Source organism: Corvus moneduloides, chromosome 3, assembly GCF_009650955.1.
Source record: "Corvus moneduloides isolate bCorMon1 chromosome 3, bCorMon1.pri, whole genome shotgun sequence".
Lineage (NCBI taxonomy): Eukaryota > Metazoa > Chordata > Aves > Passeriformes > Corvidae > Corvus > Corvus moneduloides.
In genome coordinates, this window is record NC_045478.1 from 14,791,761 (window position 1) to 14,863,849 (window position 72,089).

The 72,089-nt window shown below is 41.4% G+C and overlaps 1 protein-coding gene and 1 long non-coding RNA gene across 4 annotated transcripts; one reads left to right on the forward strand and one right to left on the reverse strand.

Annotated features, from left to right (window-relative positions):
- The first annotated feature begins 9,126 nt into the window (after nt 1-9,126).
- LOC116442018 lies at nt 9,127-22,767 on the forward strand. 3 transcript variants are annotated; one of them, XR_004239343.1, is made up of 5 exons: nt 9,127-10,126; nt 10,606-10,755; nt 11,933-12,127; nt 17,273-17,432; nt 19,465-22,767. It is a non-coding gene; the product is annotated as an uncharacterized LOC116442018 (long non-coding RNA). The 3 variants fall into 3 exon arrangements; XR_004239341.1 differs by having other exon boundaries at nt 9,128-10,126; nt 17,273-22,767; XR_004239342.1 differs by having other exon boundaries at nt 9,128-10,006; nt 17,273-22,767.
- Nucleotides 22,768-35,425: 12,658 nt separating this feature from the next.
- Nucleotides 35,426-44,112, reverse strand: KCNF1 (potassium voltage-gated channel modifier subfamily F member 1). The gene is made up of 2 exons (XM_032104470.1): nt 43,690-44,112; nt 35,426-43,588 (listed from the first exon to the last, which is right to left on the reverse strand). The coding sequence occupies exon 2, from the start codon at nt 43,388-43,390 to the stop codon at nt 41,927-41,929; it is 1,464 nt and encodes a 487-aa protein (XP_031960361.1). The 5' UTR covers nt 43,391-43,588; nt 43,690-44,112; the 3' UTR covers nt 35,426-41,926.
- Between the last annotated feature and the right edge of the window lie 27,977 nt (nt 44,113-72,089).

Below are 72,089 nucleotides of genomic sequence, written 5' to 3' on the forward strand. Positions count from 1 at the left end.
AATCACCCCAGAATTGCTCCTTTACTGGAGCATGAAACTGCATGTTGTTAAGTGATACTGTGCCCTCTCCTTCATAGAACTTGAGGTCTCACAGGTGAAGGAAGTACAACATTCCTAATTTTGCTTTTTGAAGGCAGTCAGGAAGTTAGAGGACATCTTACACTTTTGTTAAAATCAGTTACCATGCATCTTGCTTCCTTGTGTGTACCTGAACACCCAAATTCTATTCCTTTTCTTTTATTAAGAAAAGATTTTTCCCCATGGAAGAACATATGAAACAACAATTAGCTTTCAAGATTCGTTAAGTGCTGAGCTTCTGTCAAAAATAATCACATGTCATTTTTTAAAAACAGGTTAACAATAACGAGACTACTTTAGTCCAGCTATTAACTACATTTTAAACAGCTTTTTAAAAGTTATAAATAACTTAAAGCCAGCCAAGTGACTGCAGAAAATAGGTGCAGAAATCAGAATAAGGCCCTTGTCTTTGAAGAGTCAAGCTGCAACAGTTAAAATTCACATCCTAAATTCAAGTGTGACAGGCTTCTTTAGTTTCACTGGTTTCTAGTAACTTTAAAAAGGATTAGCTTTTCTGACTAAGTTGGATTTAAAACAACCATCTAATTTCACTTATTTGCCAATCATAGTTCATTACAAGAAAAAAAAAAAAGAGAGAGAGAGAAAGACCAAGCTGATAAATACCAATTGGTTGTCCCAATTTTAGAAATTTGTTACCATTTCCTGTTCAACCGCAGGATTGTTTTAGCCCCATTCAGGTGACATATACCTGTCCTCACAAAGAATTAAAAACTGGTGTTGCTGTTATTACCTTTACAGTGTTGCTTTTGTACCAATGACTCCTCCTACACAGCAAATACACAGATTGTGTTCACTGTGATACAGAAACAGCATGCTTGCAGGACAGAACACTGGGTCCAGATCAGCTTTGCAATCCTTTGGCAAACCTAGAGTAACTGTTTTTCAGTATAAGTCTTCAGCTTACCTTTTTATTTCTGGATCCTTAATGTTAATAAGGCATTTTAGTAACCATTAGGTAGCATTTAATTAGTCAATAGTATAATTAGATGCAGCTGTAGTCAACTGAAGACAGACTAAGCCTTGTACCTGAGACAGCCTGAGAGGTACGATCATAGAATCTTAGAATGGTTTGGGTTGGAAGGCACATTTGAAGGTCACTTAGTCCAACTCTCCTGCACTGAGCAGGGACATTTTCAACTAGATCTGGTGGCTTAGAGCCTGGTCTAACTTGACTTTGAATCGTTCTATGGATGGGGCATCCACAATTTCTCTGGGTAACTTGTGCCAGTGTTCTACCATCCTTATTCTAAAAAAATTCCTCTTACATCTAGTCTAAATCTGCTCTCTTTTAGTTTAAAACCATTACACCTTATCCTATTGCAACAGACTCAGCTGAAAAGTTTGACTCCATCTTTCTTATAAGCCTCTTTCAGGTACTGGAAGGCCACAATTAGGTCTCCCCAGAGTCTTTTCCAGGCTGAACAAACCCAGTTCTCTCAACCTTTCCTAATAGGACATGTGCTCCATTCCTCTGATCATCTTTGTGGCCTCCTCTGGACTTGCTCCAACAGGTCCATGTCTTTCCTGTGCTGGAGACCCCAGAGCTGATGCAGCACTGCACGTGGGGTCTCACCAGAGCAGAGCAGAGGGGCAGAATCCCCTCCCTCACCTGCTGCCCTCACTGCTTTGGATGCAGCCCAGGACACGTTTGGCTTTGTGGGCTGCAAGGACACATTGCCAGGTCATGTCCAGCCTCTCATCCACCAGCAACCCCAAGTCCCTCTCTGCAGGGCTGTTCTCAATGAATTTTCCCAGTATTCAAGGAATATAATCTCATTATTTAATTCATCCTCTTTTAAAGTAATTCTATTGATAGATTTTTATATGCCTCTTGATTTGCTGTGCTGTTAAATATCCTATTTACAAAACTAATTAATTTTCCTGGTTACTGCTCTATAAAATAAACCAGATGATGTTTTCCTCCTATACATGCTATTACAAAAATTGTTTTTGTCTCTGAGTGACTTCCAATGCCTCCTTCTGCATTGTAATTATTGTAACTATAGAGTGGTGACATTTTCATGAAGGAGCAATTCAATCAGGAATACCTAACTACTCACCCCAATGACTAAAAAGGTGAAATGAAACAGAACTGAATTGTTCTCTTGATTTGAAGTCATAACACTATTAAAATGACCAGCAATTGTTATGGCGTAATTGAGAAAAGGAGTGTAGTAAATGCAGACAAAACCACTGGAAGTACTCGCCCATGCCCCAGGTCCAAGGGAAGTCACTGGAATGCAGCACGGATGGATTTGGCATGGAGGCTGCCAGAGGGACCTCCACCTTACACATCCTGTCATCCTGAAGGGAAGCACACCACCCTTTCTAAACACTTGTCCATGTAGGCAGTAAACCTGTGTGTCCCCAGATGGTCCCAGGCCATCCGTGTTCTGGTGCTGGATCTTCAAAACAGGGTCTCAGCTGTGGTAAGGACCAATTCCCCAGGCAGCTCACAGCTTTCAGGTACCAGTACAAAGGCATGCAAACACTGCACTAACAACTCTGTTAAGAGCACTTTTATAGAAATGCACTTCTATTAAACGTCATTGACCTAATAACAGCTGCAGAGCTTTCTGCAAACTTTGGAAGAAACCGTCAACAACTCACTTCATTTATTCTATTCTTTCTCCTTGAATTATTTTTTCCAGGATTGATTGGTTGTTTACAACTTGCTAAACATAAGTATTTTAGTGACCAAATAATTTTTCACTAATCTTTAAAACCCACCATGCTGTGATTTTTTCTGGTTTTCTATAAGGTCTTCAGACTACCAAGTTAAAAGAGAAGATCCTGCCTTGAGACCTCACCTGGACATCACCAGATGGCTCTGGGACACATCACCTGATAGTTTTACAAAAAGGAGTTTTCCCTAGAGGAAAAGGATGGGAATCATTCAGTTGTGCAGCCAACCTACTTCCTGGCATATTATTAAATAATTCTTGCCATGAGTAATGGCAAGTAACAGGAAAGGAAATTTTAACTCGGTTGTAGGAAGAGAGACTATTTCAGCAGAGGAGGGAGCTTTTTTTTCATTCATGCCCTGGATATGGATTATTGAAAAAAAAGTTCAAAATCAGACTAATTTGAGAAGCATCAGTTTGCAAATTCTACAAAGCCAGCTCAGGTCTGACAGAGCCATTGCTGGTGCTCAGGTCTGCCCTGACTGTGCTCTGCTTCCTTTTAAGCTGTCTGATAACTTCTCCTTGCAAAGGCTGTGGGCAAGAGGCTGAGCACCAGCAATGGTTGATGGTTGGACTGGGCAGACTTTGGCACCCTGGCAGACACCTGGGACCTGAATTTGCATCACACAACAGGGCTTTGTCTCCTTCAAACTTCCAGGCTCTTCAGCCTTTCACTTGGGATTACAACTTTAAGCAACATCAATTCTCAGGCAGGAACAGGCAGAAGAAATTTCTCTTTTAAGTTTATGGGAAAGTAATCTGTTTACCTTCTGCGTTTAGCATCGTAGAGGCTGCAGATGTGAACAGTTTCACAAGACATTTTCCGTCACTGTGATTTTGACTTCAGACCTCACTTGGCACTTGATGTCTGCGTGTGATTTGCAGCTTCAGACATACTTAAAAAGGAATGAGATTTATAATAATTGGCACAGAGGCATTTTTGTCTCTACTGAGATGTTCTTGCTCGGCAGCTGAGCTGGTCGCCTGGAGCACACCTGTGTGAGCAGACATCAACAAACTGCTGCTTCATCACCTTTATCAAGACTATGGGCAGCAATGTGGCCATTCCCAGCCAAGCAAGTTCTTCCTTTTCCCATATTCAAGTGATACTTTCTAAATTCAGAAAATATTTAGTTCGTAGCCTATTATGAATATCCTAGAGGGTCTAATCATGAAATATTTGTGTGCATCTTGAAGGTGCTGATGTATGGCACTGATTTTAACTGGTCCAACCCTATTGAAATCTTGGGAAACAAACTCTTTTTTGTCATTTGGGTTTCATCTTGTCACCAAGGCATTATTTTTCTGCCTTGTGAGCTGCCAGCTAAGGAGAGAAAAATATTGTGCACATAGTCTCTGCCAAATAATTCCTCAGCTCATTGCCAGATCCTGTCCCCCTGTTCTCCACACCATGTGTCTGGCATTTCAGTCCAGGGCTCTCCTTTTGGGCAAGTTTCTACATTTCCTAATACCACATGAAACAGAGCCAGGCATGGTTTGGGTTCACAGTGACTGAGCCCACACATTATCTTCCCATACTGTCCTGGCAGGTCTCAGAAATTCAGGCACCCCAAATCTCTATCAGGCTGTGACTTACTCATTGCACCAAGTATTTTCAGTGTCACAGCATGAACCACTCCACTTCCCCAGGCTATGACAACACCGTCACTTTTCTTCAAGTTATTGAAATTAAAACCACAGAAAGCTGAGGGCATGCTGAGCCAGGAGAAAGCCCGGAGGTCTGGCTGCACCCTCCATGACAGCGACTCTACAGGTACAAAGAGTGAGCTCTTCACCCAAGGGAGCGAGTCCCAGACTAAGTTGTATGGGCGTTCAGGCGGAGGCAAAGAAGGAAGGACTCTCAGTATGGGTTCCATGAGCAAGTCCATTGCAGGTGAAGGATCAGGGACAAAGAGCAGCTTTTATGGAGGGTCCAGGGATTTTATACTCAGGGAAAGAAAGGCAGGGATAAGGGTAACAGCCAATTGGGTAAAGTGATGGGGGTGGGATTAATGGGGAGGTAGCCAATGGGAGTAACTCATAGGAGGGATCACAGAGAACAACCAATGGGACATCAAGGAACATAGAACTTTCCAGAACGGATATATATTTAATTAAAAGGATAAATATCTATGGCCTTTTACATGAAACTGGAAGGGGAGAAGAGGAACCAATCAACTCAAAATAAGCAAATTAAGGAGCCCAAGGATTCTGGGGCTCGCCATCACCAAGGAGGTGACCACAGACGTTGGTGCCTGACCACCAGAGTTTGGATTCTGTTTTTCCCTCTGGGGTCATGGGGACCACAGCCACTCGCACCGCAACAGAAAGCTGCAATAATGTTTTAAGTCACTCTTCCCAGACAAGACCCAGGGTGGTGCTCTGCTCTGTGGATAGGGCCATTTGCTGTATCCTTATACTGCTGGTGTTCAATGTAAATAGTTGTTGGATGATGATGCTTCTTCCTTAACTTTTTAAAGCATCGTATAATTACCCAGGACATACTGATAAATGGAGACCCAATTTACTTCTGCAGCTACTTAAAGTGGGATGTTTTTAAAAGAACAAACATATTTTGTATCTTGGTGACAACAAGAAGTCAGAGGCTCAGTGGGAAATAATTTCAAACAACCTGCAAGAGCTCTAGCATTAAATGGGCATTTGTGTAAAGCACAGCTTTAAAACTCATTCTCAGTTTATTTGATTCGTAAGTATAACAACAGGATAAGAAACCCAAGAGGAGAAAATAGCAGAAGTTTGGACTAGGAGTACAGTATAATGCAAACCAAAAATACTTAGTTTTAACTTATAATTAGGAGATGTACTTTTAAACTATGCTATACACAGTATTGCTCTTTATAAAAAAAAAATAGAAGCTGGAAAGAAGTGGTTGCTGAATCATGATGGCTTTGTTGGCTGCTCAGAAATCCTGTTGGTTGCTGAATGCTACGAGGAGCTTACCAGGCACCGCGGAAGTGTGAAGGAGGATTATTGCTGTAATTGCACAGCACAGGCAGAGCACAGCTCCAAAGAGACTTTGAGCCTCTTGAGACTTCATCATCTGCAATTCCAGAGCCTGGAATCAGAGGCTGAATTAGGTGATTAATGCTGAGCCTGGAAATAGCTGGGCTGTATCACATGTGCTTGCTCAGTTCTTATCCTTCTCTATTTATTTTTGAATGCATAGTTCTCTGTGCAGAGCTTTGACCTAAGCATTGGTCATGGGATGTTTTCATGTCAGATTGCATTTTATATAGAAAATAGATTCCTAAACTCCACTATTGCACAGAATAAAGAGTGAAGCCATGGGTCTGCACTTCTAAACCTCAGGTGAACACAGGAAGAATTTAATTTCATTTTAAATCTTACAAATAAGTCAGTCTCACAGAGTTTTGAAGACAGATGTATGTATTTAGGTAATTGAGGTAATATAGGCTTGAGGCACCCAGTTCTTGATCTTTTAGGCCTGTTTCAGGCATTTTAGATTTTTAACTTATTTTTCAAGATATGTTTGCTCTGGAAAGTGCATTGAGTGTGTGGTCTGTGTGTCACTATTCCCATTTATGAAGTGAGACTCTGCAGACCTCAAGACCTGCTCTGCAAAGAGAGTCCCCCCATGCTGTGCTGGTGCTTTTGGTTTTAAGTCGGTACAGAAATAAGGCACATGAATAATAAACTAAATTTTCTATCTGCACATGAAATGCTCGTGCTCTTCAGCCCACTGCACACAGTTGGCCAATATTCAGAAAAGTAGAGTAAATTAGTAGCTCTTAACACTGGAGACGTTATCAAGAAGTTAATTCCCCTTAAACGGTGACATCTCTTTGTATTCGTGTATCTCAGGCATTTGGGAGTTTGGTTAGGGATGTACCTAACAAGCAGGACAATGACCCCAAACAGTTCACACTGGTGTATCCATACTGTTATGACCCGGGATCTTCTCAGTGGTACTAATTTCTGGAAGTAATCATTAATTTCCTGTAGATTTTTGTGCTCAAAAATGCCATAAATCAAATTTGGCTTTTCTACTCTATACAAGCCACACTGTGCTGTACAGTGTGGTTACCTATTCTGAGGAGACACTTAATGGGCACAAGTCAGACTGTTGATGCAAATATCTGATCTCACAGCCATTTTCATCACTGTTTGTGAAGCATAAAGCTGGATCAGTTAAATTTCACATATCCTGCATTTTCATCCTGTTCCTACCTGTAAGTGCCCAAGTTTGGCCTTAGCCTTACCATCTGACAACTGTGTCAGTGTTCAGGTCTGCACACAAGGGGTTATCGAGTCACCTGCACAGATCCCTTCTTCCGAGGAGTTTAACTGATACATCCATCTGCTGTTGAACGTATGGCAACTTCATGGCAACTTTTTCCCCTCATACAGCTAGCATCCTAGTATATCTCTGTAATTCATGGTGTCAAATCCCTACCAATGCCCTGATCCAAAGGTGAAAGAGGCAGAGATCACTAGCTTAGTACCAAACTCTTTTCTTCCAAACATCTTCTCAAAAATTTCACAACTTATTGTCTCTGCTTAACAAACACTAAGATTTATGGCCGTTTCCAAAGGGAATTAAGAACATTTTATTGATTTTACTGTGTACTCACCAGTGAGCACTTCACCTGTTAGCAGAGCATACCCATTTCTAGGAAAATACAGGAGCTCACATTATGTACAACAAAGCAATTTGAAATAGGAAATAGACTGTACCCAATTGAAATTATAAAGATATTTATTCAGGAAGAATGTAATTACCTAAGATGAAATTTGGCCAGGAGATGAAAGCTAATCTTATTCTATCCAGTGTCTACTTAACCTCATATCTTTATAGAGATATATTTAGAGATATGAAACTTTTATGAAAAATAGCTTATTATTCCCGTATCTCCCAGCATACATACACATGCACACAAACAATTTATTCTTTGATATAAGGATTTGCTCTTATTTACTTGGCAAAGTTGTTTTGTAATGTAAGATCAGGCAAGTTGCAAATATAAAATATATGGCAGATACACCATCAAAGAGTGCAGAGGCTGAAGAAGGAGCAAAGTGCAGGAGATAATGCAGAACTGAGCTGCAGTCTGGTGGAGCTGTCAGTCACTGAATCCTCTGCTAGAGAAAAGGTATCAGCTCTTTACCCTCTCCTCATTTCCACAAGCATCTTTCTGCACCTCCTGACCCCTTGAATTTTCACACTCTCCCAAAGCAGTGGAGTTTACCAGCTTACACCTACCCTCCTATGTACAAGTTACCACATGGCAGGAGAAGGGAGTCCTCTCACCATGGGCATGGACATCCTTCTGTTAAGGCAGCTAAGGCTCACTTCTATTTCCTCTCACTTCTAAAGCTTTTTCTATTTCCTTTGCAACTAAAGCATTGCTTCCTGTTGCACTTTCCCAAATGATTTAGACCCTTTTTGGATTTTGCTCCTCTCTGCAGCAGTGAGTCCCTGAGTTTCCCTACAGCATGGGATAACAATATGTACCTTGTTGTTAAAATGTGGTTCTAGCAATTACCCTTTCATTTTTAAAGTTTGATGCAGTACTAGTCCAACTGAGTTTTTTAGAAAAGAATGTCCTTTTGTAATTGTGAAATAAATTTGCATAGGAAAACTCTCATATATATGAGTGACTGTATTTACTCTATATTTCTGACTTCACAGCAGCCAGAATTAAGATGAAGGACTAGACATCATGTAAAAGCATTTCCAGCCACAGCTAATATCACCTATCATTGCATAGAAAAGCAGAAGTAGAAACATAAAAAGAGAGTACAAACTTTGAATAACAAATTGATTTTTTCCTCAGATACTAATGGTTACAACAAGGAATAGCGAGAGAATATGCAAGTGTTATACAGTGTTACCTACAGCAACCGAGTGACTAAGATGCTTATTGTTATGTTAAGTAATCAAAAGTAGCTGCAGTCTTAAAAGAGTGGCAGATTAACCCTGCTTAGGCATATTTTTTAAAATGGGTGTTCATCAGCTGTTTTCATGTAGGAGGAATCAATTAGTAGAACCAAATTGTAGCACTGAGTAGTACATCAGCAAAAATAGATGAAGCAATCACAGCATCAGCAACTGTCATCTTCTCCCTGGAGAAACAAAGGCAGGTTTTAGCATCTTCATGGCCTGCAAGGGACAGCATGGAAAGGAGTGCTAAGTGTATTTTTCTATATGTCTTTTAGACTTTTGGTAGTAACACAGGAGAACTGAAATGTGATAGTAAATTGTATAAGCACCACTGGTTTTCTCACTGATTACTGAGTTAAAGTTTTCTGCAGTGCAATCAGAGAATTGTCAAGGAAGTTTTGATTACCCACTAAACTATATACTTAGCATGACAGTAATAAAACCCTGGTTAATTAAGGTGATTTCTCTTCCCCTCTTGACCTGACACCAATAACTCTCTAAAGCCTTCACAGGTTTGAGCAGAGCACTGCCATAAGGCCTTCCTTGTGTTACTGTACTACTGGTGCTGCATGGTGCAGGAACTTTCACCAAGGGGGAAGAGAATGGCACCCCAGGAGCCATCTCACACACCCAAATACCAGCGGCTGCCCCAGGGACAGAAGCACGCAGCTGTACCAGAAATTGCTCTTGACCTCTGAGAGGCTTTGTGGGGGGACCACCCCTGACATGACACTCACTGGACACAAAGGACTATAGATGTGCAAGGTGATAACATACTCTCATATCTGTTATTTACTTGAACCTAGTCATCTGTTCTGTGTTGCTGCCTGCCCCTAAGGTGCAGTCAGGCCCAAGACTGGTCAGACAAGGCAGGACCTGTCCCTGCCATGTGCTCTGAATCCCCTTTGTTCTAAGCGCGGGTAGAACTGAAAGTAACTCGGATTCCACCGAAGCAGAGTCCGATTGGCTGGGTACGCTGGGTCCGCCCCTAGATCTCCCCTTTCCCTTCCCCCGAATAAAAGACGAGCCGAGCGGGCTCCTCCCCCTTGTGCGCTGGCTGCCCTTCTCTTGACGGCTTATGTGTGTCTCTGTCTGGGAGCGAGAGCAATCTACTAGCAGGATTAAAGCACAGAGCGAGGGCTGTATTTCTACCTCTTTGCTTTTGCTCGTGGTATCAGCTTTGCAGCTACCACTTGCCGCTTTTGGAGCTACTGAAGTGCTCGATCTCCTGTGCAGTCTCTCTAGGTAGCTCGGGGCTTTCTAAGGCACTCAACTATGAGCCTGGCCGGCCAAGTGTGCTGTGAGTATTTCCACAGTTCTGTGAGTATTTCCACAGTTCTGTGTTACACTCAGCCAGAGGTGAGCAGTAGAGCAGTGACAGGACACACCAGTTCCAGGCATCTTACTGAACACGGCAAAGGTAGGCAGGGGGAAGGTTTTTCTTATGTGTCATTCAATCCTATTGAAGGCCTACTCAGCACAGGTGAACCAGTGAATGTGAAATGAAGATTTTAATTTGATGATTAATTAAAGTATCAGCTCATGATTTTCCATGCCATGTGTTAAGTTGTTAGTCTTTGATACACAAAGGTGCTGTTGAAGCGCAAACCTGTTGCTGGGTAGACTTAGAAAGGCTTAAGTCTTGTTATTAATAAGAATTATAACATGAACCTGGCTTTTTTGCTGAGAAAGTTTTGGCACTACAAGTTCACATGGCCTGTAAGTTACTTAGAAAACTTCTGAAGTTTGCAGTTTGGAAATCATTTGTTATACAACTACCTGTGTTTTCACGGGGGAATGGCAGGTTTTTACTAGCTCTCGCTGGATACCTAGGCATGGTGGTAATGAGACAGACTGAAGTGCAGCAGTGCCTCTGATAAAATCATATTCTCCTCACAGGTATCTGGATTCAGGGAAGACCTCCACGGAGAATTAGGAAGTGAGCTGCTGGGATGGGCACAGGAGAAGGTTACCAGAGGCAAAGCTTGATGCAAGTGTACCCGAACTTACCCATGCAGCAATGCAGATCTGTAGGAGCTCTTCCCCATGGTAATGTAAGGTAGATTTGTTTTATGGAAGGATAAATAATCTCACATTTATCGTGAGACAAGACTATAACAAGGGCAGCTACTGAAAAAAAAAAAGATCCATTTTTATACATGTTTATCTTGTTACTGAAAATGCTGCGATGCTAGTACAAGCAGCAAAAGATAATGGAATATTCGTATTGTGTTTGTTTATCTAGCACAAACAAAATTGACAAACTCGTGCCAGGAAGATGGCTTTGTTTTGATAAATTATCCACAGAAACCTTGTTCTTTAAAGGTTGGCTGATCAGTCAAGGCTTTCTGTGTTTTTTTACAATATCTGCTGTGCACAGATATCTGCACAGTCACATCAGAGCTACCTCAATAGCCAAAGCATGCTCGCTCTTTGATGTTGCTACTTTTCACAGACTCCCCAAATCCTCCATAACAATTTAGAGCAATCATTGCTCTAACAGCAGTCTTCTTTATTACCAGCTTTGCATTTTGTAATTTCTAATTAATTTGTAGTTAATTTGCTTTTGGTTCACAGCAGATGATGGCCAGCTCTGTTCCCCAAGCTCTGTTCAAAGAACAAGGCTGCAGTTCAGAGCCTCATCGCTTCCCTGGCAGGGGAGCTCCAGGCGCAGGGACCTCCACTGGGCTCTGCAGAGGCCTGGGATGTGTAACCACTTGAGAGATGAAGTCAGAGCTGGCAGGGGAATGTAGAGGGGCATATTCATAGCACCTTATAAGTACCTAAGTTAAGTGGTATGTCTACCATGGCATCTAAGTTCAAGAGAATGTAAGAAATTGAGAGGATTTGCCCTGAGGGTTCAGCTCCTGGCTCCCTGCAGATGCCATGGGAAGAAAGTCTGTGATCCCTAAATCAGGCTGTTGTCAGCTCTGTGGCAGACTGAGCTGTCCATGCTCCCTTGAGCTCAGGCATGGAAGTGGTCAGCCTCAGAGAGCTGCCTGCAGATGGAAAGGTGTCTGTGTTCAGGCCAAGAGCTCTCCAGCTCTTTTTTCTGTTTGCTTCAGTCCTGTTTGTGAACTAGGAGCCTGAACTTTGCTGGTGTGGATGTGATGTATTTATAACTCATGAGACAAAATTTGAGGTGTCCCTGCATGGAAGCTTGCATGAAACTCTTGCAAGGTGACAGATAAATAGCAGCCCAAACTGTCTTTTATTCTTGAAACAGAAGACAGCTGCCAGGAGGAAAAGCTGATGTCTTGGGTACTGCAAATCACAAGCAGATGTGGTTCTTCGCTGATTGTCAACTGGTTCAACCTCTTCTGCTCATCTCCTAAGTGCCAGTAATGCCTTTGAAACCCAGACCCCATAGGAAATACATTTCTGCATAGCAAACAACTGGGAAAATTTATCCAAATTAACTGTAAGTCTCCAGCTGAGCTTTTGTTTTTTGACTATTGCTTTATCACACACAGCACAATGGATTTATAGATAGGATGTGGTGAAACAGTATATTCATCTAGGGCCTGCACCATTCAGGTCTGAGTAGTTTATCCTACTGAATCTGTGCTGTGACTTGTATTGGCAAGACTGGACCAGAAATATGAGTCATGGTATGTAAAGCACAGTCTGCTTCAGAGTTACTGTAAGGTTGCATTTCTTGTGAGACTCTCCAAAGGGTAGAAATTAGAAGTATAGTCTTATTAACACTGGTAACTGTGCTTAGAAAATTTGGAAATATAAATGTATGTACCGTACATGCAAAGTATAAACAGGCTGTAAAACTATAGATAATGTAAATCCTGTTGTGGACTCCCAGCTCCTTTGAATTATCTCCCCCGGCTGTTTATAGCCATCCTTGCACTTCCTGCTTCTATAAGCAGCCCCTTTGTAACAAGGAAATGGTACAAATCTAAGAGAATAAGGCAATAACCTTGTGACTTCAGTTATTTGAAAAATATTACAACAAATTATTCTGTGTGCATGTTACCAATGTTGTGTTCTGGATACCATCCTTGTCCTGTAGTAAATGTTCTGCAGTGTTGAGAAGGATTTTTTAAGAGTAGAAACATTAATTTTTTTGATCAGGTGAGAGATTTTCAGAGGGCTAAAGTTTCACTAAACCAGGTAGATTATCTGCTGTTTCTCCTGAGCTGGGGTGGAAAGCGCACAGCATGGATGACATGATGTTTTTCTGTCTCACTGGGCAATGCTTTGTGCATTTACTGTACAGAATCCCTCTACAGGATGCTGCAGAGTCAGCCAGTGTCCCATCACAGACATGTGTGTGACAAGTGAACTTGCTAAGCTTAGAAATAACATTACATTTTTGATTTAGTAAGTACTAAAATGATGAAAAGTGCAAAAAAAATTCTCCCCTTCAGGAAGATAATTTCGAACCAGCAAATATTTTTTGGATTTGCTTTACTGCATCTTCCCCTGCAGGAGGAGACCTAAAGGGCAAAAAAACGTATAAATTCTTAAGTGAAAACACCCTCATTATTGCCTTAAAGGAAGAGTAATGGCAAACAGCCTGTGACTTCTCATTTCTAAAATCTAGATATTTCTTGAATGCAAGTAGGGATTTAAGACTTGGGATTTAAGTCTGTTACACTGTGCCAATCACCAATCTCAAATACTGTCACTGTATCTAGTAGGAATTTCCCAGACTTGCTCTGGGTTAGTTATAGTCAGAATCTCCTCTACAATATCTTCAACTACTTGAAGCCTCTATTAGTTTTTTAGAGATGATTTGGACTTAAGAAATTACTATTTGCAATCAGTGCATCCCTCAGTTTCCCCTGAGGAAATGCTGAAATGTGCTCATGTGGGAACTATCTGTGCTTTGTTAGCTTGTGAATTTTGTACCAGAATTTATATGGCCCATATGAGCAAAAGGAGTTACACACATCCTGCAGTTTGCAGGATTGGGTCCTTAAATTGCATTCTTTTCCATACTTGTCATCTACAGAGAAACAGTGCTGCAAGGAACCTGAGATTTTCCTGAGAATTTAAGTCAAGTTTAGGGAAGAGAAAGATACTAAAATAGGTAACTGAATATTATAACCAAACTTCCATTTCATTTTCCTTTTTCAAAACCAAGTATTTATTTGTTACAAATCCATAACAAGGACAGATTAAGTTTATTAACATTCAGGAAGAAAACAAAAGGATTAAGAATGGCTACTATTTTTCTTTGACTGCAGAGTGCTGGAACATGTTTAGCTAACTCTTCCTTCCCGGATGTCTGGTCCTGAACCACATCCGGTCCCTTGGGTGTCTCTGCACCTGAACCACTTGGCTGCAGGGACAACTTGGATGGGCACATTTGTGGGCCGTGGGTGGCATGTGGGATAACTCTGCTTCCCACACTGGTAATGTTGTTCTTGCTCCCTAAGAATAGGTTGGGGGGTACTTCTGACTGCTGTGGCAGAGACCTAAAGTGATCCTGTTCCATCCAGTGCACCCCTGAACTCGTTCCTTAAATATCTTCACCAGATTTCCTAAAGATTTTTGGAATTGGTTCACTACTTTCATGATGCTCTCATCTATAGCAAGAGAGTATTTACTTTTGTCTCTTAGTACCCAAGGCTGTATTTATAAAAGATCATGAGATTTCCAGGTAAAACTGGCTCTTGGGTGCAATTTCAAATAAAAAGCATGAAGGACAGATGAAATTCTAACATAAAAATAAATGATTGAGAAAGAACTACTGGCACTGAGGATTATTTTAAGCCATATATGTAGTCAGATAAATTCATTGGGATTAGTTTCTACTGCAAATTTATGCAGTGCCTTGATCATTGAACTTCACTGATAATTACTTACTTGCATCCTCATAAAAAAGAGGAGATAAATGGTAGTTGATGAAAGGCTCTAATTTATTGTTCCTGCAGAAATAAAAACAAACTTTGCTTTTATGCAGAATGGTCACACAGAGAATTTCTATTTCCTTTGAAAATGGGATTGTTATTAACTGAGAGGGATTATTTAACATAAAATAAGAGGTAAAATGTTCTCTCACACTGGGATCAAACTACTCATTATTGCTTTGATATACTTTTTAATAAAATGAAAAGGACTCATTCTCTTTAGGATGACTTTAAAGTAGACTTTACAGAATATATAGAAGAAAAATCCTAATAATTTCCTTCCTTTCCTTCCTCCTTTCCTTTCCTTCCTCCTTTCCTTTCCTTCCTCCTTTCCTTTCCTTCCTCCTTTCCTTTCCTTCCTCCTTTCCTTTCCTTCCGCCTTTCCTTCCTCCTTTCCTTTCCTTCCGCCTTGCCTTGCCCTTTCCTTGCCTTGCCCTTTCCTTGCCTTGCCCTTTCCTTGCCTTGCCCTTCCCTTCCCTTCCCTTCCCTTCCCTTCCCTTCCCTTCCCTTCCCTTCCCTTTCCTTTTATATTCAATAGGAATACTTTATATTTTATTGGTTTCCCTGGATTTAAGACTTCTACAGTATCTGAAGGGAAGGAGAGGAATCTCAGTTTTACTGCACGTTTCTCAGATGCCCCCCCCACTTGCAGACCCTGCTGGGTGTTGATTATGAATCTCTAGGAAATCATAAACTCAGTGCACATTTTGGGGAACAGGAGAACATTTCTGTATGTTTCTTTGGAAACTCATTTACCATTTGCGGTACAGGAGAGCCCAGGAGCTGTGCCTGGCTGTGTCCGTGACACAAGGCATTTATATGGTAAAAAAGTGAGCCTTTAGTCTTTTCTCCAGAGAATTACATTTCAAGTTCAACAGCAGTAGTGGAACAAAACAAACAAAGCGGGGTTGAAAGAGGCAACTCCTCCAGGCATGTTTTGCATAGCATATTGTATATATGAGCAGATTAGAAGTGGTAACAGATTTGCTTCCAGCTTAATTGTTAATTTTTGGTATAGCCTTCTGTGAAGCAAGCTAATTTTTAAGGCTTGGTCATGAGCCATTTATTTAGTCAAGTTTTCTTCTGTTTTCCTTTCTTATTTGTGCATTTCTGGTTTTGGACTCTTTGAACACATAAACATGATGGGCTTTTTTCCTCCTGTTTCAATGGCTGAATTAAGCACAGCACATTTTCAGCAAACACTCCTTCTCCTCAAATCTCCTGGTTTAAATTTTCAATAGCATATTACTTCTGTTTGTATGCCAAACCTCTAAATATGTTGCCCCAAATAATCACCTCCAAATGGAGATGGTGACAAAAAAAAATTATCCCTTTGCCAAGGATTTTATAAGTCTTGAATCCTCCTTGGATGGAGACAGACAGAATATGGAGCCAGGGAAGAAAATATCTTCAAGTAATTTTTGGTAATAGGTTTTGTCATTTTCAATTTTTTTTTAATGATAATCCTTTGAATATATTGACAAAATGGAGCATCTTGTTTGTCAATTAATATAGAGTACTTTACGAAAGATATTATGACATTTGCCTCACCCTGTCTACATCAATATGACAGTCTCATTAAGAGTTCAATGGGGTTTTTTTTTCTTCGTGTTTTTACCATGAGGACAAGTATGGAGTCACCATTCTTTCTGTGGTATGTATTTGCTTTCTCCCCATGCAGCGTTCGTCTAGCCTCTCATGACTTAGTTCAAAACACTACTTTGGATTTCTGTTTGTTGCAGAGAGTCATAAATATGGATTTATGTAACCTAGTGATTAGGATTAATGAATCCAGTGCTCATTACACTGGAAGTGAATTGTTAACTGCCATTTCTGAAAATATGTTTAAAATAAGGGTCTTAGTTAACAACTGACTTCAAGTCTCTCATTTTTGGGGTAGACGAGAATGAATCAATAAGAGATGGATACTACTCAATGTGCGTTGCACATCCTACCAGCAAATATGAATATTCAGTATCACTATGGATTTTTAGACAAGGAGCAGAAAATTCACCTTTAATATGACCTTCTCTGCTGCAGAGGAGCTTTCACAGAAGAGTCAACCAGAAGAACTTCGATTTCTCTTCCTGTGAAGGGCTGTGTGAGACAAATGCCTCAAACAGCAGGAGATACCTGCATGTCTGCCAGTCCTCATGGAGATTGGCAATGCTGTGCATGGCAGAGGAGACTGAGCACTTTGCTTAGGAATTTTGGAAAAGAAATCACTGGGATGATCTGATATAGATAAACATGGTAGGAATTACCACTATTTAAAAATAGCAATATTAGTCAAATGTGTATATGCCTAGGCAAAAAGGTTTGGATGCTGTTAGATTTAGTCTTGAATTGTTTATATATCCTACCAAATGAACCTCACCTCCCATTTAATACAATAGAACTTCAGCAATAATTCTGGAAAATAGTTAACTGGCAGAGACAGGTGGATTTAAGTCCGTGTTTACTGTTCTGTAGTAGAGTTGAAAACACTTAACTTTATTCGCACAAGAATAATGTGATTTGAGATAAACCTAAGACAAGATGCCAAGAAAACTGTGCAAGACATATTTTAGTGATGCAGTGCTAGGATCAAAATCTCTTTCCTTAATATTTTCTTGAACTGCAAGATTTTCATTTGACAGTTTAATGCTGTAATTTTGTAAGACTTACTAGATTGCTTTATTTTCCTCTTTTTATAGAAATCCCTGCTCTCTGATCCCATTCCTGAGGAATTCTAGGTCTATTACAGTGCTGCAATTCCATTGCTAACTGTGCTTTCAAATGCTCTGTCCCTGAGATGCTTCCAAACTTGGCAGTGAAAGGAGCCATTCCCAGATCCTTCTGCTGATAAAAAACTTGGTATGACAAAGACCTTCTTCTCTATCTGACCTGTTTGGGACCGGACCTGTGAATTGAAAAAGTGAATGAAAATATGTGAGCTCAAAGCAGCCTGAGTTCCTCCTCACCACTGCATAGGGAGGGGAAGTTTGTGAGTTCTAGGTTTACCAGGGGGACTAAAAGGGCTGCTACATGCTTCATTTACATAATTAACTGGATGTAATAAGCAGAAGTCTGGATTCACAATTCACTAACCTGAAACTTGTAAAAAGCTGATGGCCCTAAAGACAGGCTGCTGATTTCAAGCTATCTTTGAGAGGCAGAAGCTCCCCATGGGGCTTATTTCCTGGTCCACTGAGGTCTCCATGGATATTTCATTGCTGTTTCACCCCTGGCAGGAGCTAACACCCTGCTCTTCCTTGGGGAAGCGCTGAAAACCACAGCCCTAGGTTCTCCTAGCTGACTCAATCACAGCTCCATAAGCACTGACATAAACAGTTGTATTGCTCAAAGACTGAAATTGTTCCAGCCTGCTTTTTTCTCTACACTTTTTTCTCTACATTAAAAGCGTATTTAAATTAATGTTATTTGGCACAAACAGTAGTTGAACAAATTTCTTGCTCTCTCACAGCCTTCTTTGTGGTGCAGCTTAGCACTCTGTGCTGTCTGCTGTGGCTGCTTCCTCACCAGACTACTCTGTGGAAAAGAAAATGCTACAAAGTCATCCTAGTGGAAATAGCAGTTTTCTTGAGTCTTCATCTACAAGGAGAAGCTACGCTTTTCAAGCATTTGTGCATTGCTTTTCCACATGCAGCCTTCAACTGAAAGGGTTATAAAGGAGAAAATTAATTTTTCCTTCTACAGCATAAAGTTTGAGAAGGATACAACTATGCAACACTGAAATTACCTCAGGGAAAAATCTGTAATTTTTATATAAAACATTAAATAATAATTGAAGGCTGATGAACTTTCTTATCAGAATGAACTATTTAGCCTGACTTCTCTGTAGGAAGACTAGTAGAGTCAGTTCAAAATAACTCATGCCAAAATCTCTTGGAGTTAATGCCACCCCTCTTCTTCTCCAGTACTTAGCAGGTCCTGTGGACCATCTCTTAAGTGAAATTTTTTAAACTTGAATTTGAATGTACCTCATATTTCTTTCCATTTCAGAGGGACAGTACAAACGTGTATATATATATATATATAAATAAGTATATATATATGTGTGACACACACCCAAAAATGATGGCAGGTTCATTCCATACATTAGGCACAAATAAGACTGTGAAATGCTTCTCTGCAACCCAGTAAAATAGCAAGAAGGCAGAAAAGACTTGTGCTGATTCTGTGAATGTTACAATTTTGAACTGTTTTACTGGATGTGAGGTTACGTTTGAGGGTGTCTCTGATTTGAGTTGAATCTTTAGCTTACCTGTAAATGCAGTCATTTGTAATTTAAATCCTCATTATATCCAGCCCCAGATGGATTTCTTGGTTGATGCATGTGATAGGAGTCATCTTCTATTATCCCTCTGTGTCTGTGGGCTATTGAAGCATGATTTGCTATTTGCTGTTTGGTGTCTCAGAACGTCCCTACCAAACCTTCAGCAAGCCTGGCTTGTTTCCAAAAAGCATCCTTTGTGAGAATTGAAAGAGAATGTTTGGAACACTATATAACAAAAGCAAACAAAATACAGCAGAAATAAATTTTGATCTCAGCAAGAGCTGAAAATGAAAATAAATAAAGACCAAGTGCTGCTTACTGAAATTTCTCTGCAGTGTGCACAGAGTAGAAAATAAAATAATTTTGTTGGTTCTATTATCATTCTTGAAAGCACAACACAAAGCAATGCTGATATGGTACAGGTCCATCTGCCAGCTGGGAAGAAGAAAAGAAAAAGCAATTAAGAACATTATAAATTTGGCTTGTTGCTCTGGGCTGGAAAGATCCAGTTAAGCATGCTGTGATTCTGAACAGAGAAGTACAGGAGACAAGCAAAGACAGAATTTCTCTTGATAGTATCACTTGACCTGTTTCCGTTGCCTCCCACAGCTCTCCCAGCCAAGGATATATCTGTAGCCAAATCACCTCTGGCTCTCAAAGCTAAAATCTGACAGCCCATGTATAAATCCACACTCCTGAGGATGTGTGGGCTAAATAGCAGCCTGGACAACTTACTCTTGCAGTCTGATCCTGTGAAAGAGGACCATTCCGCACACCTCACTGAAGACAGCCAGCCCGCCCAGATTTTCAGAGCATGGAACTAGGTGACCATTTCAATTTCTCCTACTCCTTCTACCATCATCTCCTTGACACAAATTTGCTTGATGTGTGAAACCAAAGAGTAAAATAACTCTTGTTCTTTATGGGTGGTGAGAAATCCGTACCTCTTCCAGGAAGAAGGCTCAGAATTAATCGTCTTGCAAATGGTCTTGCGTGTTTGTCACATCAGTCAACCATCACTGGCTTTGTGTTTGGGGACAACACAGGCAAAAACTGCTTTCATTGCAGCTTTTGCACTTTTGTTTGGTAGTCTCAGTGTCCTTTCTTGGTGATTCTGCACAGAACTCCACTGGTATGCATATAAAACAGCAATGGGAAATGAGTCTATGAGAAATGAATCTAGACCACATTACTCTTAAGTAAATGCATCAGGCAGCTGGTACAGGTCCAGCCAGACACAGCTCCCTTGAAACCAAACCTTATCTTTATGTGTCATTGTAATCTGGAGAAAATTAATACAAGAGAGCTCTAAAGTTATATCTGCTTTACAGCATCTGTCCTTGCAAACTGATGATGTAGAATAACCCCTTTCTCTGGGTGTCCTTCTGGTTCCACTGTTCCCAGAGCTACCATGACACGGTGCCCTGCTTGCACCTGTGAAGCACAGCCCATAAATCTGCTACTACTGCCTTAAAATCATTGCTTTGCCATGTGTAGGTCACCCCTGAGCCTGCACTAATTGTACTGAACTGCAGTTATTTTTGTAGCAGCATGACTTGTTCTTCCATCCCCTTCACATCTCGCACCTGCTCAACGTGCAGCCAGAGGACACAGACAGCCCCCCCTGAGCCAGGGAGAGGATCCGCCACATCTGCCAAGCTACCAGCAGGCACAGTTGTGCCATTGGTGGGTCACAGCTTTGGGCAGGAGCAAAGTAGTCACCTGTTTGTATTTAAATAGCTCTGGTGGCTGTAATAATGTCAGGCCACTGCAGGTTTGCTGGTGCTTCGCAGTTGGACTCTGGGATCTACCCTGGGCTGGCTTAGTAGTTTTTGTTTTCATGCTCATGTAAAACATGGAGGGGCCAACAGAAAGTTTATGGTGGCCAACCATGGTGGCCACAGCCCAGTAGCCTGGCAACCACCTCCACTGGCTATCAGCCACCCAAATCAGCCATAGCTTGGGGAATGTCATGTGCTGAGAACTGAGAATCAACCTGCCAGCACTCAGCTGAGCAGGTGCAGGCTGGGGACAGCCTTCAAGATGGATATTGCTCCAATCTGATGCGAAATTTGTGCCAGATTATCTCCATTCATTAAGTGAGAGAATAGAAAAAATGGCCATTTTAATAAGGGTGGAATTGAACTTGAATACAGAAAAAATCAAACTAGTTGTCTAAATAGAATAAATCTTTTATAGTGTTCCCAGTGGTTTATAAATCGTCCTCAGCTAGTTCATGTTTGTGTGGAAGCTTTTTGTGAAAAGCTGATCTTATCTCACTGCAAGCATTTCGCTCCTGTTCTGTGGGGAAAAAAAAATGTTTGGTTCCATTTGTAGAATGAGATTAGAAATACAACTTGTGGAAAAATGGTGGGATTCTTGACACAGAGCAGTAATAAAGAAACCTCAGAGAGAAATGGGAAAAGGTTATTAGCTCTCCAATAAAGGATCATTTGACTCTGGAAGTGTTGATTTGCTCTCTTCTTTTGTGTGACACTGGGGAAATCAGACTTGATTTTTAAATATGATATAAATTGGAAATAAATTTCAAAGGTAAACTGAGAGGTAGATATTTAAAGAGTACTGTTACACCTTTGAACTGGTAAGTTTAATTAAGACAGATGGACCCATGAGTGTTGTAAAAAAGCAAAGGCTGGGTAAGCTCTCATAGTTGTCTCTCAATTTTAGTTTATTTCTGGCATTAGAAATAGGTGAGCCTTCCTCATAAGAGGCTTATTCCTACTTTCTCCTTTACTGGGCTGCCTGTTTTCTGAGAGCTTGGGAAAATCTTTATCAACCATATAGGCACTTTGAATGATGCAAGCAGAATTTTGAAAGGATTTTGTTTCATTCTCTCTTCTTAAATTTTGCCTATTAATTAAACTTGCAATTTAAAACCTATTTAAATGCATCATTAAACATATTTAGTTTACTTCCAGGATAAATGCCACTATTTCTCATTTAGTAAATTAGTGAACTGGGGCATAAAGTAGGTAGCTGACACATGTGATGCACCTACCAAGCATGGAGCAACCTGTAGTGCTAGTTCCTGAGTGAGAAAGGACCTGACCTATGACTGATACTGTCTTCAGGGACTGAGAAACACATTAAAAATGGATCACTAGAGGAGGTGGGAATGATCTCAGGAGCTTAGGAGTTGGGTTTGGATCTGAAAGCAGCTGAAGAGAATGCAAATATTCTACTGGCCTGAGTGGGTTGCTTGAGGTCCTCACAATTTCATCCATTTCAGCAGAACAGAATTTAATAGTTTCTATTGGAGTTATCTGAATGGAAACAAAAGGCATCTCTTACAGCACAAAACCCTAAAATAGTAAGTTTTATAAATTAATGCTTCAGCCAGTTCAGCATCCAGTCTTGAATAATATTTCACTCATAAACAAACAAGACAGTGTTTCTGAAGTATTATTTGCGTGGAAAAAAGATAGACTATTTAGAACAATATAAGAAAATTGTGCTAACTCATGCAAAGATGCATTTTATCCTGAGATTGTGAAAATACTTCTCCTTATTTTATTAATTGCCAGTAGATGTAGATTTAAGATGGAGTGCTGATTTGTCTCATAGAATTTTGCAGAATGAAGAAGCACAAAAAGAATCAGTTTTGTTATCTTCCATTTTAATGTTGCATTAGTTATTTGAGAGTTTATTGTTTGAACAATTGCTTCAGCTACCTTGTAGTAAATTATATTCCAAGAATGCTTCTATTTTGCCCAAATTTGTTAATTTTTAGAATTCATTGCATTCAAAATGGTCTCTCATTTGAGCAAGACATCAGCAATTTTATAGCAAATGAAAATCAGTTCTTGAACATGAGACATGAAAAATCTAAGAATGTATTAATTGTATGTAACCAAGTCAACTGCCTTCAAATAAATGTGAATATTGTGGGCAGCTTTTTGTTGTTCCAGTTTTTCATCTCAACTTATTATTTCGAACACCAGCTTCTTACCTCCTTAATTCCTTTCCAAAATCCAATAACTGAAATAAAATTATGTTCTAAAATGGTAGCAGAAATCAACATCCAGAGTGATGAGAGGATGCTCATTGACACAGGTAATGCCATTTTCATATTGCCATGATGTTGGTCCAGATGCTCACGTGTCACTTGTAGGCATTGAGGAGGTGGATTGGGAACCTCGAGCAGTCCAGGAGCAACAGTTTTGAGCAGGGTCTGGAGTGACTATAGATCCATGAGGTTTGTAACTGCAGCTCTACTATTCAGTGTATATTCCTACCATGCGCAAAATCCCATCCCCAGTCATAAGTTGAAAATGATCCTTTGTACACATAGATTGTGTGGGCTTCATTAAGTATTCCTGAGGACTTAAAGGAACACAAAATCCAGTGTCTTGTTTTCTAGACATTCAATGTTCCTGAAGGAAGAAGAAATGTAATTTGAAACTCTGCTGTGCTATTTATAGACAACCTAATATCACAGGTTGGGTGTAAACAAAATTTTATTAAGTTCTGACTGATGAGTTCCATGGCTGGTAAATCGCTCTTGGTCAGATCTGGGTGTATTAAAGTGCTTGGTTGATTTAGGATGTGAATGTAAATGGCAAAACTCATTTTATGAGCTTCATTATTTCTGGAATGAGGCTTCTCATACAGCTTATTAATATACCTGATTTTTATTATCTTTTCCTCCATAAAAGCCACTTTCTTAATAGGTATTTTGACACTGAGGTTTAATGGCATTTAAAAAGATGACACAGCCAGGCACAGAAATTGCAAGTCATATATATTAAATTGTTCAGTCATGAAAAGATCATTCCATCCTAAAAATGGAATCTCTGCTGTTGTTTTTCTATTTAGGTTTCAGTTTTTGCTCTGGTAGTTTGAATGTTATACCCAGGGTAAAATAATTTCTTTTTGCTTTTAGGAAATAATTTTTTTTTTCCTTGTCCACAAACTAGAAGAGAGAGACAGCAGCTAGAGGATCCCAAGAACATTTATGGTTTTTGAGCACTTTTGAAATCTGTATCAATTAATTTGATAAAACAAAGTCCTCCAGCATGAATGCCCCTAATAGTACATTACTCTATGGATAGCTGTTCCTTTATTTGTATAAGCCACTTTGCCTTTGAAAATTCACTGGATCACCATACTAGGATAAAGTTTGACTAGGTGACCTTCCAATTCTGAAGGAAAACCAGCTCAAACTTCTTATTGCCAAGATTCTACAGGCTTCTACTGTTCTTTGCCTTGTCAGCTTGAGTCAGTAATTCAGACAAGACTTCTGCAGATTTATGACAGAATATTTTATCTTTAAATTTCTTTTCAATATACTTTTCATTTGCAAAAAGTTCTCTACATTTTAAAAGTATGCATATATTTAAGCTGACATTAATTTTCATAACGAACATGAAAATGTAATATACATAGCCAGCTGAAGCTCATTACTGTGCTATTTAAAAAACCTTCATAACCATATTTGTGCTAAAATAAATATTCTCTTTTTCTTAACAACCTGCGTTACTTACAGACAGTGGCATGCTCTTGCTGTGGGCAGAGGAAGCACCAATTATTCTGATGGCCTGAAGCTTTTCACCCTGTAGAAGTGGTTGCAAAAGGATTGGGGAGGTAGCCCTCCAGAGAACGTAGATTTTTCCGCCGTGTACAGAGCAGTATAAACTTCATGCATGTGTTCTCTGCTTGGAAGTGTCTGTCTGGTTTAGCACATGTTTTCTAGCTCTGAAATGCAGCACTTCTGCAACATGTTCTCAGCATAATTCTGGATGAGTGCCTGTGTGAATGGAGGCGCTTGCACTGAAGGAGTAATCTGATCTTCAGAATAGATTAATATGAATGGGAGCACTTTGGAAGCAGGGATCGGACAGGTGAGGGATTTTGATTCCATTGCAGGAATTATTTGTAGTCATTACTTATTTTCCAGGATGTTGCACCACTTGATGTAAAAGCCTATCTTTCTGCTAGAGGATGGGCTTGTGAGAGGATTTAGTCTTGTACAGTAAGTAGCATGACTTGCTTTTCTCCCTGGTGGTTTTATGGTGGTCTCTAGGTTCTTACTACCTGGATATATGAATATGGACTGGCAAATTAGCTTGTTTCATTGTAGATGTAGTTAACAGATGTAGTTAAAGCAGTGAAGATCATCTTATTTCTGTTTAGAGTGTGGATATTCTTTAGAAGTCCTAGCAAACTGCTATGAAAAGGGAAGCCAAATTACAGAATCAGCTGCTTTGGGATAGACTTCAGGTATCCCTCTGTCCAACCTCTTGCTCCAAGCAGGGTCATCTGTGAGATCAGGCCAGGCTGCTCAGAGCTTTACCCAGCTGGGTCTTGAACTCTCCAAGGCTGAAGAAGCTCTCCAAGCAGTCTGGTCTCCTAACTGTCCTCAGTTGTGGTGATGCAATACCTTTATTATATTTTTATATAAGTTTTCTGTACCCCAATGGTTCATCCCTACCTTCCCCACTCCTATTCCCAGTTGGTTTGTCCCAGACCCAAGCCGCTCCCCCGGTGCTCCCTACATGGTTGTTCTCCTCCCCTTGTTCTGGCTCTTTCCCTATCAATCACCCAAACCCCTCCTGTTGTTCCCGAAGGTCCAGTGTCCATCATCTGAAACCTCCCAATTTACCCTTATATGGTCCCCATCAATCCCCCGAGACCCTACCCCCCTAGATACCTCCCCCTTTGGAAATCCCCTAAACCTCGATGCCCCATTGGGGCATGTGATCCCTTTCCCTCCTCCCCTTGAGGCTATTGGCCCAAGGAAATGTCTATCCTCGTCCATATCCCTCCCTTAGAGATTTCTATTGGTCCCCAGTTAAGCCATCCCCATTGTAACAGCTCCCTTTATAAGAGGTTCCCTGGAGCTGCTCGAGGCTTGTCCCCTGGGAGTTGCTTCCAGTAAACTTGGATTATCCCGTGTGGCAAGCCTCCTTGCTACTTTTTAGCCTCTCCCTTATCCGGACTGCTGACAGCCACTGTGCCTGGAGCTTCAGCTCCCTTGGGCAGAGCTGAACTCCTGAGGAGCAGCTTTAAAGCCAAGAGCCTCCGGCTGCTCCCCACTCCTGTCGCACACCGCAGGAGCTAGCCTGGGCAGTGGTCAGTGGCGGTCATTGCGACACTCAGTGAAATGTCTTTTCCTATCTCCAGCTGGAATCTATTCTTTCAATTTAAACTCCTGTCTCTCATTCTCCTATAATGCATTATCACGAGGAGCCCTGCTCAGCTGCTCGATATCCCTCCAGCTAGGCAGGGCCAGGCTGCTGTGAGACCTTCCTGAAGCTGTCCTTTACCCAGGCTGAGGAAGCCTTTATCCTCTCTTCAGCTCTGCTCACAGGACAAGTCTTCCAGCCCTGACCAACTTGGTGGCCTACACTAGACTTCCCCAAGTTTGTCAATGACTTAAAATATCAGGCCAGGGCTACTGCAGAAATAATTGCAGGAACAAGATCTTAAACTTGAATTTGTCACTTGAATGTTTTTATACCAATTCTTTCTCTTGCTGTTCATTGAGCAAGAACCTCTCAGCACTTTTAAGAAATCAAAATCTATTATCACTCCCTCAGATGCATTGCTTATAATAGCTATCTTCTTGGAATTTCATTAAAGACATTATACTTATTTTTCCTACGATGTTTTCTTTTCATCTTTGCCAAACTCCATGGATGGCAGACGTTTTTCAGGATTAATGAATAGTGACAACATCATTAGTCACTATCTCAAGGTCCAATAATCCTTTAAAGGAGTGATGTGAAAGTCAATAGTTAAACGAGAAAAGGCTTTTAAATTGCTTCCTGTCTCTTAAGAAGTCAATAAAGGCCCTCAGTGGGAGGGTGAGCATCTCTGTGTCTCAGTGTAACAGCAGCCAAGGCTTCTCAGGACAGGACACAAGCACGAATGAGAAACAGGAGTGTTTCAAGCTACTTCCAGGCTGACCTGCAAAAGAAGTCTCTTTCCAACTCAGGGTGGCAAGCTGCACGGAAAGGATAGTGCCTTCTGTGTCTTTATAACTAATTAACATCTGAAAAGTTATCTCTTTGCTCTACTTTACCATCACCATTGAAGGAAGAATTCCAGATAATACCAAACTGGGAGGAGCAGTCACTGCACTGGAGTACAGGGCAGCTGGTCATAAAGACCTTGAACAGCTTTGTCTCCTTCAAAAATGGGATTGAAGAAATGGGCAATGGATGTGGGAGTTGAAGAGCTGGGCTGGTATTAGCAAAATACTCGTGCCTCATTCAATGTCGTTTGCATCCCCATGCCTTTGGTTGTGGAGCTGTAGATGCTACACCAAGTAGGACTAAAACATCAGAGAAAAGTAAACTACCATGAAAGCACAAAGAAATGTTTCTGCTTGTTTGGAGGCAAGGCAGGTTCCTCACGTGTCCCTTTCTCCAGGCCTTTTCCTTGACAGTTCGAAGCAAAGGAGCTCCATTATTCCATGCAGCTGAAGGTGGCCCTGTATCACACCCAGGGCTTTCTCCTTTGAGGAAAAGCTGCGTTTTAGTTTCTGACTGTGTCTAAAGTGAAGAAATTTCGTTCTTGACAGTCTTTCTCATTTTTTCAGAGATGAATAAATTATCAGGTCAGCTTGTTGGGACATTTTCCCTCCCATCTTCTCCCCTAGGCAATTTGATTTAATGTTTAGCTTTGTTGGAATTGCCCAACAGTAACTACACATTGGGAAAGCTGGCACATCCCTGAAGTCCAGCCTGAAAGGTAATTTGTGTCAGTGCTTCAGGAACAAGAGCTGAATGGGGGACTAATCCCCTGTATAGAGCAGAGCTCTCTTGGTGCCAGTCAGCAGGCTGGATCTGGCTAGGATAAGTCCGCTGCGCACATGATTTTGCTTAGGGAGGGGGGATAAAAGGATTTGATAAGAGTTTGTGCAGCCATCTACCACCTCCTTTGCCTGTGCAAGTCCAGGAACCAGCAGCAGACACTAGCACATCCATGTCCATCTCAGGGCAGGGAGTGGAGAGCTTGGATCCCCCTTCCATCACCAGGACAGTGAGAAATCAAAGCACTTTGAATGCTCATTTGTGAAAATCCAGACATGTCGTCTCTTTGTATCCACTTTTCTTCAAGGGAAAGCAATAATGCTTATGTCCACCTCTTCCTTAGCATTACATCCATGCACTTCAGAGCACTTGGCATTGATAGATACTTTTATAATCAATTAAATAAATGTACAGAGGTTCCTCTACATTTATTTCACAAATCTTTAAAAGCATTTAACCCTTTTCTCATTTGCTTAACTTTAAGATCAGAAACCATGTCAGTTGTTATCTCACAGATGTTTTAAAGAAGAGGCATTTATCATAGTGATTTATAATGTCATCCCTGACCTTAGATTACTTGGTAGCAATTAAACCATGTGTTTAAGTTCCTGAAGTATTAGGAAATATGTTAGAATGGAAGAATGCTTTTTCACCATGTCCTGTACAAAAATACTCTTAATTCATAAGGCACAACCTTATTGCAATTTCCTTGGTTTTCTTGCAGGTACCCATCATAAGTAACCACAGAAGAACAGTATATCAGTGAGAATAATACAATGGTTTTATTTCATTGCAATTATTCATGTTTTCAGTTTTGTTGAGACTTTTCTGTAGGACTCACTAACAAGAATTACCAGCTGGAAATTAAAGGGACAGAACATAGAGCCATAAATTTTCATGAACATGTAATATCTTTCTGTGCTGGATTTTTTCCAGTTAAATGACTCCAGTCTGTGCAGGTTGTGGAATAACAGAATGGCCATTTCATTCTGAGGCAAATGGGTAAATAGGGATATGGGAATAGATTGAAGCTCATTAAGGAGTTGACTTCATAGCTTCATAGTTGCCAGCCTCTGGATTGTCAATGGGCGACACTGTGCCAATACACATTTTCAGCACCATACAGAAAGTAACTAGTAATAGAAAAAATATTTTGGACATAAATTCAAAGGAGAAACATGTAAATACGTGTTAGTTTATAGATATACTCAATGGTAACTGTAATTATTAAATTATTCTTCTGTTACAAATATAGCAAACTTTTCTGAAAGTACTTAAAAATATTTTTCCTCAATCCTGCAAGACTTACTGTATTCATTCATATATATGTGTATCTGCAAACATACACACACACACATCCACCATCACTGCTCCCGCTCAATTTTTGTTAGCAAATGACTGGCAGTGCTAAAAGTACTAAAAGGACTTTCATCATATTGAATTTAAGTCACTCAAAGGAAATTGGAAAATGGAGCTTTGTAAGAAGACAGAATTTAAATAAAAACGTAAAAGGTCTCTCACCCCTTCCCTTCTTCTGTAGTGTCTCTGTACTGCTTTTCATTCTTCTGCTCTCTATTGCCCTTCTAAATCCTGTGCTATTCCCACCTCTCTCTTCGCTTTCATGCTAACTAGCAGTATGTCCTTTCATGTTCCCATCAAGCCTGGACAAGTGGCAAATGCTCTGTCTCTCATGCACACTGACTTTTCTCATTGTTCTCAGCTGAAAAAGTGCAACTGTGCTTGCTTTTCCAAGACGTTTGTTTCAGATGGGATTTTTCAGGGTGATGAATCAGACTCATTTTGTTCTCCAGTAACTGCACTGCAGCTTTGATGTTTCTGTTCTTCCCAGTAACACATCAATGACGATATCTTTTCTGCAATATAACACCATACCAGGCAGTCTGATGGAGGGATAAGTTCATGACATGACTACAACCAAGTGTTAATGCTAATTTGACAGAGGTAAAATCTGTCTCTGTCACTCCATCTGTAATAAACAGGAGATGATGTCACAGAGTTTCTATGCAAGGCCACAGCGAGGACTAAAGAACATGATGCTAAACTTATGTGTGGCACTAAACATCACAGAGCTACAGCACTACTTGAGCTTCATCTGATTCATCTTATGATAAAAAATGAGCATTCAGTAATTGAGTAAATGTTTGCAAATATTTTGCCACTGAATTTAAATTACAGATTTATTGCAATAATAAACATGAGAGTACTTCTTGATAGTTTGTTAATTGAGTTGTGTGGGTGGTTAGCCTTTTATTTTTGTTTAGATGATTCTGTATGTGAAATCACATGATTTAGTTATTTTGTCTGTAGTCAGAATACTGACCGTGATCATCAGCTATCCCAAGTGATTTTCCCTCCTTTTGAAATCATAGGACAATAACATCAGAGTCATTACGCAGAGTTTTGTTTGTTCAAATTGAATATGCATGAGAAGCTGTCTAGAGGAAGCCAGGCAAGGCAACACTTCTGTTAAAATGCTGAGAAATTTGTGAAGTTAGAAGTAATCTTTGAGTATTGTAACAGACCAAAATTTGGTACTGAGTTAGTTTAGGAAAATGCCACTCTACATTCCACCACCAATATTAAAACCTGGAAGGTAAATCTCCTTGCAGACTAAGAAAAAAAGTTTATGATTGGCTTGATCTAGTCTCATCAGCTGGAACACATTAACCACACTGTTCCCAGCCATTGTTGAAAGACCCTTGAATTTACATTTCCAGAATAGGAGATGACAGCACAGTTTATAATGCTGTCTCCATTTACGTGAGGGATCAGGAACCTGGACATGAAGGCATTTCAGGGTGGGAGAACAAGATGAGGAGCTGCGCAGAGCAGTGGTTGATCTGTAAAGGTCATGGGCTGCAGGAGCCAAGGCTGCAGGAGCTGCTGGAGTGTCTCTTGCATTTTGAAGAGCAGCCACCATTCTGCTCCCTTGGCTGTTTCTGATCCAGTGACAGAACACACGGCCCACTGCTGATTTTTATCTCATTTTCTACTGACACAACTGGCACAAGTTCTCTTTTGATCTGAGATCACAAGCAGATGTTGGGTAATGCAGCTTGATGATTTGAGGACAGGATTTGGTAATGCTAGGTTTACAGTTGAACTTGATGTTAAAGGTCTTTTCCAGACTGAATGATTCTATGATTTACAGGTAGGGGCCCAGCAGCCAGATCCAGGCACCCTCTGATCTAACAGGGAAGCCTGAAAGTTTATCCCATCATGCTTGTGTCACAGACTGTGGAACCATCCTTAATACCATGTGATTAAGGTACCTTTATTTATATCTGATAGATGTTTTTCTAACCAAGCAGCAAGGGAGAAACTCATTCTATGATTCTTTTGTGACAGAAGACTATTCAGCTGCATGGGGGTTTTTTTGTAAAACAAGACCATTCTCTTTGCTTTTCCTCAGTAAAATGCTCTGTACCTCACCATGTGATTACAAACTCAGGAAGCAGACAGCAGACAGCAGAAGTGAAGGTTGAGGTCATCATTAAGACACTGCACACTCTCAGATCCCTCTGGAGTCAGTGGAGATCTACCCAAAGCTGATGATGGAGCCCAGCAGGCAGCTGAAAGTTCCAGGAACCATGTTCAAGCAGACACAAAGGCTGGGATTCATTTGCCCAAACACAGATATCTATTATCAGTTCAGGTGCTGTGAAGCACCTCTCTTGGCCTCCTGAAGGCACTTCAGAAAGGTTTATGTGTTCCCTAGAGTGTATTTGCCATCCCTTGCAGGTGTCTCAGACAGCTCACCCTGTCTGGACCTGGTCCTGGACAACGTGCTTCACCTGGCTGTTCTTGAGCAGGGGGATTGAACTGGGGGATTTCCAAAGGTTTCTTCCAACGTAAATGATACTTCGGTCTCAGCTGGAAACAAATTCCAGTGCACAGGGCACCTGAAAGTTCTGCTCTGCCTAAATCCACTGACAGTTTGATTCACTTCAGGATGTTTAGGAGTTTAGTACCACATGAGATGCTCTTCATCTCTCTGGGATCAGCAGATACAGAACAGCACTTATGGGAAATATGCATCGTTCATGCCAGGCCAGGAGGGACACCCTCACCATCGCAGGTACACTGGGTACTAACATTTGAGTGACTGACTTCTCAGTAGTCACATCTTTTGAAATGTTATGTACCCAAGAGTCCAGGTGGCAAAATCCACCCATCCAGAATTAGTTCCCTCCACGGTAAAATAATTCCTTGCTATGATATTGTGCATCTACTTAGAGTGTGCTACACTTAGCACTTTATGCTTTTGTCTGTTACATTAACAACTCCTCAGCTACCTGGAACTTCCTAGCTATGCTGGTATTTGATCAAGCCATCTCTAAACCTTTACTTGGGCAGACTAAAAAAAAAACCAAAACCAATTTTTCATTATTTAAGGCGGATCTTTCAGACTGCAGCCTTTCATTCCTGCAGCCTTTACCGTGACAGGTTTTTGAGTCATTAAATACTAAAGTGTTGGAAGATCCCCTGACTGCCAGAGGACGTGGCTTACTATGATGGTGTGTGTCTTTTGTCACCTGATCAGAGGAGGCAGATAAGCAAGCAATTGAATGCTGATGATCTTTCACTGGAGTAAGCATTGTTTCCCATTAATTTGTAGCAATGGTCCAGTCTGAACAGGAGTGAAAGCAGTGGAACCAAATTAATGATGAAAAAGCTGTTTTCACTTCAGTCTCTGTTTATAAATGAAGCAATACCTAGAGACATGCATCCCAAATGTCCATCACCCTCCCTCACTGACTGTTCAGCAGGAATAAATCTCATTTTCTTGTACGAAACATTTTCTCACACAGCAATAGCGCAGCACAGGGAAATGCCCCATACATTCCCTGAGACGAGAAGATGCAGCACTAGGTTGTAGATAAGGGTCCTTGGGTAAAACCTCACTGTAAGGCACATTTCCAGTCCTACAGCCCACTGCCAAGATCCTTGCCTTCCCCCTGCAGCTGGAAGTGGTTTGTTCTCATCAGAGGACCATTGTACAGAAGATCCTTTGTGGTTTTTTGCATCCTGTGTCTTGGATTGATGTAGCAGTGAATTAGGTTGAAATCTGGGATTGTAGATTACTTTGTTGCACTCCACTTCTAATTGCAGGCTGCCCAAGAATCAGCAGTGTTGGACTGCACCGTAATGTTTTTGCCTTGCTGCTCAAAATTAAATTTTTCAGTCTACAAAATGTACTAGTTTGGATGAGAAAGCTCAGCCCAGAAGACAGTGTACCAGCAAATTATCTCCCTCTCCCCCATGTCTATGTCATCACTATTATCTCATTTACCCTAGAACAGTAAGAAATGTAGCGGAATCCAGTTATCTCATTTTATTTCCCTTGGTGGATGTGACAGAACATCTTGTGACCTATCAAGCGGCTCAAAGCAATGTGGGGATTTCAGCAAACAGCCTATTTACTTACAAGAGGTTGCAGCTTCTTTAGTCACATTGAACAGCGCTTTTTATTTTTTCCCTCTAAAAATCCCGAAGCTAAAGAGCCACAAGCTTTTCAGGGTGGCACAGGTTATCCTATGACAGCTTAGCCAGAAAAGCCAAATGTCACTGTCACATGCACTGACACGTGCGAGTCTCAGTCATGGACCTGAATGTTGTCATGCTGGGGCTATCTACAACCCTGTGATTAAAAATGTATTCCACTCCAAAAAAAACTTTGGCATCCCTAAGGTTTAGCTGAGGGAAAAATGTTGAGTCTCCTAGGCTTCCCTACTTACCTCTTATGATATCTCTTGTACTTTGAGCCTCAGGGAATTCTGGGCAATAGTGTTTTCTGTATGGGGAGTGGGAAAAGACAGATCTCTTTTGGTGGAATATCAGACACAACCATCCTTTGCCACCCACCTACTCACTGCCAACCAATTCTTAGAGGGCAGTCAGATGAGTGGGGGGAAGTAGAGAGGATTGGATGCCTCTCCTGACCACTCTCAGGGGGCTGAGCCAAGCTCTGCTCTGAGCCAAGCCTTCATGCACCCTCCCCTGTCAGCCCCCAGATGCTCACTGAAGATCTTTATAGCTTCTTTACATCTTTTCCAACTCAGAAACATTCTGCAGTCACTCTGTGCAGACGAGTTGAATCAGATATGGGAGAGCTCACTTTAATGCATCTTCGAGTTGCTCAGGTCTCATGTGAACAGCTGTGACAGTAAGAGCCCCAACATGAGGAGGGCAATAACAGCTCCAGTGTGCAAGGATGAAGTCCAGCTGGCAGCTGAGGTTCACTCCTTCAGCCAAGGCAGTACAAATGTGCCCTATGTGAGTCACAGCAGGGATGATGTTGTACGGCAGCAATTAGTTTCTTTCTAAGGCAAACGGGTCCAAACGGTAAAGGCTTCTGCGAATGGAATTTACTGTTCCAATGCAAATAAGGAACTGGCAAACAATAACCACCACTCCAGCCTGAAAGCCCAGCCAGCAATTGGTTGACATTTGGGCTGCAGAGAGTTTGCAGATTCCCCACGAGTTGGAGAGGAGCTGTGTTTTGCAGCAACAATTGATTTATTACTGTGACAACGAGTAGAAATAGACCTGCTGGCAGACAAGAGTGTGATTTGTTCCTATGTAAACAAGCAAGGGGTCTCCAGCTGGCCAGTGGCCATTCCCAAGCAAAAGCCCAGGGGAGGATGCAGGTTTTATCTCCTCTCTGTATGAGTTTTGCCTGCTAAACAGTGATGGAATTAGGGCGTTTTTTGGTTTTTTTATTGTACAAAAACAGACTTGTAAATAGTAATGTTTCTACAAAGTGAGTAAGTAAGGAGGATGTAAGGTCAGACTGTCTCCTAGATATTTCACTTCTCAAGCAGTAGGATGACACTTTATCTGTTATTCATGAGCAGAAAATCTTTCCCATTTGTATTGCAGCAGCCCCTGTAAGGACCAATCAAGGTCCCATTGTGCTGATGCCTGATTGGTGGCCGTGAGCAGAAATTGCTGGTGCCTGCTTGGATGCAGTTCAGAAACATCCATTTTTTTGCCATGTAAGGTTTAACATGAGCACATTCTGATCAGCAAAGCACGTAAGTGCACGTTTAAAGCAATCTCTTTCCAGCCAAATGCTCCAGTGTTTCAATCCTCTCAAAGAGAGGGGAATTTAAACATGTGCAAAAATACTCAGCTAGGGCTGAGCATTCAGACAGGGCTGCTGTGTATGGACCTGGCATCTTCTGAGTGTTCCATGTATTAGAGACAGTCTTCTTCTGATGCAGGGGTTGGGGGTGAGGGGACAACATGTCCAAATGAAGTTTTGCAGCAGTTTATTTTCTCTCCTGGGCATGTTCTAAGCCTGCCCCACTGAACTGACACCCTTCAGAGAGCTGCACTAGTGAGACCACACGAGTCATTTGACAAATGCATCAGGGGTGTGAGCATCAAAAGAGATGAATCATTTCCATTTTATGAAACAAAGCATTGAAGGGTAGCAGACTGAAATTAAGGTATGAAAAACGAAGGTGAATGAAAACAAAACACGCCAGTGAGAAGAGCTGTCCAATTATGGAGTAACCTTGACGGAACAAGGGAAGAAACCAAAATGGCATGTAGCATTTCGTAGTGATTAATCTGGTATAGACTAAATAAGAAGGGTTAATTCTTTACTGGCTGACAATGAACAAGCTGAGACTTCAGGGATATGAGTAGTTAAAATCAGTGTAAGACAATGCATGCATATTTTATGTGAATATGGAGAAGAATATTTGTGGTGTATCATTTTTGCTGTAAAAGTAATAATAAGAAAAAATCAACAGAGACCAATAGCTAGTTACAACTACTTCATATTCTGGATATTGTGTAAAATAGACATTATTTACTATGCTAGTAAGCCTGGAAAACATTGACTTTGTAAAGCTGGTAACAATAATGCAGTGGAAACATTGTCTGGGATCAGTGGAGTGCATCTTACTGACAAAAAATTCCCTGTAATGCTCTTATAGTAATTGAAGCTGCAGTTTGTCTCTTGCACAGTAAAACAGACTGAGCCTGGCAGAAGGTTTACGAAAACTTCCCTTTGCAGTACCAAGCAATTTGCTGCCTTTGTCCAGTGACTGCTTACCTGGGTCTCCATGGCTTTGTGAGCCCTAACACAGAACCTGTGAGCTCTAGCACAGACTCTAATGAATATAGATAATTTCCATTTTTAAGGCATTTCACTGTTGTGGAGTGTACAGGTTACTTCTTTATAGAATAGGGAATCACAGCATGTCATACTGAAAACCCAAAGCATGCCAGCGTGCCTCATTATCAATGAAATCCGTAAATAAGAAAATAAGGGGATTTTTGTTGACATATACAGCATAGCATTCAGTCTTTCTTTCCATTTTGATATTTTATTTTTAAAGAAACTTCTCTACTTAGACTCCTCTAAAGATTTCCCTTCCTTTCTGCTTCTATTATATATCTTTAACTGACCAGGATGATTTAGCAGTACTTGACTGTCAGCATGTTTTAAAGATATTCAAGGTTACCTTTACATGGGAAGACAAAAAGCAACTTTAAGACCCTGGCAGCTTTCTCACCTACATATGAAAGCAACAAGAAAAGAATCAATTAAATGGCTCAGCTTCTTCTGGAGCTCTCAGACCTTTCCGTCATTTCCATTTTCCTCTCAGCAATTTACATAAGCCTGCCTTGTACATTAGCCTGGCTCACTTGGCTTCATCATTCCCTATAAAATTCCTAAGGCAGGCAAAGCTCCCACTGAATTCAAGCCTAATACGGTTCACTGCAGGACGAGAAACCAATTTTGGTTTTAGTGAGATATCTACAGCTGAAGCAAATGTATTTAAGACACATTGTCCTGAGTTGACTTTCACAGTGGTGTTATGTTCCTGCAATGCCCAGTGAAGTTTGGTTTACACCAGGCAGTGCAGAACTTATTACCCACATCATTAAGGACTCTCCATCTCAAAGGAAAAGTGTTTTGTGAAAGTTGGTGTGGAAGGAAATGTTGATATTCCCAAATGGACAGTCTAGGTAAAACAGTTGAATGGGGAGCGGGCCAGTTCCTCAGAAACCTGGGTGGGTAGCAAGTGCATTCTCCTGTGCATGTGTCCAGTAATTGTTCTACCTGTGTGAGTAAGGAATTGAGAGATTTTTTGGTGAACATAGGACCGAAGGCTGTGTTGACAGGGAGGAGGTAGGAAGTAGTTCTGACTAGAATAATTCACAGGGGACACTGTTCTATTTGTTTGAGCATATCTGACAATGCAAATGTGGCTGGAAGAGGTTTTGGGGTTTTTTCACAGAATCACAAAATATTCCGAGTTGGAAGGGACCCACAAGGATCATCAAGTCCAGCTGTTAAGTGAAAAGCCCATATGGGGATCAAACCCACAACCTTGGCATTATTAGCACCCTGCTCTAACCAGCTGAGCTAATCTCAGTGGGTTTGTGTCTTTTAGTATAGTTAATTGTTAATTTCTATTCCTTAACCCCTACTTTAATGCTCTGTTTCAACAAATACCTGTTTGTGACTCTTTTATCCAGTCTCAGGTGAGCATTTTGGGTAGTTGCTTGAAAAATCCATATATAGAGAACACTTGAGACTGAAACAGTCCTGGTTTCTCCTCTTCAGCATTTTTATCAGGTACATTCAAATAGTACATTAGGCAAAAAGAAATCTGCCTAAAGGGTTACTGAAGCAGCATCACTGTCAGCTTCACCTGCAAAAAGGGATGAGTGCCCTTAACACAGCGAGGGACAGATGGGCCGTGACGCCTGGTCCTCAGCTCTCCTCTGCCTTCACGTGTTCACATTCTGCTCGACTCATACACAGACCAGAGAGAACATGTCAATTAACCTTGTGTGGCAGTGCCACACCTGCAGGGTTGAGCAGCTCTCCTACATGCACGTCAGCAGAAAATAGTGGTGTTCTACTATCTCCCATCATTTTGTTGGGGTTCTTTAAAAGCCCCTTCAAATCATATATACGTGTCAGTCCAGCAATAAAACCCTAGCTGCTGATGGCTGTTTCTACCTGAACCTAAGCCTGTCTCCAAAGTGAAGGTGGCTGTGACATGCCAGCCAGAGCGTGGCGTGGGCTGACATGTTAAATACCTATCACTTCCCTAAGACGAATGCTGTGTGTCACTAAATATTCCAGCTGTCTCCCACACTTCTAGAAGCAATTTCCACTCTATTGAGTTCTACTGTTTATGCTGTCCAGGAAGCTAGAAACAGGCTTCATTTTACCTACAGTTCAGCAATAGCCACCAATCTACCATTGGGTGTGTTATTAAATTAAAGCTATTGAATCAGATTCTGCTGGCAGCTATTTGATGTTAAACCTGGATTAATCCTGAATTTACAGCTGTGATTGATTTTAGTTAGGAACTAAAAGTTTTTTGCTTCAAGTTGTAACTCTGAGTATTACAGGCTGTTTTAAATATTCAAAGTTTTCTAGAAGCAGCCAGGGCTGGCTGCAAGGGCAGTTGTCCCACAGGATAACTTCTCCAGAGGACAGTTTGATCTGCTCACTGTGCTCTGAAATTGCTTGCATGGTGAACTGAGGAACTTCTGTATGAGAAGGTATATCAGCTAAAATTATAGTATCTCTCTCTATTCTCCATAACTCTGGTCAATAGGCTTTCCATAGAAGAGTACCACATTTTCTTCCCAGACTCCCAATTTCTAATGCAAATAGTGACCCCTTTCCTTCATACACCTATGAGTCCAAAGAAGAGTCCTTGTGCAGCAAGGGTAAGGAGAGACCCAAGTGGTTTGTTCAGCTTTTCTGCACTTGGATGTATTCTGGCTATCCTAGTCCTGGTTCCCAGGTGAAGGGTGTTAAATAGCAGGGACAGGGTTCCCCTGAGGGACAGTTGTGCTACAGTTTCCCATATGCGTCTGGAGATGGTCTCACTGGGAATGCCTTGCTTTCATCGATTTAATTGCATAGGCTCAGCCAAAGTGTGCACAAAGTGCTTGGGAAGAGCTGGATGTGGGGAAGGCACTGCTGGGTTGAGTTGTGCAGCCTGTGCCCACCTCACCCACAGCACAGAAATGAAACCTGCAACAGGCATGGTGCAGTTTCCCCTTTGGAAAGACTTGAGAGTTTGTCCTAACTTTGGACTTGAGAAAGTCCTATGTCAAAGAGTGGGGACACTAGAGCCTGTGGATTGTGTTGCTTACTGTCTGAGAAGGGGCTGCTCTAACCCTCCCCTTCCACCCCCAAGACTTCCAGATTTTTAAATCTTCCTCTTTTTTTAGACTAACTTGTAATAAAGGAAAATCAGCTCTGCTGGGTTGTGTAGAATATTAAAACAATAGAAAACAAACAACCCCTAAATCACTCCAGTCTTTAAGGAGCAGAGCCTTCCATCCAGCCCTGATTTCAAAGCCAGTGGTTTATGGTAGTTTCCTGATCTGCAGGAGGTGTCTCCCCAGGGACCCAGGAAGCCTCTTGCTTTGCACCATCAGGATTATATGTGTTCAAGACCCCCTGCTCCTCTACAGCCCCACCCACCATGTGCTGCCAGCCTGCCCTGTCCTTCCACCACTGCCCATGTCTCCCCCTGCTCCTACAGGGTTTCCACACCATGAGAAAGGCAAATAGGCAGGAATCCATCCTGCCCACCCACAGCCTTTTAAGAACATATAACTTACAGCAACAAATAAGGTCTCTAGTGCAGCAAGACACTCTGAGACCAGTCTGGGCTAGAGCAGCACCAAGGTTGTCTCAAAACTCTTTCCACACTGACAGAGCAAAGGCAGAGCTCAGTGCTCAAAGGCATAACTTATTGGAGAAATTAGCCCATAAACTTACTTCTGATAAAAGAGGCTTATTTTTTATTTAATGTCAGGTTAAATAAATCACAAAGCACGGCAGTGAGGATTTAGCACTTGCAGTACTAAACCATATTACTTAGCATTAACACAGTGCTTTCCTCATTCAGGAAAATGCTTTTGCTAACTTAATTCACTCTCAGCTACCCTCTGCATGTCACGAGCAAAGTCAGGAGCATTTAAGATTCCTGCTGATAGATAAGGCTGGACTCAGACAGGTTTGTTAGTTTCCTTCTTCTCCCACCCTCAGCATCTCAGCCAAGTCAATTTTTGATGGTTTGCAGCCCATACTTGTGATCTGAATGTCTTAAGCAGTGCAAGGGACAGGATCCTGTCCCTCAGATGAGAGCCGGCTATGGTCCTGGCCAGGCATCCAGGGAGAAGAGCTGAGGCTCTTGGCAAGCAAGGAGCAGGTCTCAGCAGATGAGGCAGAGCAAGAGAGCAGTTCTAAAGGGTAAGAGCGGGGATGTGGAGCGGAGGATGGGGGAGAAGGGATGCTTGGGCTGAGGAGGCACTTGGATTGGCTGTATGTCTTAGGCGGGAGAGAATTTGGGACAAATACTGGTGGAAGGATTCGGGTACAGAAACATTTAGAGATTGTTTGAATTATCTTACTTGATGGAAGTATGTAAGGCAGGACATGGTAACAGGTTGGGGAAAAAGACATTAGGTCTGGCATAGGGCTGAGGTGCTGGAATACAAAGTAGGTGTTTCTGGAGTTGAGCAATTTGACGTGTGAGGGGTAATGCTGGGAAAGGCCTTCAACCTAGGGAAGCAGGGGCTGATTTCCGTGCTAGGAGAGGTACAGGGTGGGTGGTGTTCTGAGGAGTAGCTGCCCTTCACTGCACACCTGCCCGGTCCCTACATGGCACCACTGCTCCCTGTCCCAGGAGGACAGAGCATTCCCCACCAGCAGACATATACCCCTCTGCCAGGGGACAGGGGCAAACAAGATGCCAGAAAAGAGCACAGAGCCCATCCCTCAGCTCTGTGCCCGTCCAGTCACTGCTCCTGTGGGGTGAATGCCACAGGCCCACTGCTTGCCCACATCCCAGGAAGAGTCCCAAAGACCTGCCGGGGGATCTTGGACATGAAGTGCCCAGGGATGGGTCATGTCTCATGTTGCTGCATTTCACCTGGGCAAGGGGCTGCTCAGCACAAAAGGGAACAAATAAGGACAGCTACTGTAGCCCTTTAAGCATTTGGGATCCTACTTCTAACGTAGGTAAATATATGTTATGTGTGCCAGTGCCCCCCTGTCCTTCAACTCCAGGTTTCAGTGGATTTCTCTGGTACAGACCAGACCTATTACACATACAGTTTTTACATCAGCTTTCGTAGATGGCACTTGCTTTTGGAAAGGATAGTGCGTACACACTGTTGTTGATTAATTAGCATATTAATTAATAAAGAAGACACTGATTAGTGCCTACTACTTCTGTAAACTACCATTTACAAAGTCATGCAGTTATTGTAGGGGAAGGATGAGTTATTTTAAAAAATAACATAATAATATGTTTATTCAGCTAGGTATTTTTACCAGAAATCAATTGGAGATTTTACTATTTTTACTGAAACTTTCTGTGCACTTATTTTCAAAGAGTTAAAGCTTCTTATATAGAAGTACTCAATTTAACTTCCCTATAAACTTCCCTTGATTTAGTAGTGAATTAAAGATACCATGATTTAACTTACAGTTTTAAAAAGCTACTTAATTATAAATCCTTCCTGAAAGATCCTTGCATATATAAACCATGCTGTAATTAATAGCTAGAACAAATATTTTTAAATTTGCTCCTTAAAATACATTGATTCTGTTCTGCATCTCTGCCCAAAATATAGCTCCATGTCCCATTGAAAATGATACTTTTTCTGGAAAGAGGAACAGAAGCCTATCCAAAAAGTTGACCCCAAAGTACATTTTACAAAATGAAGCCATTTTTTCACTCTAATATTCTGCACACAGTATATGCTGATACTTTCAGTATCTCTAGGCTCAAATTGCTCATAACATTTTGCTGTAAGCCTGAATCTAACACAAGTGAGAGGCTGCTTTAATTTTTTAAGGAGCAGTTCCCCTAGCTGCAAAGGCATTGAAGAGAGCCTGGAAGACACAATCTGTGTGATGCTGCTCTTTATTGTCACAGGTACAAATTTCTGATGTGTCAATGCTGCACATTCGGGTCATTGAACATTTACGGATCAGGAAGGACTTTTCAGTCTCTGAAATGGTTACAAGTGGTTTTTGTCAGAACACACTCGATATAAGCAGTCTGATCTCAGTGGAGTCCTACTGTTTTATTTTGGGTTAAAGTCTTACCAGCTGTTGATGGAGAAGCCATGGGTTAATTTATATTCATGTTGGAAAAGCAAAGCAGTGCTCCCTCCCAACTCTGACAGATCTGCGAGTCCCTTCCGTAGTTGATTGTCAGGTTGTCCTGATCTGTAGCTTAGCACTGACAACAGCTCACAGTTTATTTGCAGCTTTGAAGCCTGGTCCTATAGTGTTTCTCTTCTGACAGGAGATGAATAAAGGTGTCACTGTGGGAGACTTTTATCCGGCTGCTATAAAAAGGACCGTCTTTGCCTTCCCTTGAAAAATCCTCTAGTTCATTTCTGGAGCCTGTGGCTTTCCCCTCAGCAGAGTTTAGCTCCATCAGCTCCAATTCATGTTTGGCAGCTGTTTCTAAAACTCTCTGTTTGTTGTAATACCTTACAAAGTTGTTAATGATGGGATGGATGGGGAGGGCAATCGCTATCACTCCACAAAGAAAACTGATGGCAGCATTCAGTTTTCCTAGTGTTGTTTTAGGGTAAATGTCTCCATATCCAACTGTGGTCATGGTAATGATTGCCCACCAAAATGACTGAGGGATGCTTTTAAATAAAGTTTCAGGGTGACTTTGCTCCATGGTATAACCTAGGGCAGAAAAGACAAAGATTCCAACAGCTAAGTACATGAGGAGCAGCCCAAGCTCCTTAAAGCTGCGTTTCAGGGCATAGGTTAGGGTCTGGAGCCCTGAGGAATGCCGTGCAAGCTTGAAAATCCTTGCGATCCTCATGATGCGCAGTGCCTGGACTGCCTGCTGGACATTGCTCAGCTCCATCAGCTTGGCTCCCAGGTGGGTCAAGGTCAGGCTGACATAGAAAGGAAGTATTGCTAGCACATCGACAATGTTCATGAAAGAAAGGGCAAAGTGGAGCTTGTTGGGAGAGGAGATCAGCCTCAGCACATACTCCATGGTAAACCAGCCTATGCAGGCGGTCTCGATGCTGTCCAGGGTCGGGTGCTCCATACGATTCCCCTCTGCATCTACGACCTGCAAGTCCGGGATGGTCCCCACGCACATCACAACAGAGGAGATCAAAATAAACAGAAAGGACAGTACAGCAATCACTCTAGCTGGATAGGACGATTCTGGCTTCTCCAGAAATTTCCAGATGCATTTTTGGCACCTTTTCCAGCGACTTTCTGAGGCATCTACTCCCAAGTCATCCAGAATGAGTTGCACCCTTCGGGCTATTTCTTCCAGTTCCTCCTTTTTTTCACTTAGGTGAGCCTTGCAGCAGTCATCCAAAAATTTCAGATCCACTTTCCAAAATTCCATTTCATTCTTGAAACATATGGGGCATATTCCTTTCTTCATGTGAATTTCCCCAAAGTAGTACACGTCAATAATGCATTTGAAAGCATCTGGATCTCTGTCAAAGTAAAACTCTCTCTTTCCAGGATCATAGTCATCACAGAGGGAGAATATGCTATCGTACCCCCCTGATAAACAATTGACCAGCTCTGCCAGCCGTGTTTCTGGGTACTGATTCAGGTTATCTCCGTAGAACACCTGCCTTACTCCACCAACATTGACTACAATCTCCATTTCTTCACTTTTTTCTGATCCATCAGTGTCCACATCTGGAAACCTAGAGTCACCTGCCATTTTAATTGTATTGGACTTTGTTTGATTTTTTTAGCCCGTTGTTTGGTTTCACAGCTTTGTGGTTTTAATCTCTCATGAAAGCAAATCAGCACTGAGCCATCCCTGTTACAAATGTCACCAAACTGACCCGGAGTCGTGGTGGGAAAGGTTACTGATAGAAACCTGTGGTCAGGAAAGCCTGGTGAGGAATGCAACAAGCTGCAGGGAAAAGACAAATCATCGGGCTGCTGTGCCTGCAAGCAGGATGTTAGAAAGCTCCAGCAGACTGGAAAGAGAAGAAACCATTTAAAAAAACTCACCACTCTGTTCAGTGCTCGAGAGTCTTTTCAGGTCCCATTCTCTCTCTAAAAGTGATATCTATTCACAGCCTGGAAGTCACGGCAGAGAAATAAATCCTGAGCTCTGATTAACGCAACGTGCAGAGAGTGACAGTTCTCAGAGATACAGTCGGCGGAGTGAGCCCACGGGAACTGCCGCGGCTTCTCCCTTCGATTCCACAGATTTCCCTAGAAAGCTGCTTTTGAATTTTGTTTCTCTTTCTGTTTTCTGTTTATTGTCTTCCAGAGTTCATCTGCTGACTCTCGCACATAGTCAGTCGGTGCAAACACGCAGAGGAGAAACTTGTGCTTGTTTTCCCTTTGCTGTTTCCCAGCACAATAGGGAGCCTAGGCTGCCAGGAGTCCTTTCCAAACTCTACCCTCTCCTGGTGAAACACAGCAAAGCACCAGCTGCACAGAAAGAACATCCAGCTATTTATACCCCTGCCCCGTGGTACAATGATGTGTTTCTATACTGCCAGGAACGTTAAGGAGTTTGTAAAACATTTGTTTTATCACATGCAAAGCATAATCATGTATAAAGTCATTCAGAGCTGCAGAAAGACACAAAAAGGTTTTCTCCAGGCAGAAACCAGAAGAAGCAATATTGTATTTTGGGAATAAATGTATGGCATAAATCTTGCTCTCAGTGGGACTGAAGCAACTCCAGAGCATCTCTGTCCTATGTCAGGACATTGAGTTGATCTGGATTTGTACTGGTGTCTTTGAGAAAGAAGCAGAGACCGTAAAGTTTCTGTTGCCGATGTGGAGCAAAACTTCCCCTGCACTCTGTGCACGTTTCCCAAAGCTCTGGGGTCCTCAGTTTTAGCCACCTTTCCGTGACCTGTAGTCAGCGGAGCCTGAGGAGGGTTTGAGTAATTTACATCTGTGATGATTTCTCAGTGACTGCTACTTACCAGAATTAGTGCTTTGTACCACATCCAGCTCTTTAAAACTAGAAGTAGAATAACAAGCATTTCCTTTTAACTTTGTTTTCCCCAAATTCCAGGATTTGATGAACCTTTTTCCCCTGGACCTCTACATGCAGGAAACCTACCACCCTGCTTGTAAATTATTAAATCTGGCTGCAGCTCATTTTAGTGGGTCCAGGAAAACATACAGTTCATAAATTAACTGTTTCTGGCCACAGCAGAATGATCTGTACCATCAAGTTATGATCTTTTCCAGTTTACTGGTTTCTGGAAAGCTTCTCGGTGGAGGGGAATAGAGAGGGGCAAATCCAGCTGACAGTTTGCTTCTCCAGGCTTGTGTCTATCCTGGGAGAAGGGTGAGATCTGTGATGTGCCTGCTGTCCTCCTGCTGGTGTCAGCCAGCAAGGGGGACCCTGGTGAGTACACAGTACTCCTGCTCCACTGTCTCAAAAGATTACGGGTGCTCAGTAAGACGTTGTGCAGCAGACCTCATCTTGATACAGAGTGTGCTCGCAGCATCACATAGCCTGGAAAGGGGAATATCAGGTCCCAGGAAAAGAGTAATATCTATTAGTCTACACCTGAGTCATGCTGTGAATCTCTGGAGGCCAGTGTCACCTTCATGTGCTCATGAGTGTGCTGCGTAGTGTGGGTATAATACAAGAAGTCCCTTGAATTTTTTTCCAGGCACGTATAAGTTTACTGAGACTTGCAAGCTTTTTGGGACAAGAAAAATACTTTGGAGACCTGGAAAAACACTCCGTTTTTTGGGTTCATCAATAAATAATTACCCACCTGTGACTTTCCTGCTCACTAACTAGCTTGATTCTAGCAAAATAAATGTTAAGATGCCAATAGCACTGACATGCTTGCACAGGGGAAAATGCAGATGGGATTACTTACCCAATCTTGCAAAACAAAAGCAAGATCTGGAAGTTAGGCTTCAAATTTTGTCACGTTGCATAAGCATAGGGAAACATGTTCTGTAGATTTAAATCAGACTTAACCATCTCAGATCCTACTCTCTTTGATCAATGATTCATTCCAGTGACCTTTTGGGTTTTCTCTAGGTGATGATAAGAAATCAATGCAGGGTCCAACATGACCAACACAGAAACCTTTGTTTCCAAAAAGGCTTTTCTCCCCCACTTCCTCCTCCCCATCCATTTTACAGAACAAATACCTACAAAAAGGCACACAAGACATTGTTCAGTTTGAAAGGTGAAATCAGCTGCTTTCAAATGATAGATCTCAGCACATTCTCAAAAGGTTGGGAAGAAACTATTTTTGAAATGCCAGATCAGTCCTTGTAAAGACTTTACTTAGTGCAGCTGCTAAAATCCTTGTGCTTTATTCTCCCTCGTCTTGCACCTTTTCAGAGTTCTTTACACCTTTCAGTGTGCCTGTGAAATGTTAGAGATCTGGTAGCATTTTAAATCCACTTGGGCAAATGTAAATGATCCAAAGAGCGGTCAGGGAAATCATAATGAATTAAACCCTTGTTTTTGTAGCTGAAAAGAGTGACACAGGCTTGCTTGATGAATGTTTTGTATCAGATGTATTGCAGATCAGCAAACAACAGGAGCAGGAAGAATAATTTGCAGCAAATAATTTATTTCACTAATTCATTTTTCATCCATGAAAAGAAAGCTTCTCTAATCTAAAAATTTCAATAGCTTTTCTAATCTAAAATTTTCAATAGATAATTGTTGCCCTGTAATTCATTTATGACCAGATTGCTGCAGTTACTAGGGCTCCTAAATTCAACTTCCGTTGCCTGTGTGAACAGGTCAAGCTGTGCTGTGTCTGCTGAAAGTGGTATGTGCTGGCAATTGAATTCCTACAGACCCAACAAGAAACACGGAGGGATTGGTTTTTTTTCTGTGTCGGTGCTTTGGCTCAGAGAACCACACATGGATTTGAGCTGACAGTTGTGTTAAGTTTTGGCTGTGGTTCAGACAGGCTCCTTCAGGGAGGAGGAGGAGGAGGAGGCTCAGCCGGACACCAAGCCCTGCAGCCCGAGGGAAGGACTCCTGGGTTGCTGGGCAACCCCACCAAATGCAGCCCCCGCGCCAGCACGGGTGCCCAGCATGTCCTGGGGTGGGGCTGAACCCCAACAGGGCTTGGTCCACAAGGTGTAGGTGGAGCTCAGATGCGGCTCCCCATAGATAGGACCCACTGGGTCCTATGAGGGATGTGGGTGGCACAGAGCACCCACAGTCCAGCACAGGGACCTGTAGTAAGAACAGTCCCCAGAGGATGCTGGCATTCAAGGTTTGGCTCCCTTGTTGACCACTTTTTGGGAAAGGACATTTACCCCTGAGTGGCTTAGTGCCAGTCTGGGAAGAGAGATTGCTCCTCTTGAGCTCTAGTCTGGCTCATACTGCATTCCTGAATCCCAGCCAGCACCTCTATCCTCCTGCCAGATGCACCAAGCTGTCCCCCACAGAGCCATGGGCAGTAGTGGTACATGAAAGGACTGTGAATGGCTTAGGAGCCAATCTGAGGGAGATAAGATTGGATTCCACTTAGAGAGGGGTGCTTAGTACAGAGGCAGGACTTGGGCAGCCTCTCTGCAAGAAGGCTGTGATGGAGTCAGCCCCTGCCTGCACTGAGCACAGCCCTGCCTGCAGTGCCTGGGACCATCTGACCTCTCCCTTCTTCCAAAATCAGGCACAAACTCAAGAAAGTTTAGGGACTTGACTATGACTGTCCAACTGAGAAACAGCTAAAGCATGTCTGACACAGATCCAGCCCACGCTGACCAGCTAACATGGACATTTCCTAGCCATCATGTGGCCATCAGAGACCATTCCCAACAGAGCATTTGCAGGCAGAACCAGTACTGCAGACTAAAAGGGCTTCGTAAGATAGATGGAGACCAGTTGTCAGTTCACGTCAATGCCCAGGTACATCCTTGGGCACATGTGAATCTGGTTATATTCAGTATAACCCTCTCACACACTACTTCTGTTGTGTCATGTTTGGGTTTTAAATTATACTGGCAGTACTGGACCTGTGATAGATCCAGCAAGAGATCTCAGCATCTAACACACCACTTATTTTCAGCTAGATGCAGACTATGGAGAGCTGCTCGAGACAAGAACATGTCATCCAAATGTACTATAGAAAAGTCAATCAGGTACCTAAAGGAGAATGGGGAATGGAAATACCTTTCTCCTTCTCCTTTCCTTGGGGTACTGTGGGGATAAAATTTTCAGCCAGTTGAATGGACACTACTTCTTCAACTGACTGCACAAGGTTCTGTACGGAAAAAGCACCATGTAATTACTTCATGCCAGTCACAAGAAATGGGAATGGGAAGCAGATAATCTGAAAGGAAGGGAAGCAATGAATGATGTCATTCTGGGCTTCAGAAAGAACAAATCATCCAGAGCAGCTATTCTGACTACTTTACCACAGCCAGCTTTAGTAAGAGGTTCAAGAAAGATTCTGCTGTAAAAATCCTTTAGGGTTTCCAAATCTAAGGAGGATTCTACTGGTTAGTGCAGCAACCTCACAACTGCACTGGAAGATCCAGCACACCCTCTTTGGCAAGTTAATCCAGCTACTGCAATATGCTGGTTTATCCTTTATAGCTCAATATTGCAAATCCATTTTCAAATCACACCTTCTTTTATCCTTATAACATGCTCTACAATAAAGCCAGCTGTTTTCACACATCAAGAACACATGGATTGCATTCCCATGGGCTCTGTGGTTCCCAGCGTGGATTTGGTGGCACTGCCATAGCACCAGCACCAACCTCATGCACCTCCCCAGCGTATCTGAAGGGCCACAGGGCATGACTTGATGGCATGGACTGTAACACCAGGGCATGTGGGAGAGGAGTGTTGTGGGCACTGACTGTCTGCAGGAAACCTTCGTGATGCAGTGACAGCAGCTCACGGTCCCAGCACTGATGCGTGTCTTGCATGTGTAGCCATGAGCTACTGGAGTGAATCTGAGCCTCAGCCTGAAACATGTCCATCGCCCACTGCTGCTATTTCTGGCAACAGATGAGTCTTTTAAATCCCTTGATGTGGGAAAAGAAGGGTCCCTCAAATGTAAAGCTAGAGAAACAAATTCTCTACTTTTTTTTAATACTTTGTATGATGTTTCTCAATATATTAGACTTCCTTCAGATTGATATATTAAGAACAAGAGGTTATGAAATGGCTGAGTTGAGATGGGTATCTAGACTATAACAGACACACTCACCTTGTAAATCTGGTTTTATGTGTCTCTGTTTCCAGCACATGTACATACTTCTCCAAGACTATTACTTCAAACAAGTCTTTTGCCAATTTATTTTCCCCTCTCTTAGCTACTTTTGGTTTTTTTCAAGTTCAATATTTATACATAGGCAGTTTATTGTATCAGATCTTTTAATTAATACCTTATTAAAGGGCTAGTAATAGCTTGCTGCAAATTTCAATTGACCTTTTTCCATTTGACATTAATGAGTCTATTTTCCTGTACAATTAGACCTGCTTTAAGTGACCACTCAGGACAACAGCCAAATCTCTGATTTAAGGTAATTTACTTCAAATAAATAAAATGCAACCTTCACTGTAAGCAGCTAACACATGGGTTCAAATCAAGCATATCAGTGAGCCACGAATAGGGTGGGAGTTGGAGATGCTGTAAAAGATTTAAGAACCTTGACTTATTTACAGCATCACTGTGTCTTGAGGAAGGACTGGAATTTTGTTTCTTGCTCTTAAACACTGCCATCAGAAGATTTGAATGCTGTTGCATGTACAAAGGAAAGCAAAAAATGAGGTGAAAAGGCTACAGTTGCAGAGACAATGACTGAAAAATTAAGAATTTCATATACATTGAGTATGGCCATGGTCCAAAAATTTGCATGTGCACATGTAAATTAGGGGCTGTATCAGAGTGAATAGGCACAAGGTGGTTCAATGCAGTTTGCAAGGGTGACCTCAGCTCTGGCACTTCCCAGCTCTGAGTGTTTGCCTCTGCAATCCCACTGTTGACTTTTATCATGACTTGCTGCATATAATTTCCTGCAGGACACATGACATGCTGGTGCTGCTGCCTGGCAGCTTCCCTGGAGCAGCCTCGCCAGCCCGAGTGAGGGATTGCCCAGCAGACAACTGTAAATGGTACAGGGACGAGTGTAAGAGGGTCTTGCTGGTGGCACTGGTGAAGTGATGGGCCCAGCCTTCCCAAAGACAAACATTCCCATCACTACCAATGATATCGTTACCAGTAATTGACTTGAAGAAAAGACCAAGACGGTGACAGCAGAGAAGGAAATGCAATGGGCAGACTGTCTCCTAAGTTTTAGCAGCCAGTTTCTAAGACTGATGGGGCACAGGTTTTTAATGTGGTTTTGTGTTTTCTTTAAAAAAATTCAACACTGCAGCTTGGAGTTGGAATAGTGATTAATAATACTCTGCACAGGCTATTGTTCCTAATTCTTTGAAAGAGGAGCTTGTTTCACAATTTAACATGTACCGTTTAAAAGTAGAAGGTATTTTTATATAAACATTTTTGTTGTGTCCAATCAAAATGAGGAATAAAATCAAATAATTCATAGTTAACATGGTCAAAGGTACTCCTATATGTGTGCTCAAAGAAGAAGAAAATATATGTAATATTTTCTAGTGTGAAAGAAAACCTGTTGGGGAAAAAAAACCAGAAAACATTTAATCAGTGTGCTGAAACAGAAATAAAAAATAAAATACTTTCATTGATTCTAGAAAACATGGCAGCAGAAAGGAAAATACAGGCTTCAGCAAAGCCTGCAATTCTCAGAGGCTCTTGTAAATACAGCTATAATTTTCCTTCTTTCAGTGAGTGGTAGAAGATGAAGGAGAGGAAGGTGAGTAGGCAGAAGCAGAGGCAGAGTTCATCTTTTCACAATTATGCAATTACCCATGGAGGTATCCTGTGAACATTTGACTTCATTAAACCCTGCAGGACTGAGGGCTGTGGCAGCATGCCCCAGAGCCCCTTGCTGACAGTGACTCCCACAGCTTGCAGGCTCTATGGGCTTGCTCCCTCCATCTCCTGTGACAGTGACTGTCCTGCCTTGTGGCCAGGAAGGCCGTCAGGGACTGGAGGGTGTGGTATTCCCTGGCCGGCATTCTGCTTGCACAGCTGGCATAGAGTGGAAGCATTAAAGCATGCAAATTTGTGGTGATGAAAGTAATTTTTTATCAGTAAACATTTCCACTATAGATCAGAGAAAGGAGAACATCAAATGTGCTTTCCCCTTCCCTTGGTGTTCAAATGACTGCTTTCAGAAGTGATGGGATCATGTTCTTATTCTTGTTGCCTTTGAAAAAAGAAGTCCAAACCTCTGTGTGACCCTTCCTAGACAAACTGCTTTCAGCATCTCCCTTTTTGCCTGTGTTCTTTAGCTTTGCTTAGCAAAAATGTTTGCTGAATTTAAGTGGAATTTACAAAGAGTTTTAAGTCAATCAAAACTACATTTTCTGGAGGACAAGCAATCTGTCAGGAATTATTTCCTGGTGCTACTCTGGATTTGTCATCTGCCACTGGGCAAGTCTTTCGCCTTCTTGCTACTTATCTTAAGCTGTTTGGCAACACATCATATTTCTTAATAGCTTACAAAGGAGTCAAAGAAAAACATTTTTAATTTGACAAACAGATTACAGATAAGCTTCTAAATTGTCTGAATGGCTCTAAAGCTAACCCACATATTTCTAAGTGATTTGTCTAGACAATGGATGAGTCAAGCCTTTTATCCATTCTGTTTTATACAATAATCGGTTCTGCTCAGTGAAGATTTCAGTTAACGTTACTAAATTGAATGTCTTTCATTACAAGGTGCTGTTTAATTTAACACTGTATTGACATCTTGCATACTAAATAACTTTTTTATCAGGGTAGAGTCGTAAGCCCATTCTCACAATGTGATAAGAGCAACACCATCCATGTATGCACTAGTAGTGTCCTCAAAGATGAGACTACGGAATCCAAGGTATCCCATTGGGCCCAAAAAAAAAAAAAGGGCTAAGAAGATGAAAGGAACCTCAGTGATGAATGGGAAATGCTGCTGCTGAAACCTTTCCTTATTACCATTCTCTGTCATTTTCAATTGCTCTCTCCCAATGAGTAACGAGGACTTCATCGCTTTTGCCGAGCTCCACTGCAAGTTGCTGCTGTGATAACACAGTTAATCACAGGACAGGCAGGGGCTCCTTGCTTCTGGCAGAGGATTTCAACCACCCTGTGACTTCTCTTGGGTGACCTTGAGAAAGCAGTCCTTGCCTATAACAGCAATGACGTTAAAACTCCCCTTAATGGAAATTATCTCCCCTGTACCCTATACCCAGTTTTAACTGCTCAGTCCTCTCTACTCTTTTCTTTAGGCTTCTGTGCACATTATTGAGACTATGCAGTAACAGAACCACCAGGAAAAGGAACTCCTTCCCTGGTCAGGACATCCACAGTCACACCTTACCACAAATCACTGGGACACATCCCACAAATCAGCGTAAAAATTCCTATCCTGACAGAAAATAGCACTGTGCTAAAGATCAGAGTAGAAACCATAATGCCTGTGGCTCTACAAATGTAAAACTTTATTCCAATCATGATAAATACTTCAGTATTTAGCTGATCTCATAAAAAATAGTCTTACAAAAATAGCTCAAATCTCAAAGCAGATTTCCTTTATTTTGCAGTAAGTATGGGTACTACCATACATTTGAGGTCAGGTGCTAGTTGTAAACATCCCCATAAATGTGGCCAGAATACATAATTATCAGATCTTATACATACAAATATTAAGGGATTTAATTGCCTGTATTTGGAAATGGTTTTGGACCATGGTTGAGGTTTTAAATGCAGTTGTCAATGTTTCATAACAGGGGGTTTGCCTTTGGCTTATTTGACAGCAGAGCTGGATATACCAGTAGCACCATGAATAATCTAAATAATCAATCATTAATTAATACATGGCTGGGTTCTTCTCTCATATTGGTCTTAGACTGGTTGTGTACTGAAGGCAAAATCAGGTACTGCGTAATTTTATATGTTTTGCAATAAATTCCTGATATATGTGCATGAAGAACTGCATGCTGACACTGCATAGGTGGGGAACACCACCCCTGCTCCCCAGCTTCACAGTCTGCTTGAAACTTCTGTTTCAGAGCTGGTGACAATTCATTTAATAATTAACCATTTACTGTTTAGTCTTCACTCATCTCTTGTAGTCCTTTTCCTTGATAAGATTGACTAACATTAATTAATTTTAACTAGACCTTTACAAAATACATAACATTTTCTAGGAATTTCTGATACCCTGACATTCTGTTGAGATGCAGGAGGAAGGAAAAACTAATCTGCATCTTAAAAATTTCCCTGCATCATGTCAAACAAATCTAAATATAGGACCTTGGAATCTTTAGTTTAGCAACACTAAAATTTTACATTGTGAAAATGTTTATACACTGTATGTTAAATATTACATTCTGATATTGTGTTATAAATACAATGCTGCTAGTACAATACAAGGCCAAAATAAAAAAAAATTGAAATTACAAACCTCAACTAAACATTTTAGCTACAGAGATAAATATATTTTGATATTATGAAAACAGTTTCTTTCAACACAAGGGTATAGCTTGATTAAGTGTTTTTATTGCATTTTTGGCAACTTTCTATTTAACTGAACTGCATTTATCTGACATGAATCTCTTCTGTCAAAAAATTATCTGTTCTATTTCCAGTGTACAACACCAGTAATTCTAACACTTATGAGATTCTTCACATTTCCTTGCCAGACCCTTTCTTAGAAATTGGGAATGACAGATGGGATTTGTGAGAGAAAAGGATACTTTCTGTACATATAGCCCAAGGGCATGAGAAGAAGTCAACATTCTCCAAATAGATTTTCACTAGCTATTGCCTTTGTTTTCTCTGTAGCCTCTCTCTTCTTATTAAACTGGAATCATCTTCAATTGTTGTCCCTGAGTATATTTTTCAAAAGGAAAGAATGTCCTTTGAGGAACCCATGGGTGTAATGAAAATGCTCTTTACATCAAACAGTAACAAAGCCGATCCATCCACCATGCATGGACTCTGATCTCAAAAGTGACCGAAAATCTGTAAAACACCAATCAAAATTCCTTTTGTGTCAGTACAAATGCAATGAAAAGGGGAATTAGGATCCTATAAAAAAAAACCACATTTCACTGCTCCAACCACAACTGGTTTCTAACTGCAGCACTGCAACATTAATACCTGATATTTCCAGTATGTACCTGTTACAGTTGTAAGGCCAGAGCAAAAACTGAGGTACCTCACACATGACACATCTCTATACACCTTGTACATTAATGTATTTTTATGGGAACATCTGAATTTCGTCTTCTGGTGTTGGGGTTTTTTAGGAGCTCTCCTGTTTTTTTGGGGTTTTTTTCTCTGTTAAAGGAATTTTTCCCCTATACATGTTGCTAGGGGAACAAATGGCTGAGTATTTAAGAAAAACAAAGGACCTGGCTGCTCTTTTTGTTTCACCTGGGTGTGTGGGCAGTCGGTCTGGTGTTTGAAGAGAGAGGGAAGCTGCTGCTTCTTCAGCTGTTTTTTTTCTGCCGGAGCAGCCCCGGGATCCCAAGCCCGCCTTCCCTGCCCCGCTCGGAGCTGGGCCGTGGCCGCCCTGCCCCGCTGCTGCTTCGAGCCTTCGCTGCGTTGTAGCCCTGCTCGCCCTGCCTGCCCAGACCTCCGGGGGGGTTCTCCGTTTTGATACATCTCGTCTGCCACCCGGGATTTGTGCTCGTCCCTGCCGTTCCAGCCTGCTGTTCCTGAGAGTCTGGCCAGACACCGGGATCGGCTGCCCAGGGGTTTGTGAAGCTCCTTTGTCCCATCCCTTTCCCGGATCCCAATGCACCAGTGCCGCATGCTCCCCGAGCTCGCTCCGGAGCGCCCCCTGCAGCCGCGGGGGAACCATCGCACCTGCCCTGCTCACCGGGAGCCGCCAGCGCCCCTGCCGGCTGCGAGCGGAACTGCACCCGAGGGGAAAGGGCCCGACAGCCGAGAAGGCTGGCACTGGGTTTGTGATTGTTTGCTGTTACTGCCATAGTTATTGCTGTTTGTTTGACTGGTTATATATATAATAGTAAAGAACTGTTATTCCTATTTTCCACATCTTTGCCTAAAAGCCCCCTTGATTTCAAGATTATAATAACTCGGAGGGAAGGGGGGGTTGCATCTGCCATTCCAAGGGAGGCTTCTGCCTTCCTTAGCAGACACCTGTCTTTCAAACCAAGACATCTGGAAACTGATTTCTTCTACAGCACCAGAGCAGAATGGTCTATCAAAACTGCATTTCAGAGCAACAGGGTAATAGGATGGAGTGTATTTTAAATTCCCTCTGTATTCATTCCTTAATTTGAATAATGCTTTTCATTCCTCCTTACCTTTATTTTTTTTACCAAATTTCATTTTGAAGAAGTTGGCACTTGCTGGGTTTTGGACCAAAACATAACATTCCATCAAAATGGGTGATTTTTTGACAAACTTCTCAAATACATAATTGTTGCACACACATTGTGAAAAATTCTCTTAAACTGAGTCATTGTGTAAGTTAAGAACTTTAATAATTTGGTGCTGTATTTTGCAAGAACTCTGTCTCAGGTTACTTGTTGATGACAGTAAATTGGTTTTTAAATGATATAAAAGCTTCCAAATCAGCATTTCAAAAAGCAGGTAGGTAATCTAAAGACTATAAGTACAGAATGTAAACACAGGTGGGTCCAGACATCGTTTCAAAACTTGCTGCATATTTCAAATAACTGAGGAAGTGATATTCCCTTGTCTGTTTACCATAAACTCATTACAAAGAGTTCTCCCAATTTAAATACAGAATATTATTTCAGTCATTTTGCTCTTTTTCCTGCTCACAACTTGCTTGCAAGATGGTCCTGGTTTTCTTCAAATATATGCACTATCGCTACTTATTATCTATCAGTATTACAATTACACACACAGGTACCATTGAATCATTGGGATTTTTTTCATGTAGTTGGGAAATTTTTCCAGCAATGAGCAAGAAGCAGCCAAGAATGCATAGCAATCAAGAGTAGGGACAGGACAGGAGAGCCACCCTGCAGAAAGACCTGGACAGGCTGGAGGAGTGGGCTGACAAGAACCTTGTGAAGTTCAGCAAGGGCAAGCGTAAGGTCCTGGGAAAGCAAAGTCCGGGAGTGCAGCACAGGCTGGGATCTACCGGTCTGAGAGCAGCTCCAGGAAAGGGACCTGGGGGCCCTGAGGGACAACAGCTCAAGAGTGAAAGTTGTGCTGCTGCGGCAGAGAAAACCAACATGATGCTGGTCAACAGGGGCAGCACCAGCAGAAAGAAGTCATTGTCCCACTCTTTTCACTGATTGTCAGGTCACATCTGGAACACTGCGTTCAGTTTTGGCCCCTGCTCTGCAAAAAAGGATGTGGGTGGGCTGGAGAGGATCCTGAGAAGGGCACAAAGATGATAAAAGGACTGGGCAGCCTGCCATATGAGGAAAGGCTGAAAGAACTGGGTTTGTTCAGTCTTGAAAAGAGAAAGTTCAGAGGAGACCTTATCACCATATTCCAATTTTTAAAGGGTGGATACAGAGCAAATGGAGACTTCCTTTCCCAAGGAGTCACATGGAAAAGAAAATGGGTGGTAGGTACAAGCTAATCCTGCGGAGATTCCAGTGAAACACAATTGGAAAATTTTTCACAATGGGGAAAAGTCAAGCATTGGAATAACCTCGCCAGGGTAGTGGTGGATTCCCCAGTATTGGACACTTCTAAGATTCAGCTGGAGAGGGTGCTGGGCCATCCTGTCCAGACTATGCTTTTGCCAAGAAAGGTTGGACCAGATGATCCTTGGGGTCCCTCCCCACCTGGTATTTTATGACCTCATGATTCATGTGCTAAAGCCTTTTATTCACATGGAAAACTGTAATACTTTTGCATAAATAACAACCATTTCTTCAGTTTGTAAACAAAACTCATGTGAGTGTGTCTGCAAGGGGAGATGTATGGATTATTCCAATGGCTCTTTGGCATCAAACAAATTTGAATGAATAAATATCCCTAAGCCCAGCACTGACACTACACATTTTAGAGATGTTGAGTCACTAGAAATTCCAGGTTATGAGGATGAAAGTAAAAGTACCCATCTGAAGTTACCTCTGGGACAGCACAGTATCCCTGAGGCTGCAGCCTCCTCACTCATTGCCAGGCTCATGATCTGCTTCTGCAGGGTCCAGCTCTGCACAGACTCATGTTTTACCACTGATCCACATTGAAAAGGGATGTCTCGTGTCAAAGCAATGAGGAAAAATTAGCACTGGGCATGTGTTCTGTGGTGCAGTGATGCTGTGTCTCACATTGCTACCTCTGCTCTGCACATTCGTGGAACAAGTCAGCTTCTGCCCCAGAAGGAAACAGAAATCACTGATTTCCTCTTGAAAGTAGGATAGAAGCAGAAAGAAGACTCAGCCTAATGTTGTGCATATCCTTTGATCCCACCTAGAGTACAAAACAGGCCGGCTGCTGAGCTCACCACTTCCTTCTCCATCCTTCACTCAGGGGAGCATCTCCCTTCTCCCCAGCCTTCCTGAAGGCTCTCAGCTAAAGCTGTAACAGGTGCCCAGGAAGGAAAAGTCACCAAAATAAACACTGCTCCCACACATCTCATCTGTCTTCTCACACGTAGTGGGAATTAGGGAAAGAAATTTTCTTTTGTCATATTTAGAAGCTTTTTTCTTTTTAGAAGTGTAAAGGTTGATATTTACTGTCAGTTGTTGGATGCTTCAGTTGAACAAAATAGTTTCTTTGCTGTGGATCTATAAATAACTTTTTTGAGTAACTGAAAAATATGAAGGATACATTTTATCCTTCCCAAAGTATGTACACTTCTTACCACTAGGTAAACAACTTTATTCTATTCGGAACTAGCAGTGAATTTCCTAGTGTGTGTCTGGTCTCTGGTGTAGGAAAATAACAAGTAGATGTTAGTTAGAAGAAAGGAGATTTATTTTTCCAGATTAAGCTTGAGAAGCTTTTCTTGTCTAAGAATACAAGTCCATTATTTGGTGATTATTTTATTTTTCTCGGATTATATGTTCTCAGCAGTATTTTGGAAGGAAATCTGGTTGTGCATAGACATTAGCATAATAATACAGTTTTATTTCCTAAATCCTTTCTGAAAATTCAGGTGTTACAGTCTCAGCATTTCTACAGCACAATAAATTCCCTAAGCACACCACAGGGTTTCATACACCAGCTCCTTGCTATAAAAGGACACTGAGTGGCCACCAGAAAGGTACTGTCAAGTGAGGAACTAAATGACAAAGCTCTTTTAGGGAAAAAACCAAAACAACAAAAAAACCCAGCACAAAAGCAAACAAACAAAACCAACAACAACAAAAAAAACCCCTAGTAATCTTTGCTAAACAAAACTAGCTGTCATAGCCAGTGCCTTTCTCATTCACTTAATTTCTTTATCAGATCATAAAATTTGATTATTTTTCTTTTATCTTGCCTTGGACCATGGTACTTGCTGTATGAGGGAAAACATTGATTGTCCTTCTTAATTGCTCACAGAGCAGCAGCTTTGAGTGTCCTGCCACTGCTAACATATCTATGAATCCTTTTGCAGGGACTCAAAATCTTGCCAAAGTAGGAATTGAGCAGTGAAAATATTTCTTTTTTCTCGTTTCATGGTCCCTAGCTTTGGCCTCCTCCACCTGGACCTGCTTCCCCATGTCAAATGAACATGCACTGATTTAAAGCTGAGAGGATGTGCTGAAGGATTACCAGTTAACAAGCTGGACTACACTGCATATTTTTACCGCTACCCCTTGCAGTTAGGACTCTTAAGCCACAATGATATACTACCATTACTCTGAGTTTTAACTGAGATACAGATGCTCTAAAGTAAAGCTTCTAATTACCAGGATAACTTGACCTTCTCATACAGCAAATGTTCATTTACACTAATACAATTGCAGAAGGGGAACACTAGTGTCATTGGTAATACTGGGTTTTAAAACTGGGAAATGCTACCTGATGACCACTTGTTAAATCTGTCTGTAACAAAAATAAACTAATGCTGTGACACCTTAGTTTTTTCCATGAGTTGGGATTTGCTCTGCATCTGCCAGCTCACTCTCCCTACCACCACAGCACTTGCTCAGAGTCAAGCACAGTAACAGCTGCTTAAGGAGCACATGGGTTAAACATGTTGAGTTTTTCTGGCTCACTCGTGGGACATTCTCCTTTTAGTACTTTCCTGGCTCTGATTCTGGGTGGACCCAAACACTGGTGGATATACCAGTTCTTCACTCAGGCTTGCTCTCACTGCCCTCCTGCATACCAAGAACAGGAGTTACCTAGGCAGGCCTTCAGTTCTGGCTTCGGCATCCTGCTCCATGTCACATCAAGGTGCCAAATTTGCATGCACTGGCTTGTGGACCAAGCATTGTAAGTGACAGCAAAGTCTCCAAAAACAATAGTTGGGGCAGAGGATGTAAGGAATAAGAAGAGTGAGTAGCTGACAACAGTCTGCAACCTCACAGTGCTATTAGCATTGGAAAAAAGTCCCCATTCATTTTGTCTTATCTGACAGCCACAGCTTTACAGTGTCTGAAAGCCAGAGGAAGGGATCAATAGACATTTGCTGACAACTGGGATTTTGTTTTAATCCATCCACAAAAGGTTATGTTTTGGTAGCAGATGTTTCTATACAGGTCTGAAATCATAAAAAGAAGGCCAGCTAGCCCTTTACAGGACTCATGGTTTAAACAGCAGGAATACTGCTTGCTGCAGAGCAGACTTCCCATTTCCAGTGGCAAAGTCCACCCTGGTGACAGAGACACAATTGTCATGCTCAGGTTAAAATAAATGTATTCTTCAGGTAGGCTTTTAAGTAGAGAGAATGTAATTTATTAGAACAAATTACATCCCTGAAGGAAGTAAATAAGCTTTCAAGGACATAAACTGTCTTCTAAATGTAGTAGTCATGGCATGATGAATTGCATGTTTGTAAATACCACTTGGAGCCTGGATGTTGAAGTTGCTGTATAGAAGTACCAGCTTGTTTTAATAGTTTTATGGTCAAGCAGTATCCAAAAGACAACGAAATCACATTAATTCATTGCCTATACTGTGTTCATTTAATTTTCTTTGGGGACAGGTACACAGCAAATTTCTATAAATCTTACATCAGGATGGAGTTGCTAATACCTAAAAGAAAACCTTAGCCTGAGAGAATCATTGGTTACATGTGTCCAAAGCATCTGACCTGTGTTTTTGATTAAGACGTGAGGTTTCAAGCAAGAATGAGCAAAGAAAACCCAACCTATCTCAAATGTTTAAAACAATCTTTAAATCTTTGATGCTAGCCAAAATGGCAAACAAACATAGTCAACTCATATTCACAGTCAAGTTACGGACAGGAAAGTTTGATGAAACCTTTTGAGATGCTTACCCATATTGCTGGACCTCTTTCCTTCTGCCACCTGACAGCTGTGTTTGGTGCCTGAGTGTTTACAGTCACTGTGATATAGTGGGCTGGCTGAAAATCAAAGAGAAGGAGTGTTTGAAAAGGTATTTCCATTAAAACATAAAGTTGTCTTGTTTGTGCTCCCAGCTGACTCTAAGACTATGTTGTAATACCTGTGCTTTACCTCCTGGACTTCAGTTACATTATAGATTCATTTATTGGTTGGGTTTTGTTTGTGGTTTTGTTTTGTTTTGGGCTTTTTGTTAGACTTTTCCATTTCCCAGTCATATTGCCATTTTCTATTACTTGCACAAAAATGTCTCCATAAAAACCTTAATTGCCAATCTTAACATTCCTTTGGGCTGTATGAGAACTTTCATTCCAATTTCTAATTTCAGTAAAGGCACTGCACAAAAGCTGTTGAATTATTCAGAACTATATGTAACTGGTACAAATTCTCTAGGCTCTGTCTAGTTTGATTAAAGGTAAATCCTAGCAGACATTGTCACTGCATTGAGAGAGTAAACAGGAAGAGTTAAACAACCTGTAAATGAATGATAAATCCCCCACCTTCTGCAGATACCTTTCCCTCCTCATTTATATCAAAGCATTTACCATCATCTTACCTAATTTCTCTTCATTTAGAAAAACCTATGCCATTACATGCAGGATTGATTATGATGACAAAGCAGAAGCAGATGGCTGTTCACAGTAGCTTATTGGAGTAAGAAATGAAACAAGTTCTTGTTTATCTGGGGCCTGATCTCTCTGAGGCATAAAAAAGCTGGAAGTACCTGCCTTAGGAAGTGTTTTCAGTGTGGCTGTGTTGCCACTGCAGAATATAAACCTGCCATGGGATTACAGCAATGACCCTGTCAGACCCAAAGCATGTGGACAACTGAATTTGGAATGTTTTGTCTAAAACTGAATCTCATGACTTTGTCAGTGTCAAGAGGGACTGCAGGTCTGTTCTGTGCAATTGGCCAGGCACTGAGGGGATTATTTACATCCCAAAGCACTGAAGTTGAAGAACAGCGTGAGGCACAGCTGACTGTGAAGAGCAGCGGCACCTGTTGTCATCAGAAAACTCAACTGAATGAATAAAACTTCTAACAACTGCCATAAGCAGATGTTAAAAGTGGGATCTCTTGGGAAGTATAAAGCAAATGTTACCTACAGTATGCTGACTGAAATTAAGTATCTGTCATGAGTACTCTTGGGCTAAGTCCACCATAAGAAGGAGCTGGGTAATCTCTGAAAGCAGTTACTCAAGAATGCTCCCTTTTACCTTTGAAAATGTCACTTCTAATCCCATTCCTTGGGATTTTTGCACGACCATTCAGCTCCTGTGCAAACTTAGACCAACAGAAAGAATTGCCTTCTCCCTGTCTCATTTGTGCAGGTGTCAGTAGGATGGTAGAGGTAAAAGAGAACTCAGCCATGAGTAGAGCCAGGCCTCCATTCACAAGATTAAATCCATTTGGGGATTCCATTTGGCCTTCTCATACTGCCTTGAGAAGATGGCATAGAGGCCTCATGCCTCTATGTAGACTGGGAAAGCCATACCCATCTTTGATTCTCTGCTGGTGGGATGAGGGGATGGATTCTGTCGATTCTATAGATTTATGTCCACAGCAAAGCACAGGGGCAATCTTCTTTAAATCCGATGTCACACTCTGAGGGGAAGTTGGGTGAAGTTCTTCCAACTTGACTGACCATCTTTCACTTGTATTGAATTTCAGGACTAGGTTCACTTGCCCACACATAGGCACCTGGAACCATTTTAGATGCTTCAGCAAGTACCCTGCTTGACTTCCAGTGCCAGAAACACAGAGAACTACAATTAGCCCTGTGTCATCTTAGTCCACCTCATGCCAATAGCTCAGATGTTGTCGGGATCCTCTGGCAGCCAAAGGGGCTCCCAGTTTAGAAAGGATAGGTAATCCCATAAGAGGACAGAAACCCTACTTAACTGATCTTTTCTACAGCTGCAATTCCACATTTTTGATATCGGAAGCATTAGACAGCATTCAGGCTAACCCATTTCTGAAAGCTAAAATATAAACAGATTTGCCAAAAATATTTATTAGATTGCCTAAAATTCATAAAACTTCTAGGAAATAAACCTATTTATGAGCAGTTTAGAAGCAGAGTGGGGCATTTCCTAAAGCCTTGGAAAGAAAAGTACTCAGAAAGAAGAGTAGAGAAGAGGAACAGAAATACCAGTCATGTCTCAATGGTTTGTGGAAAAATAATATGTGGAACTAAAAAGGTGGTGTATTTCCTTCTTTTAAGGATGCTATTACCCTATAAATTGCAATATTTTGTATGGCCTGGCAGGGAAGACTACTGCTAAAATCTACAAACCTGTAATGAAGGAGACAATTCCCCATGCACTGAAATTTTGGATGTCTGTGGCAATAAGTGATAATGGATGTAACCAAGATTTGGAATACACTGAATAACTGAAATGAATGCAGAACAGGTTGTTGCTGCCCATTGACAACTTAGTTATAATTTAAGCAACTGGACAGGGATGAAGGGCAGGAGTGGAACTCAAGACCACCTCTCCATTCAGGGAAAATATACCCATAGTTTGGGAGCAATATTGGGCAATACAAAATACATTTACCACAGGTATATTTCTCACCATCTGAAGAATGAAATGAACGGCATTTTCTTGATCTCAGCTGTTGTCTTGGGATGTATCAGAGACAGGGTCTAAGAGAAAGGCTAAAATTGTTTGGGTTATTTAATAGAGACTGGTTTTACTGATTTCCAGCTGGTTAGAGCTAAAAAAGCTAGCTTGACATGTGATTTTTTTAGGAGCTAATATTTTCTCTTGGAAGTCTGTAATTCTGCAATAACAATTACTTTTAGCGGAATTAATGCTACGAGTCAGTCCTACTGGCCAGAGCTATGAATATATGACTAGCACTGACATTCTGGCTATCTGTTATCACCCATACCAGCAGTGGAATGGGCATGTGAACTCACCCCCACTTGCACAGTAGCAACCCTTAACTGTGCTGTTGCACCACTGTGTTGGACACAAACGTGGCATCCAGTGTTTTCAAACAGATGAATTTAAAGGTAGATATCCAAAATCCTTATCTAGACAGATCAATTATTCCATTCTGAGTGGTTTTCCATTGACTGTTTTTATTCTAACTAGGAAATCAGACTGCTTTTACCAGACTGCCAAAATACAAGGCCAGATGTTCAGTGTCATATACTTGAGTACCAAGACTTTGGCTTCTGCAAGTCTGATTGTTTTCTATGCAAGTAAGTAGCTTTATCTCCTTTTGTAATTTCATGTAAGCATTACGAGATACAAGGAAAATTAAGGTGCAAGGTTCATGTTTAAAAGGCTGAATGACTAGCATGTGTATCCTGATAGCTGTTTAAAATCACATATAAACACTTGCTTATCCAGTGTTCCTATCTGCATTATTATATTTATGTTCAAATGTAAGTATCTGCATTTTTAAATACACATGCTCTCTTGTCTTGTACAAGTGCCGGAAATGCTCCCATAGCTTGCAGAGGAATACAGGATGTGGGTGGCAATTTTCTCCAAACATTTTATCTGGCAATTTTCAGACAGCTTGGATTATGGATTTTCTTTCCTTGCTAAAGAAGAACAACAATAGTGCTATTAAAGCTATTAAAAGATAATAGCTGATACCTTGAGAGCTAGAGAGGGCTGGGAAAGTGGGAGAAAAATAACTCTGGTTTAGGCAAATGAGACTAATCCTGTAATATGCTGAGCTACCCCAGCTCTTCTTTCGGTAGTGGACGGAGCCCAGACTGGCTGCAGTAAGTGAGCATGAATTTCAGTTCTTGGTACCTGATCCCTAAGACATGGCTGGCTGCAGCATGTCTAGGGCATGGTCCTGGATTAGTGCTCCCAGAAACCCGGACCTGATCTATTCAGAGAAGGTAGGGGAGACCTGTTGGGTGCAGACAGGTCAGAGATGGCTGTCCCCACTGAGCCACATCCCTGCAAGACTGCATATGGACCAGCTTGGCTGTCTGCATCACCTGAGACCCCGCTGTGCTACCCCAAGCAGCTTTTGCATGAATTGCTATATCTGCATGGCACAAGGACACAACACAGTTTCATTTAGTTTCTGGTTCTTCACAACATTTCCTCACATTGATCTACTGCTGGTAATTGAAATACAGATCAAAATGATTCACCCATTACCAAAAGGAAAGTAGTCATGATTGTACAAGAAAATAATGAGAAGGACTGGATCTTGATCCCCCAGACCCGTGGCCTAAGCAACAAGTGGTCCTATTTGTAACATGCTGTAGTGGGTTTGGTTTGTAACCAGGCAGAAACACCAATTTAGTGTAGTGGTTTGGCCCAAAATACTCATTACTGTTTACCTTCTGTGAGATAAGAATTAGGAGAAACACAAAACAGGCACCAAACTTGAAAGAATATAAAGAAGTTTATTAACAGACCTAAAAGAGGAAAAAAAATCATACCACACCTTCAGAACACTTCTCCTCCCCCTCCCACCTTTCTCCCTTCTCCCAGTGACAATGTAAGAAGACAACCCTTGAGATGTTCAGTCTGTTTATCACTTCCATAATAACCTTGTTCAGTCCATGTAGGAAGAGGAGTCTCTCTTGTCCATGCTATGAAAACATTATCACAATGAGACAGCCGCCCGGCTTGGTTCTCTGTTTGCATGTGAGTTCCTTCCCACAACTTGCAGCTTTTCCCACAACTGCTTTCGAGGGCCCACTCTTGAAATTACTGGGGTAAAATTTTAAGGTTGAGCCATTCAGAAATAAAAGTTCTCTTCACCCATCTCTGGGAGCGTTTCATCTCTAAGAACAGAGGCCCTTCTCCTTCCCTGGGAGAAAAGGGTCCTCCTCATCTTCATCTCTAGGACTATCTGTGGGAGCATCTCTAGGAACTGAGGTTTTCTCCTTTCCCATTTGGAGCAAAAGTCCTCATTGCTTCCATCTCTCCCTGTTCAAATTTCTCATGAAATTACAGCTGCTTCAGCATCTGCTTATCTCAGTGCAGGTGCTTTTGCTCACAAGTACGAGTTGAACACTCCACCCCCCATGCCTTCATGAAATTACAATGGGTACTCTGATATATCATAGCATCACAACAGAATTTCAGCTTTAAGCATCTCCTCTTTCTCTTCCCTCACGTTTTCAGCTCTTCATAGCACTAAAAGGGTTAATCTCACCTAGGCCTTGCAGCTGGAATTTCACTTATCGCTGTTGGTCACATGATCTTTTGCCGGGCTGCAGGGCAGCTTCAGCTGAATCTTGGCCGCACATGGAGAGGAGATCCGAGCCCCTCCAGCTGGCCACAGCAGGGCTGCGGGGGGTTCTGCAGGTGGAACAGGGCCCATCGGCTCCAGGATGGCCATGGCCCGGCCTGGCCTGGCCCGAGCAGGGCCTGGGCCGGGCCTGCTGGCCCCACATGGGGCCCACAGCCACCTGTCCCAGCACTGGAAACAAGAGAGAGCTGGGGGGGTGAGCTTTGTCTATTCTTAAGTGTGCATCACAGAGGCGGTCACAATTTTAAGTAGCTTAAAGAATTGTCCATATTCAAACTGGCCAGCTGATAGGTTCTGTCAGGTCAGGTCACAGAGGAAGCTGTAAGCACCCCTTTGCAAGAACATCACTTCTGGGCCTATGCTTGCTAACCCATGACACATGCTCTTGTAACTGTTCATTAATATAGATATAGAAGATGCCTGGTTTTCATATGTATTAGTGAAGAGTGAAGAAACCACAAATTCACCAGTAAGGCTGGTTTGAAAGAAAGTGCCATTTTTGGTGTTTTATGATAAAGAAACTATTGAACAGGTAAAAGTAGTTTCTTGCATTTGGTTACTAAAATTAGAGCATCACAGGTCTGACAAAGTGGGGGCATGGAGTGAGAATACTGACCATAAATAGAACTTGATCAAGAGTAACGCTGTCCGTGTCATTAATTGTTGTCTTCCCTGATGGGGGAGACGTTCAGATTTTTGCCAGGAGAAAAAAGGAGGTGAATGGGACTTCATGCTTCTCAGTCTCCAGATAGGTGTTTATTAATTCTTATCTAAGGAGTACAAGCCACTGGCATGGCTTATACATAGCACAGAGCAGAGAATGCAGCAAGAAGACAACTTATCAAGATTTCACAGCCTTTTTAAAGGTAAATTACCCAATGAAAACTTAAAACGCAAGATATTTTCACTTTTTTACCAATGTCCAACAAGTTCCTAAATCACGTAGACAGGAACTGCGGAATTCTTTATCCAATCATCCCAAACCACTAGTGCTGCAAAATATGGAGTTAGTGAAGAAGAAGAAAGAAGCTTTTAACTACAACTTATCCTCCATTTTGAGGTTTTCTACTTCTATCTATTTACCATGCAAATAGACCTAACAACTCTAAATTTTTCACCCTGTGATAATCTCACATAGTATTCTATCACCTAATTCACACCATTGTAGATTCAAATTCTTCCCAGAGGCTAGGCAAATTTTCCCATGGATAAAGGTCAAAACCAGTAATGTCCAGGGGGGTAAAACCTTTCAAAACAGGCAGAGAAATATTCTCTGCATTCTAGGTTCCCACAAAGAGGGAAAGGAAAAAGCCCTGCTGCATTTTTGAGCTAATAAAGCCCTTATGCTCTTCAGAAATAGCTTGTATCTTCTCAAATTCTGCAGTGAAAACTTGGAGCTCAGTCTTGCCAAAAGGCATCTACCACTCTTTTGAGATGACCAAGGGTACTCCTCTTGGTTCAGTCCAGAAGGATCCAAGTCTTGGGTCTCTGTCACACTCAGAGCTATGCACCCTCAGGCACACCAAAGGCCACTCACTAGATGCCAAAGTATGGTAACTGACTGTAGCCCTAAGATTGGATCTGGCAGATCCTTCTTCCAGCCCTACTACAAATTTCCTCTGGGACTTGGGTTAAACTCCTAAGTTAATTCCTGTAAAGAGACTCAATTTCCATTAACTTCAGTGGGAACATTGGTACTTAAAGAACTGGATTCAGCTAGCCTAATTTAGATACCTTATCTGTGACTGCAGTTTAGATGCCTAGTGAATAAGTTCTCCAGAAATCCAGGCAGACAGGATTCTTTCTTTGAAGACATCTCACTACTGACTGTATGGCAAATATCAGATCTTTTTTTAGAATAACTGTTTTGCTTTGGTATTTAAAATGCAGCACATTAGATGTCTGCAGTTAGATAGACTGGATTTGATAGTTTAGATATATGGATGTGAACTGTATAATTTAAGTTTAAAAAACCCCAAGATGCACAGACTTTGTGGTTAACTTGTACATGCACTTCTGAGCAGGCTGAGCATACAAGCTGTATGTGGAAGCTGTATGTCCCAAATGTCAATTTCAGCAAACACACCATTTTTTTCCAGATTACAGGAAAACGGGCAATGAGTGGAATTTATGGCAGACCACTGAAGCTGTTGGCATTAAGTCACACAATGTATTTAACTGATACGATGATATTCACATGACCTAATTGCAAGATAAACCAATGTTTAGGAAATGCACAGCTCTGAATATGGAAAGTGAGCTATTAACTGAAAATTATTGCTGTAATTTAAAAGCACCATCTGTGTTCATCAAACTAATTCTTCTGTCATCCTAATTCAAAAAAAAAATGGAAACAACATGAAATTTTCAGTGTGCAAAATTATCTGCTCATAAGCAGAGCCAGCAGCAGACTAAGAGAATGCAGCAGAAATGACTCAGTGGATTATACCAAATAGCATCTGAGAGAACCATGATTTTCTTTCTGGAACATATAGAAACGAAATCGAATTTAACAAACAAATTTTCCAGTGTGAACTGGTTTTCTAGCTGTATTTGAAAGTTAAAACAAAAAAAAAGTCTAAGGTACCTCACCAAAAGGTTCTCCAACACTGTGGTAAACACAGATGAAAGATTTGGGCATTTTACCTTTCATTCTCATATCAAAAGCAGTTGTTTGGTCTATGCTCTTCAAAATTTTTGACTGGGATTCATCTCACCTAGCTTTAGACTTTTGCAATCTCGACAGCTGCATCTGAGCCCAACGCCTTTGGCTCACTTTGTACTCAAAGGAGAGCAATAGGTAATCTAAAGTGCAATTCGGCTGTCCTATTTAGGAGGCCTAATTTTAGTTTAAGATGAATCACATTCCAGAAGTGTCTACGTCTCTCCATCAACTAGAAAGGGAGCTCAGATGTGAAATTTCTGCATCTTATTTTTTTATTCAGTGAACACTGCTTTAGAAACTGAATCTTAATGCTCACAGACTTCATTTTATGCTGTGTAAAAGGAGAAAAACAAAATTTTAAAAAAAGGAAAGAAAGAAATCTTGTGGAGGCTGAAACAGTTTTAGAAGACTGAAGGCAACATTGAATCCGTCTGGAACAAAGGTAAGCTGGTGTTTAGTGTCACATTAAGAGAAAAGTGAATTCCATGTGAAGAGTCCTTGGAAGGAATCGGTTTATGCTTAAGACTTCTCTGTCATCAGAAAAGCTTGTCCCATGGCCATACCATTGATCTCTGAGCTATCAGGACTACAAGGAGCAATTTGGGCTTCTTTCTGTTATCAGCATTAGTTACAGATGTGTTTTGGATAAGGCAACAGCTGAATGGCACAACAAAGGGCATAAACAATCAAAGCCCTTCAGGAGCCTGCTGTACAAGTTTCCCATAAATCTTTTAAAATCTTCAGTCTAATTGCATTGGCCCAGTTTTTGTCCCCAAGTTCCTTCTACCCTAAACACAAATAAGTAAGAGGAGTAGTGGGCCTGTTCTGCTCAAGAATTTTCATGGATGACTTTTGCATTGTATATAGTAGAAACCCCTGGCTTTTTCCCTTCCTCAATCCACACTACAGAAGAAACTTCTCAAGGGAAGTGCTGCCCATGCTCCTATGGCTTATGCATGCTGTAGCCACCTCTGTGCACAGAAGGTGCTGTGACGAATGATCTTCACAGCTGGGACTGAAGGTGCACAAGCAGAAGTACTGAGCTTAGGGTGTCCTGTGGCCAAAACCTGTGGAAATGGAAGTGTAACAGATTCTAAAATAATCCCTTTCTAGATAGGAATGAAGCTAAAGAAGAGACTACTGTCCATGAGAAGAAACTAAAACCCCAGAAACTGCATAATTAAAAATATTCTTAGGCTACAAGCAAGGAGCACTAGTGTCCTGTTGCCGGGAGAGAAGTTTCTACATGACAACTCTGCTCTCTCTTTAGCAGACTATGTCCTTTAGATGAGAAATAGGCCAATATGATTGAGCTTTACAAATCAAGATGTGCTTGCATTGGCTGTCAGCACTGTAATTTTGGTGTTTCTGCCTGTAGCTGTTGTAAAAAATGGATACTGCAACCCCACCGGAGTGAGGGGAAAGGAGTCCCTTGCAGAAATTAGTCCAGCCCAAGGGAACAGTGAAGAAACACTTGACCAGCTCAACAGTGAAGGAGTTATCCTGGTGCTTTTCATTCTTCTTCAGCCAAAACATGAAAAACGAAGTTCTTCTGATACATAAAGTATAACTATCAGTGACGAATGCCATTCCCCTTATCTTCTTTTCATCTTTTCTCCTAAATGGGCTATTTTATTTAATGACCCCCAATTACAAATTCCTGCTATTCTTTGAATTGCTGTAAAAGTGAGCAGTCTCCATGTGTTCAGAGCAGCTTGCAATTAGCATACCCTGATCTTAGAAACTGCAGTCTATTAAAAATATGGACAAATTAAAGCACAGCATCTGGATATCTGCATATGTTCATTTTGCACAGCAGGTTTCAAATGCCAGGGTCAAATGATTCCTAGATATCTTGTAAAAGAGCTTATAAATGTCACCATTCAGGTGGAGAACTTTAGAGAATTTTCATACTTTCTTGAAAAATATTATATTACTTCACACTTACCTTTTATGCTATTTCCATATGAAGATGAAGAAAATATCAAGAAAATTTTTGAAAAACTAAGATTTGCTTTATATAATCACTCTGTTGAATTTTGTAATTAGGCTTATAGCCACAAACCCACAAACTATGGAGATATGCATATGAAAATTTTAATCCAAACTCAAATTATTTTTCTATGCAAATTGCCTCATTTTGTGATGTTTCCTTCAAACCAAGGGCCTGCTGGAGAGCCATTTCTGCTTAAATGCATTTTTTTTTTTCTATCCCCTAAAAAGTGTAAGAAGTAATGCTTTCACAGGAATATAAAGTAGAGATTAAGACTGGGTTTATATCTCTTTCAAAAAAGGAAATCCTGAAGTGGACAACATAGTTGTCCTCTTCATAAAGCTGTCAAGGCAAAAGACAGGTCTCTGTTTTTTCCAGATTCTCATTTAAACAAATACGCTGCAGTAGCTGGGGGCTGGTTTCCATTTTAATAGCAAATACTCTGTCAATAACAACCTTGTACATGAACAGGAGTTTTTCTATTTATATTAATCAAAGTAATTGAATCACAAAATGTACTGCTAACAAGTAGACACAGGGCAATAGATTCTGCTAGATCCGAAGTGCTTCTAGAAGTTGCAGTACCAAAGTAAAAAAAATTTAATTACTCATTCTGCTGCATACAAGACTTGAAAACAATATTAGGTAACAACAAATTCAGCTCAGTGCCTTCACTTGGCTATCTAAGGGATGAATTTGGCCAAAGGCTGGGATTTGGCTCCACATTTAGATACCTCTACTGTAAAAGCAGATGTTCACAGGTAAGGAAGGCGGGTCAAAACACTGTAGTCAGTAGAGATTTAAGAAAGATGCATCATGCCCATGGCCCAAGCAAGTACAAAGAATGAGCTGGGAAAGATCTGCCCCTTTCTGCATACAGCTGCTGCAGCCAGGAGGGCATCTCAAGGCACAGCAAACACCTCAGAACACATATTTAGGCAGTTTCTTAGTCAAAAGAATCAGTGAGGCTTGACTGAGCTGATGTACATGTCCTCTTTAGGATGGGATGAGTCACCCTCTAGACTCCTTTGAAGGCTTTGAGTAGCTCCCCATTGACTATAGGGCTACAGTAGGATCTTAAGCACCTCCCATATAGGAAGATACCTACATTAAAGATGCCTATATGTATGCATCTGAAATCAGTGAAATTACTTCAGAGATGCATATATTTTTCCTCTAAATACAGAGAAAGCTTACCTCCTTGGCTTAGGCTGGATACCTGATACACGGACAGCCAGTGTGGTGAGTTGAACCCCACACTCCCAGCTTGCCATATACTTCCCAGTTTAATGTAGTACCCTTTGTATCAGACAGTCTCCATGCAGAAATGAGAAATAACATTATGCTATTCTCTAGCAAAAATAAAGTGGAAATATTGTCTCCTACCACATACCAGAACAAGCTAAGTTCAAACATCCAGAAGCTGATTCAATCCTCATGTATGTGCTGGTATCAGGAGCCTGACTTTTTGGTTTAGAGATAAAACTGGAAAAAAAAATCTGTCCAAATGTCATTTATATATTTTTCAGCTTTAAGTTGAGTTTCTAAATGTTTTTCTATAATAATCATGGTTCCATTGTTCTAGACAAAACATGGATGGTGTAATCAAGTTTTCTTTTGATCATAACATAGCTATTACCAGACTTTTATTTATTACCTTCAGAAGAGGAGTCTGCTTCATGTGATTTTAACCACTGAAGATAATCAGGAAACCTGCAAGATCTGTTATTTGACATCTTGATTTTAAGTACTCTCTACATACTGCATTTGCTCTCTCTCATAGACCTGACCAACTAAGACTGTTTTTATCTAGATGTTAAAAACTTGATGGAGTGCTGAGGAAGGTTTGTTTCTCAGAGGGTTTGGCAGCTGCAGTTACTTAGACCTCAGTGACTCTGCAATCTGCTGTTTGCAAACAAGCAGACTGAGTGGCAACATGCATTCTCTATACCCCACATATCTTGGTAGAATCATTCAGTTTTTC

What these genes read in the sequence shown, in the direction of transcription:
- KCNF1 (XM_032104470.1), bottom strand. Translation starts at nt 43,390, where the DNA reads ATGGCAGGTGACTCTAGGTTTCCAGATGTGGACACTGATGGATCAGAA.